Below are 70,481 nucleotides of genomic sequence, written 5' to 3'. Positions count from 1 at the left end.
CTTTTAGATATATATATTGCTATATAAATTATGTCATTTGTATTTTATGTAAGAGTAAAATCAAATAATACAATTAAATTTTCTAGTAATATTTGTCTCTTGTTTCTGAGCTCTCCTTCTTCAAAACCCAAACTGCCAAACATAACTCAAAATACTTTGTTTTTACAAATCATCACAAAAGAACAATATGTACATAGCATATATGTTACGTTACGAAATTTTTACAATTAAATTGAAATGAATTAAGAGAAAGAATCAAGTTAATTGTGTTAATAAAATGGAAGTTTAAACCTTAACCAAGGTTTCCCTAAATAAGTAAGTTAATTGTGAATTGAAACCGCGTCGAAATTTCGAGATTTCGGAACTTTATAGGCTCAGTGCGGATTAGATTGACCGCAGTGCGGGTGGAAGTCATCCGCAGTGGCTCAGACTTTTTCTGGAATTTTGACAAAAAAAATGACTAAGTAGTGAGTGCGGGTGAGGGATCCGCAGTGCGGATGGGTTTAGCCGCACTCATGAATTTCTTTATTGCAGTGAATTTTTCTGAAATCGGCTAAGTAGTGAGTGCGGATGAGGTTGAACCGCAGTGCGGATCAGGTTCATCCGCAGTAGGCTCGGACTTTTCCTGGATTCGGCTGACAACCGACTAAGTCTCGAGTGCGGATTAAGTCACCCGCAGTGCGGATTAGCTAATCCGCATTCAGGGTAATTTTAACCATAAAACCCAAATTAAACCTTCTCTCTCTCTCTCTCTTCCACCATTCCCCATTTCTAAGTGAAATTCGTCCAAGAGAGAAGGAAAAGATCCCGTGAGTTTCCGTTTCGTTCAGACTCCCGATTGTTGCGAGAAATCAAGTTTGGAACCGAGAAAGCAGCCGAGGATCTCTCAGAACCCTTCTATTTGGTATTTCTTTCTCTCCTTTTTACTTTCGAAACCTCGAATTTTCTCGATTTCTCGGATTCTCGTTTTAAACCCGAGATTTGTGCTCGAATTGCTCGAGGACTAGTTCCTCTACACTTCTTACTGGTTTGTTTGTCATTCTTTTTCCCGATTTCTTCCGATTTATGAAATCTGATTTCTAGGGTTTCGTGCCAAAATTGAAAGTTGGCATAATCGTGATTTGATTTGCTTAACCCGACCAATTAGACTTGTAATCGGTAGGGTTGCCTCCTGATCGTGAATTTTTAGAACAATTAACGGCTGATTTGAGATTTTGACCAAATTAGGGTTAACCAAACGGTGGATTGAATTGATCCGAGAACCAAAGTAGTGAAACGGTGATTGATGGTTACCAAAGTGAAATAGTATAAGGCTAGAGGGCCTAGATGGAATTGTGTACCGTTATGTGAGATTTTGGTAAGAAAGAAAGAACCGAAAAGAATCGATACCAAAACATAAGAATTGATTTAGGACTGTACAAACCCTAAGTAAACGTATGGACCACTGAATCCAAATTAAACCAAGTATACGTAAAATATAGGTGTAGGCTCGGTCGAGCAAGAACTTGCGAGACAATACGAGACGTCCGATCCTTAAATTAAGCGGTACGCTCATCATACTAAGGTGCGGGATTCTTGGACTTGTTTGATACTTTATTTTCAGGAATTAAACTGTGTATTCGTTTGTCATGTTGAATATCACTGATTGCATCACTGAATTGCGTAGAGCATTTGCATAGCCCAATCAAATTAAACTCGAATTGATCTGAATTGAATGATTTGCATACTGGTATGGTTATAGGTTATGTCGATCTATTGTGATCTGATTTTGATTTAAAGTCACCACGAGTGGAATTGATATGTGTGTGAATGGATTTACGAAGTTAAGCACTTGGATCCAATTAATTTGCCAAGTCGGGCTGTATGCTGACTTGGATTCCCAGGATCCTAAATGGCCTTAGGTGAACGGCCCTCGATATTCCCAGTACCGGTTGGGACGAGGGAGGGTGATTATGTTATGAGATGTGTGATTGGAAATCGTGGTTGACTTGTGTAACGTCTATGGCTCGGTAGCATTTTCCTACGTGTTAATGCATTTGAACGGTCGATTGAATATGACGAATATTGGAAACGATTCTAAAGTGGATTTTCTTTACATGATTTGAACCAGACCTTAATAAACTGTTAAGCCAAGCGGTTGCAGATGGGTGTCAGATAAAGGGTCCAGCGGTTGGCCATCTGTAGGTGTCAGTAACCCTACAGATGTGGGTTTGATAAAGGTTCAGCTCGAAAGAACATCTGTAATTGCTACAAGCCCTACTGAACTGAGTTAGGAATCGAGTTAAGCCAAAATATATGTTGTGTTTGAGATTCATCTTGGAAATTCCGTAAACTGTGTTTCAGGTTGATTAACTGTTGTCGAGTAGTGGCATTCTGTTATTTATGTTTTTCTTATATAACTGTTTGCATTGTTGTTGTTTGGGTTTCATTATTGAATATAGAGTTTGATTGCAAGTCCAATAATTCAAATGTGGCAAATTCGCACTGAGAATTTATTCTCACCCCCACCTTCCCCGTTATTTTACAGGTATTGGTGCGACTGATTCCGGAGAGGCACGAGAGTAGTAGGCCTTAGTAGCTTACCAGTATATGACCCTAGATATCTTTTGTTGTATAGATTTAGGGTAGGCCTCGTGGTTGGTATCCGGATGAGATACTTTTGTTGTATTATATGCTGACCAGACTGTGTACTCTGATATATATATTAGAAACTTGTTTGAATTGCTTGTTGTTTGGTTTGAAATGTGAGTAGCCTTGTAAGCATACACGGCGTTGTATGCTTACGGCGGGGGACTGTTACGACCCGTGGCCGCGGGGTGTGACAATATATAACGGTCCTTGGTATGAGACCGAATCGTCTGCCCCCCGGGGGGCAGGAAATTCCTGCCTCCAGAGTCTCTGCGGGTGGGACCCCATTTAAAAACAGTAATAATAATTAAAACCTTAAACAGTAACCGGTCTCACTCCGGTTCCACCGCGCATAGACTCTGGGGGCAAACGATTTGATTTCCCTTGGTATTTGACCTAAATACCGCAAATAGTGCACTTTCCCTCATCCTGACATCATGATGACATTAATCTCTTAGTCTAATCAAATCTTATCTCATTGTCGCATCAACCCATTTATACTCCAAATCCCAACCAGTGTCACCTTTATTTTTTACGGTATTTCTTCCTCGATCTCTCCTGTCGCTTTGTTATTTACCTTCAGCAAGAAAAAAAAAAAGGTGTACTGAACAGCTAGCTAGCTAGCTAGCTCTCAAGTCTCCTTGGTTTTTTTAATAACTACTTGGCTTTAAAAACACTGCACCGCCTCTGATCTGGGGCACATATTTAGCAGACAAAGAGGATCTGTTGCGCCTCCTGTCTCTCATTTCCCCACGAAAGGGACGTCACTATTATGTCACGAGTTGTTTTCTCTGCACCTCTCTCCTTTTATTGCTTGCATGAATGCTTTGTCTGTAGATCGATCCAATCTAGCTAGCTACGTGCATGAATAGCTAGCTAGGTAGGATTCTAATCACACCAGAATTTAACAGTATCAGTATGCATCACTCAGACAGAAAAGCAATTAATAAAAGAAAAGGCAATGAGAACAACAATTGATGTTGGGTTGTGTAGCAGCATTGATACTGATTTTATTAATTAAATACTTTACTGGAGCCAGCATAATCTAAATAGTTCGGTTCGAATTTCAAAACTGCTAAAAAAATATTTGTGAATTGGATCGAATAGTTCAGATCATATTACCCGACTCCGAAATATCTCTCGCTGCGAAAGTTGAAGCACCTCGAGAGATTCTCAGCTCCTTAATTTCCCTGAGGCCAAGCGCCGAATGAGCGCTCCGGTCAAGAGATTCCTGCTCTAAGAAAGGAGTGAGCCAAGCGGCGATTGAGCGCTCGGGAAGTTCTCCTTAAATTCCCTTGCTAATTTCAAAGTTGAAGCATCTCAACAATAAAAAGTATTGTATTTAATATAGCATTAATAAGTAATTAAAGTTTCTTTTTTGCGTCACTACTCACTACTACAGAAAAAAAAAACACTTCCCTATCAATTGATATCTAAATTAAATCGTCATTTCTCCGAAAGTGTTCACATTTTTCAACAGATTTTGGAGAAAAAGAATGCTCATAAGTCATAATACAGGTAGCAACTTCCTCAGTTCCAAGTTCCAACCAATGTCGCATGCAGAAGACATTACCAATTTTAAGAAAAAGAGGTGAAAAAGAAAGGCAAGACAAAAGCAACCGCCATATACCTTTTTGTTCACCATTTGTCGGGGGCTAATTTAGGTTAATGGGTTAATTAAGATTGTTACTTTATTTTAAATTAACTAGAAATTAATATAATTGGATTTCAATCCCTTAACATAATAAAGTGCTTTTGTCCAGAAAACGAAAATAAACTATTTAATCACAAGATTGGGAGACTACAATATATACTTTAAATAATACATCAATTACTTGAAACATATATACTGGCTTCTGTAGGAAGAAAAGAGTTCAAATGCATATCTCATGTCTTTTATGTCTCAATGTGTTTGATATCTTTTATCTCTGTTTCAAAATTTAAATATTTGATTTGAATTATTCAACATGATCTCTATATTAAAATGTGCTTGGAGATCAAATTTTATATTTTTTGAAAAAAAAAAAATGTACTCTTTTTTTTAGAAAAGTACAAATCATTGTTTTTGAATGGTCTATAAATAGTGATTTTATAACTTTTCTTAAATAGAGTAGAAGATTTCTGGAAGAAATATATAAAAAATTAGTCACCAAATGCATTTTAATATGAAGATCATGTTGAGCAGTTCAAATCGATTGTTTGAACTTTAAAACCAGAAATAAAAAATAAAAAATGAGGCACAATATGAAAGACATGAGGCATTTGAACCCCTACCCGACAAGACATGAATATACTAATTATTATTTTCTTTAAGAGATGGATTCGAACGTAATCCTCGTATTTAGATTTTAATTCATTTAAATAGCAAAATAAAATTATTAGATACGGATGATTTAACAATTTTATGGTATTAATTTAGTCTCATTTAAAGGACGTCGTCAGGAGAATAAAAAAAATTAACGCGCTAAATGATGATGTACATAGTACACTTATATTTACAAATTTCCACAAAGATGAAATCCAAATGGTACCAAATTTTAGATATACATAGAAAAATCAATATATATCACACTTGACAGTTTATTCATTTTATTATTTAAATTATATTTTTTATATATTGAGGTTATAATCAGTGAAGGTGCAACTCCATATTACCCGCACATTTGGATCGGCCTAAACCCAATAAGGCCCATTATAGAACTGGAAAGTTCGTTATGGGCCTTGGGCTTCATAAGTGCTATCTTTTGCAACTTTTTTAAGGCCTGGGTGGAATATCTCTTTTGAGTTGTTCTTTGATCCTGGATATTCCTATACTGAGCCGGGATAATCAGGAATTCTGGATAGCTTCTCTCCTCTGAAGCTCTGATGCCTCCTCTCGCTTATGCTTTCGCCACTCTCCCCCTTCCGACCAATTCACCATGCCTCCTCCCTTTCCGACGTGCCTCTTTTTCCCCTTTCTCTCTAAAACCTCTCTTTTATACGCCTTCCCGTCGCCTAACTACAACTCTCGCCACTGCCAACTCAGACCAATCGGAACCGCCTCTTGCCTCGGCGGCGGAGATCGAAATGCTCCCGGGCCGAGATGGAGTCTTCTTGGCCCGTCTTCCTTCGGTTGTCATCCTCTGGGACCTCGACAACAAGCCACCACGTGGGCCCCCTTTTGACGCCGCAGCCTCACTCAAGCACACCTCCTCACTCCTCGGACAAGTCGGGGATTTCTCGGCATATGCAAACCAGCACGCCTTCTCGTACGTGCCAGAACGGGTACGATCGGAGCGTAACGAACGACGCCAACTTGACTTTCTTGAGAAGAAAGGGTTGGTGACACCGACTGATCCGTACACGTGTGGAATGTGTGGGAGAAAGTTTACGACCAGACCGGAGCTGAAGCGACATTTTAAGCAGTTGCATGAAAGGGAGCGCATGAAGAAGGTCAATCGGATGCGGTCCCTCAAGGGCAAGAAGCAGCAGAAGTATTGTTTCTCTTTACAATGCTAATTGATTTCGATCAGAGTAATTATGAGTATCTGACAAGGTAACATTTCTGTTTGATAGGTTTCGGGACCGGTACATCAATGGTAACCCTAAGTATGAGGAGACAGCAAGGGAACTGCTAACTCCTAAAGTTGGTTATGGTCTGGCCACCGAGTTGAAACGTGCTGGTGTAAATGTTCAAACTGTGAAATCTAAGCCACAAGCTGCAGATGAAGCTTTGAAAAAGCGAGTGAGGCAATCTTTGGCACGTGGGGTCGACTGGATGGTTTTAGTATCAGACGACTCTGATTTTGTTGAAACAATCCAAATGGCACGTGAGGCTGAGTTGCGTACAGTTGTGATTGGTGATAGGCAGCGGGCTCTGGGTCGAAGAGCAGACATTTGGCTCCCGTGGGCCCAAGTCGAGAGAGGGGAAATAACTGACAAGGAGTTGAAGTCGAAAATGCAGGGTGGGGGCTTTGACAGGGAAGAAGATGAAGAAGAGGATGATGAAGATGCATCCTTTACGAGTTCATGGATAGAGTTTGGTGAGGATGAAGAGAGTGATGACTTTGATGATGTGTTTGAGGTGATTACCGGGGTGAGTTCTCAGGGAAGGAAAAAGGGGAGAGGGAAGGGGAAGGGGAGGAGGAAGGGGAGGTCGGATTTCTCAGATGAGGATGAGGGTTTTGAGGAGTTCAGTGTTGAGATGGATTTAGACGACAGTGGTTTGGGTATAATTGGCTCGTTGTTGATGGGGGACGAGCTCTTTTGGGATAGTGACTAAGAGAATTGGTGGCCTGATTGGGCTTGATGTATATATTTTCTGAATGGGTTCCCTCCTCACTGCCTTCAAACTGGTAGTATGCCAATTTTTTCGTCCCTTCACATTGTGACCTTTCAATAGTCCTCAATATTGCTTCTTCATGAAAGCCAAATAGTCTGATATAGGTATTGGATTATTTGAAGTTTTAGTGTAATTGCAAACTTTTGTTTTGTTGTCTCAAGTTCTAATCATTACAAAGTTCTATTATTACTTTATTGAGATTTGAAGCATGCTGCTTATATCTTTTTATATTAAAAAAAAAGTTGGTCTTTAATAGAAAGTTCCTTTGGAAATTGTCCAGGCCCCCTTCCAACCAGTGTAGTATGCTAGTCATGTGACCTTTGTTGAGATACAAGTAACAATAACACATACTTGACTCATTCAAATACCATTGCTAGAATTCAATATTCTTTCTTATATGAACAAGAAGGGACTAATTATGCTCTTCTTAAATGGAACCATGTTTATAGGAACTACTGTAGTTTGCTAGTTTACAAAAAAAATCGATAATCTGTTAAACTGAAGCATGTAGCATGTGCTGCTTTCTAAAAATATTTGAAATATATAACTGATCTAACACAAGTCCTTGCCTATTATTATGTTGATCACCATGCTTTGGAGCTTACTAGTGTATATTTTGAACACTTAATCTGTTGGTTGGTTTTAATTGAGGGGCTGAATTAACGTCTGCTCAGTGTTTGGAAAATAATATTTGTCAATAAAATTTGGTGAATTTTTTATACAAATTTGATTATTTCAGGTACATTAAGCACCATATCATGGAATGGCAGCATCTAGTATTGATAAGATTTATCCAAACATTGAATTATTTATGTCATTGTATAAATTGGCAAGAGTATCGTGGAATTAGATTTCTTGTTTCCTTATCTGTTATAATGCATGCTGAGTTGAGAAATCTAGTTTCAAAGGTAAAAAATATGTTAAATTTTTTTAGAAAAGAAATCAACTTGCTTGACTCTCATGCTACCTCTATTCTCTGCCTTTTTTTATCTTCCAATAAAATAACATAGCATTCATTATCTGACTAATAAACCAGCCTGTATCTCTCCAAAAGAGGGGATTAACTCTCAAAGTGGAGCTAAAAGGCAGGATTATGATACTTGAAACACTAATCTGATCGTTAGTTGATGCTATTGCAAGTTATGTTATGTTTGTTGGTTTGTATCATTACTGTATCATGCGTTCTAGTTTAATGCTTAACTGCTACGTATTGGTTTTTGGTACCTTCTTGTTTGGAGTTAGGGGTGTTCTAACGGTTCGGTTTGTTCGGTTTTTAACTGAACCGAAAATTTTTGGTTTAAATGGTTCGGTTTTTCGGTTTAAATGGATCGGTTTGGTTGAATTTTTGAATTATTTCAGTTTATATGGTTCTATTCGGTTTAGACTTTTCAAAACCGACTAAACCAAACCGACAAAATTATATTGGTTCAAGTATGGTTTATATTTTGTTTGATTCAATCATTGCTTCCTTTCGTATTTAAAACATATACATATGTTATATGGAATTGAACAACTTATGTATGAACATGTTTAGTTTTCATTAATAATGGCACCATTAGGTTTACTTTGGTTTGAACCGAACAAATCGAAATTTACTTTGGTTTGTTTGGTTCGGTTCTATTTTTGAAAACTGAAGAAAAATTTAGTTTGGTTATTTTAGTTCTGTTTCAACCGAACCCACCGTTTGAACACCCCTATTTGGAGGGGAGTGAAGGGTCTAAAACAAAACATATGCACACATTAACAAATTCGGTTCTAAATTAAACTGTGAGCTGCTGATGTCTAATTTGAGAAAATTAGAAGCTGATAGAATCACATGTATATATCATGACAAAATAGCCATGGCATAAATTGAAAAATTAGTAGAGAATAATGCTAAAGTGACCCCTTGGAAGTATATCAGTAAATAATAAATTAAGAGAAGTTGATAAACGTGTTAACACTAAATTACGATTATATAGTCGTTACTTTGTTTTTGTATATGTCAGGTCATTTGCAAGCTATGGTTCCTTTCCCCCCACACTCTTTACATTTTTTGCATCTGAGGTCGCTTCAAATTTGATGATTTAACTCAGAACTTCCAACTATAGGAAAATTAAATTGCTAGTACGTACAACAACAACAACTAGGCTATGTTTGGTTCGAGTAAGAATATGCTATTTTTAAAACAAGGTTATTCGGAATAGTTTGTTTTTTGTTTGGATAGAGCTGAATAGCTAGAATAGTGAATTTAACTATTTTGTCTTATTAAAATAATTTATTCTTACAAAAAGTTGAATTTGACTATTAATAAGACAAATAGTTATTCTAGCTATTATTTAGTTTGAAACAAATTGAGATAAACTAGAAATAGAATTCAATCGGAGTCATAAAGTCAAGATAGATAGTAACAAAATGATGATGATGATAATATTATTGTCCGGCCAATCCCCGTTTGACTGTAATTAAGCGCCCTTTGACTTAGCGATAGATCCACTAATGCACCTCAACACCATATATATTATTGTCTGGCTAATAAATTCCGCTTTCATTTTGCTCCACAAATTTAGAAATAGAGGGTTCATGCCAGGGGATGATCCAGGATTTTCGTCAAGAGGGGCAAAAAATTATCGAATCCAATTTAAATAGCTTATCGAACTTAAACCCATTAACTAATTGGGTACTCGATAAAAAACAATATTTTGACTTATAAGTTAAATTTCTCATACTTTAACTTATAATTCTAATTACCAATTATAATTCAAGAAATTTATTTTGATTTTAACACTAAATTTAATATGAATTACAAATTAAATATCCAGAGAGTGACAACAAAATTTCTAAGGACGGACAAAGTCGACCGATACTGATAGATCACCACTAAAACTTGAAATCCAAGACGAGCGGCTGCCCCCCTAGTTCTATACTGGGTCCGCCCTTGGTTCATGCTGCTTGTAAGTTGTAATTTGTTTGTACCCCACAGTTTTAATACAGCAATTTGCTTCACATAGAAGTACAGAATTAGCAGCAATAATTTGTTTTTGGAGAAGAAGTCGGCAGATTGGTTTGTTCGACGGAAACCATAAACGAATTTAATAAATTGTTGGTTACTTTTTAACAAAGTGTGTATTGTTATTGAAGAAGTTTATATTTCTGATAGAATGTGCATTTTTGAAAGTTTTGACTGTAAATTTAAATTTTTAAATAATTATTGGTAACTATCAAACTTGTGCAATAGAATCAAAACAGATGACAATCATCAACAGTTTAAATAAATTTAAAGAATTTTGTATTCTAATAAAAAATGTTCATTAATTGTAATTGGGAAGTTTAAAATAGTTGCAAACATTTTTAAATAATTATATTTTATTTGTTGACCTTGACCAAAGTACGTAACAGCTATTTTAAATTGAGGTACGCAAATATATATTTTAACACACAAAAAAAATGTGACATATTAAATTGATAAGAAATTTCGTGGAAAATATTTAGAAATAAGACTTGGGACTTGGGAGTCGTCGGGGTCCTATTTTGAGGATATACATGTGAAAATAACAATTTCTAGAGGGTATATACCAAAAAAAAAAAGCCGATTAAATCTGGTCCGGTTTCGTATAGTCATGATCGGAAATTTTTTAATTTAGAAATAAAAAATTAAATCTTTGGAAAAATATTGATTGTTTTTTCTTGAAAAAATAGATGAAACCGTACAAATATTGTAATCCCAGCAGTTTTCTAGTAGAATTAATTTCGGAAAATATGTAGTATGAATGGGGTTTAATAAGGAGCATATGCAGTAAGAATCGGATTCAGATTCATTAACTAATTAGATTATAAAATAATATTCTTTTACATATTAAAAACAACAAAAATAACAAGAAAGACAAAATTAATTTCTAGGAGTACAAATTAATCTGAACCTATTAATCAACCTTACTTTTCAAAATCCGGGAGGGTGGAGGGGTATTTGCCTCTCTGTTATATACTGAGGGCATTTTCGTTTGTCACGGAATTACACGAGATGAAATTTAATGGGGATCAGAACCCACTTTTGAAAAAAGTGGAAACCTATGATTACATGTACACACGGAATTGATTTTAATAATGTGTTAAAATGAATATTCAGTTGCTGAGAATTATCATAGAAATCCTAAATTTTAGATATATGGTACACTAACATTTTTATTTTCATCATGACATTGTTATTTAAAAAATATTAGATATAATTTGAGATTAAAATTTACTTTAGTTCATTAAATCTCTACGCTGTTATATAGAAATCAATAATTCATATAGTTGTTAAAATTGTTGAAATATATTGTGCTAAATATATTAGCTTTATTCAACTTTTTTATAATATTTATAAATTGTTATACTGTAAGGTGTCACAAAAGATTCATAACTAATATTCTTCTGTTACTTTCATAAAGAGAGAGTTGTGTTACTTTCGCAAAAGAAAGAGTTGTCTTTTAACCGTGGAAAAAAAAAATAAAGTCCGAGTGAATTGTGAAATTTTCATAAAAATGTTTGTATAACATGCGTAAAATAATTTAATTTTCTTCTGATAGAATTCATTATGTCCCGTAGTATCTACTATATCTATATATAAATAAGGTATGTATTTTGATTGTAGCCGATGACAAGAACACGAAGAGATGTCTATTTCCTTCTTTCTTTTTTCTACTTCTTCTTCCTTCTCTTTGAGTAGTGACTGTCCTGGTTTGGTTGATTTAGTTTTCAGTTCTAGTTTGATTCAGTGTCATTTCGGCTGAGTGGTGACTGTCCTGGTTTAGTTTGATTCAGTGCTCTCTTCTACCTCCTTTCTGAGTGGTGACTGTCATGATTTGATTTGATTCAGTGCCTCTCGGCTGTGAACTCCTCTGGGTGGCGTCGAATTTGAAAAGAAGAAAACGTTTCATTCTCAAGAAAGGGTTTCGATGCGGCATAGTCCGCGTGATATGTAACTCGAAAAAATTACTGCTGTGTCTACATTCTTAAAGAAGAAAATCGGAAGACCCACCTACTTGTTATTCGGGCGCGAATAAACTAATTCGCATTATCTGACTTCACGTATCTTTTATTTAATGACATAACAAATTAGATGATTATACAAGTAGCTTAATGTATATATTTTAATACTTTATATTTTAATTTTTTTTTTATGTAATAGCTACTTTATAAATCGGATTAATGAAATCGCCCACTTTTCAACCAACAAAAAAAAAAGTTGTTCTGATAACAACTAACCGAATAACTCTTTAAAATTAAATCCTATTGAGTGGAGCAATATTTACTAAATTCCACGGAAACTTGGCTGTCGGAATGGGGCCGGAATCCGTCCCTTGGTTTAATATCTGAAAAACACTGTAACCAATAATAATTAAAAAAAAAAAAGGTTAATGAATTGTTTTTGTACAGATTTGATTTATAAATTTGTAAGTTAAAAAAAATGTTAAATGTTGGCGATAGGTTAGGATAACAATGTAGTCGTGATCGGGCGAGCGACTGGTTGTCACGACGCGAGAGAAAAAGACGAAATGAATGGAGGCTTGCGTAGACCAGGCGGTAATGTCCACGTCAGCAGTCATGCCTTTGCTTCTGCGCCACGTGGCCGCCGTTGTTTCGCAGGTGTCGGCGAGGCGAGCGGCTAGCTTTTAATGCCATGACGTCATTCTCTTCCACGTGTCGAGCTCTGAGGGCGACATACATGGAATTTTTACAACTAGATGTCTGGTCCTTTGTACAACCAAATAAAAACAAGTACAAGTTTTTGATATCTGGTTTTTCCTCCTGATATCATATGTGACTTTTCTAGAAGGATGTCTTTTTCTATAATTAGAGTCATTTTCTGAAGTCGGTTGTATTTTTTTTTTTTTTTGGGGTCTGATTTAAAATTTAGATATTTTTTTAACTAGATATTTTAGATATTTTCACAAGAGAAACGTTATGGTCCTCCATACTTCCATCTCTCAATCTGTTTTCCATGTACAAAAAAAAAAAAAATTCTTTTGTTTGATCAATCTCACTTATTTTTTTAAAGATATGTGAATAATTTTTCAAATCTAAAACTATGAATTTCTTATACTTGATTTTCTCTTTTAAATGAGATCAATTGAAGTATTTTTTAATTATATTCGTGTCGCTATTTATTATTCATGTTGATATGCTATGTATAAAAACTTGATATTTTATATTTAAAGATTTTATATGCTAAATTTATAGAAAGGTATATATTTAAAAATATGCATACACCGACTCTAAATACACTGACAACTTTCTAAATAATAGTCCTGAATAAAAGTCGGTTGTTCGAAAATTTGACCAAAAATTGAGTCTCTGGGAGACAGTTATCATATCTCTTTATCGTACAAACTAATCCATTTAGAAACAAAGATAAGTCTGTATGTTTTTTTTTGTTACTCAATAATTTTATTATACATAAATATGCATTCTGGCAAATTAATACCAACTAATCCATTTAGAAACAAATAGTATACTTCTATTGTGTAAAATATTTTGATATTTTTACCGAGTTATAAAGTAATTTTAAATATTATTTTATATTTATTTAGCAACTTTTATAATCCGTTATTTTAATTTTAGTTAATAAATTTATGCGCAATGGTATACGGTATTTTAATTCTATAATAAAATTATATAATTATAAAATAATTAAATGAAGAAGCTTAATACTAATGAGGAGTCTAACTAGTATGATATTGGTGTCATATGACACTAACTTTAAAATTGATTCAATAGATTTCAAACGATTAGTTCAAATCATTCAAACCGATTTACTTTATGAGTGATGCGTTTACATGCAATTTTTTTTTTTTAATATTTTCGAGTTATTTTAGTATCAAATCAAGCCGTAGAAATGTTAATAAATGAATGTATTAAAATTAACTTAAAAACTCATTCATTTGACCGCTTGACTTGATACTAAATAAATTCAAAAATTTATAAATTTGTATGTAAACGCACAACTAATGAAGTAGATCGGTTTGAACGGTTTGGATTCACCGTTTGAAGTCGATTCGAAAAGTTTTGGAGTTAGTGTTATACTAGCCAGACTCACTAATGAGATGTTAAATTTTCACAAAAGATTAATTTTAAGATAATTGAGAAGTACACTCGTTGGTTGTTCTGACATGAACATATTATTCAGATGCTACTCGTTAGATTTTGAGCTATGTTAAATATTTATTTATTTGCTATGTAAAACTCAAAATTTAATTATTATACAATTTTATTTGACTCATTCGATAATTTTTTATTATTTTAAAAATTCCTTTGATAACTTGTTAAATTTATTTCAGATTATATTTTTATTAATATTGATCTTATCCTAATAGTTTGATTAGACCCCTTTTTACTTATTCATATCATTCCCCTGTATTAATCTATATTTTCAAACTCTCAATCATATTACAAATTATTGTTATTCAACAAATTGATAATGGTACACAATTTCACTATATCATCTCATATCTGTCAGCATTAATTGTTCCTATCTTTTCTCTTAGATTATAATGAATTATTTATGCTAAAAAAAATAAATGATGAAATTTACACAAGTTTTTTTATAAAAGAAATTCTAAAATTTACATACTATAGCAAAAATTATACAGTTACAGACCAGTAAGCGGTCCTACAAAAATTAAGGATTTTATAATATATAAGAGATATTATTTTATTCGAAAAATTAAAAAAACTTTAATTGATAAAAATTTCTTAATTATCAATTAAAGACAAGTAAATTAATAAGATGAAATGACTACAGGTATATGAACTTGAATTTGAGGAAAGGAAAAATGAACTTGAATTTTTAAAACTTGTACAAATTGTTTTATGATCTTCAATTTGATATTAATAACAACCAATTAATTAATGTCTTTGATTTTGAAATGTAGTCCTTCAAATGGAAAGACACTTGTTTGTTTTATGTTGTTTCACTAGTAATAATTAATACTAAATCAAACAAACAAATTCATTTCAAGTGATGGATAATACATGACTGAAAAGGAAAGGTGAGTGATTAGTGATCCAATTAATTAATAAATGAGAAAAATAGACCACACACACAAAAAGTACAGTAGAAAATTTTTATTTGGTCCACCTCACAATTGAATGAATGGACATCATTTTCATCAATCAAGTACAGCACAGGAGAAAAAACCTAATCCCAACTAAGCACTACTGATAATACTCTTCACTAAAAATAATTCAAATTGAGATATTTTCATATAAATCCCTTCAAATTTTTAAGATTCAATCTCTGGTGAGGAAATGCATATATATGATATTTTTGTGTCAAACATTGTCAGTGCTATTTAATTTGTATTGAAATAATAAATTAAAATCCTGCATAGATCTCAATTATATGCACACAAAAAAATATATGAGTTCTCAGTTATTTTTAAGGAAGCTGATAACAGTATTCGTGTTACAGTACCCGCATTGTACCCACAGGGGGGAACCATCAAAAATTAAATGTGGAAAAATAACTTTTTGTGGGGATCGCAAAAATTTCACAATTCGATTTTTTTTCCTAAAATATTAATATCTATGCATGAAAGTATTTATACCTATGTACGGGAATCAATTATCAGTACTGTAGCGCGAAGATAATAGTACTCGCAGCACTGTACCCGCGGGAGGACCACCGAAAATTAAATGCAGAAAGATAACTTCCCTTAGGGACTGCAAAATCTCCACAATTTTTTTTCCATATTATTAATACCTACACAATTTTTTCTTTCAAATGAGATCCATGATGACGTACTTTCAGACTCGTCGTTGGGCAAGTATTTATACCTCGCCGTACAATTATTAATATCTATACTTGTAAGCATTTTTTTACATATGACACTGAAAGTATTAATATCTAAGTATTGAAATTAACTATACTTATACATTGAAGTATTTGTACGTATGAGGTCAACTATTTTTGTTAGAGGAAGGCTGACGCAGGGATGATTGGGGAACTCGAAAAGAGATAATCATAAGAAGTCAAGCATCAAAGTATTAATATTTTTTTAAGTGTAAATATCTAATCTTCTAAGTATTTATAACTACAAATTTATACATATCTAAGTATTTTTTACATATGATACTGAAAGTATTAACATCTAAGTACTGAACGTATTATATCTATGCATTGAAATATTTATTCCTATGAAATCAACTATTTTTGTTAGAGAAATGTTAACGCGAGAACGAGTGCAGGAATTGTAAAAGGAAAACTATATAATTACACTAGTGGAAAATATGGAATCAGGATCGGTTATATACGCATATTAGTATCGGTTAAACAACCGATCCTGATGAAGGCGACACTGATACTACAATAATCTGGATCGGTTAAACAACCGATCCAGATAGAAACTATCAGCATCGGTTGTTTATAAACAACCGATGCTGATACTATTTTTTTTTTTTTCAAAGTTGGTTCTGCAAAAAAAAAAAAAAAAAAAAGTATCAGCATCGGTTGTTTATAAACAACCGATGCTGATACTATTTTTTTTTTTTTTTTTTTGTTGGTTCTGCAAAATTGCAATATTATTCTTTTAGGATTTATGGTACCCAAATAATTGAAACCGGATTGATTTGATAAAACATAATACCATCTCATGTAATTTCAATCCAAAACTAAACTAGCCGAATTGATTTAAATGAAACCGAATTGATTTGAAACCGAATTGAATTGATTTGATAATTTGAAATTACTTAAACTAGCAAAACTAATCTAGCAAATTTACCTAAACTGAGAGGCGAGCGGACTGAGAGGAGAGGGCCGAGCACCAAGCACCGAGCACCGAGCACCGAGCACCGAGCACCGAGCACCGAGCACCGAGCACCGAGCACCGAGCACCGAGCACCGAGCACCGAGCGAGTGAGTGGATTTATTACGCCGAGCACACTTGCGTTGAGCACCGAGCACTCTTTTTATTGAGCCGATCGGACTGAGAGGAGACGGCAAGATGGAGGGAGAGGAGGAGACTGGCGGCTAGAGGAGACAAGGAGTTGAGAGAGTTGTAATTTTGAATAATGGAGAAACGCAAGGAGAGAAGGGATGAGCGCGGAAAAATAAAAACCTAAAATGGACTATCTGGAACGGTTGTTTATAAACAACCGATGCTGATACTATTTTTTTTTTTTTAAAAGTTGGTTCTGCAAAAAAAAAAAAAAAAAAAAAAAAGTATCAGCATCGGTTGTTTAAACAACCGATGCTGATACTATTTTTTTTTCAAAGTTGGTTCTGCAAAAAAAAATAAAAAAAAAAAGTATCAGCATCGGTTGTTTATAAACAACCGATGCTGATACTTTTTTTTTTTTTTTTTTTTTTTTTTTGCAGAACCAACTTTTAAAAAAAAAAAATAGTATCAGGATCGGTTGTTTATAAACAACCGATCCTGATACTATTATTAATTTATATTTTTTTTTTTGCAGAACCATCTTTGAAAAAAAAAAGTATCAGGATCGGTTCTAAGCTAAGAACCGATCCAGATAGTATCTGGATCGGTTCTAAGCTAAGGATCGGTTCTTAGCTTAGAACCGATCCAGATACTATCTGGATCGGTTCTTAACTAGGAACCGATTCAATTAGTTCACGTGCTGTGTTTTCATTAGCTTTTAGTATCGGTTTTATTGATAAAACCGATTCAGATAGGTATTAGTATCGGTTAGTTCATACATCCGATCCAAATAGGCCGATCCTGATTTCAGTTTTTCCACTAGTGTTGGTGGGGACCATAGAGAAATGTTGCTGCTGGGATTTTAGAATAATAATTAGTTGAGACTATATAATTAGTAGGGACCATAATACATTATTTTTTTAAGTGCGAGTACTTTAGTGAATTTACTGTAGCACATATACTAAAATAATTATTCTATTTTTAATAGCTGTGAAGGCGTCAAGTACACATGGCAAACAATTAATGACGACAAATTCTAGTCTATTAACTTTTTAAGATCTTGAACATATCCAAATAAATAAATTAAAATAATATTATTGCTTATGCACACAAAATATGTGAGATTTAAAAGATATCTATTTACCTAGTTTTGTGGTTTCAAAATATTTTAAAATCAGTTCTTGAAAAATTAAAATTTCAAAACTAATTGACACTGATAATATTTAACATTGAATTCCTTCTCTATAAATTTTGTTCTTTCTAAAATCCTAGAGTATAAATTTGCTTTGAATTTGTAGTTATTTGGTACATATACTATCTCCCCATAAATCCATATATTTCATGTAGTTATCTCTATTTCATTCAGAAGATCATTGTGTGGGGGGGGGGGGGGGGGGGGGGGGGGGGGTAATCTAATATTTATGTTTAATTGGCCCCAAGTTTCAAATAATTAAGAAATATTATAAAAGAACACGTAGTTATACTTAAACCATGGTGCTCATATGATATACCTCGTTGTTAGTGAATAAACAAGCATATCACATATGATCACCTACTTGAATAAAAATAACATAAATTGAATTTTTCAAACGGGAAGCACGTTTTGTTTCCCAAAACAATTATATATTTACGTAAACATCTCTCTAATGGATTTATTTTATCTCAATTTATTGCAATCAGGTTTATTTATATATATATATATATATATATATATATATATATATATATATATTGACTTAACTATTGACTTATATAACTGTCGCTCTTTTCTAAATGTAAAACTTGAGCTTGTTGTTCTTTTTTTATTTAAATTAATCATGCTTGTTCTTCAATATCAATAGATATATAAACTTGCAACAAGCTGCATGCACTTGCAATTAAGTTTGAGCTTGTTTCTCTTTAATTTGTATATATCCCTATAAAAGTCAACTTCACATGACACGGAGTGTGCATTGCAAATGGGTATATCAACAAATAGAAACTTATACAAGGATATATAAAAAAAATAAAAAATATCTAAAGATGCACACAAGCAAGCAAACCTAGAGGGACCAAGGTCGGTCTCCAAACCGAACCGACCAAATTCACCAGTACCCTTCAAATTAAGTTCAAAAAACAAACTATGGAGACGGAGAGATGCTCCTCCTCAAGCAAACACCTTTCAAAACCCAAACCTCCATCTCCACCTTCACACTTGCCTCCTATGACTATCAAAGACAATATCAAGCAACAGCACAAGTACCAAAAACCACCTAAGCAGTACAGAGGAGTTCGCATGCGTAAGTGGGGCAAGTGGGTGGCCGAGATAAGAGAGCCGAACAAGCGTTCCCGTATCTGGCTCGGATCATATTCCACTGCTGTAGCCGCTGCACGGGCATACGACACAGCCGTGTTTTGTCTCAGAGGCCGCTCGGCACGTCTCAACTTCCCAGATGAACTTGAAGTTGGGATTGTTTCTACTGCCGAGGAAGGACCAGAAGGCATGTCAGCTGCAGTGATAAGGAAGAAAGCTGCAGAGGTTGGAACGAGAGTCGATGCGCTTATTTCGCAACAGAAGGAGAAACATAGGATTAAGAATCCCGATCTTAATCAGGCGCCGAGTCCTGATAGCTCTGATGTGGATTAATCAGTTGCTGGAATGGGAGGGTATCCGTGAGGAATATTGTCGGTATACCATCGCTAATAGAAAAAACACCTTTATGCCGGTATACCCTCGCGGATAGTCGCTTTTTACCCTCGCGGATACTTAACCATTCTTGTAACGGTTGGTTAGTCGAGAGGTCATGAACCAGTGGTAGTAGTATACTAGTAGTTCTAATTTGTTTTGCCTTTTTTTTTTTTTATCTCTTTTGTATTTTCTTAATTTCTTATGAATTTCTAGCTAGTTTGGGCTGTAGTTGCACGGGTGCAATGTAAAATTTTCCCGTTCTAGAGTCTGTTAAACTGGTAAAATCATCCTATACATATATATATATCGATCGTGTCCTTGACAAGTTTGTTTGAGTTTTGAAATATGAAAAATATATGATCATATATATCTGAATAGAATTCACAAAGAAATTAAGTATTTGCACAAACGATGTTTCAGATTTATTTCATTTCTTCCATGCATATTTTTCCATATATCATTACTATATATTAATTCTGCCAGGGAAAGCTAGAAAATTTTATTAATTAAATTTTTTATGAATCTTGATTTGAATGATTAGTTTCTTAATTAATTGGGTTGCAGTAGTTGAGCAAACGAACTCTGTTTTTGAAAGACGATAAGAGAAGGGATTTGAAGTGTGTTATTTTGTGGGGGATAACGCGATGGTGTGCGTGTGGAAGAGAGGTAGGGAGAAAGAGAATGAGGCGTCAACATCAATGCCAAAGAATTTGGTAAATGAGGTACTGATGAATAATGAAAGAGAAATTGGGTCAGTGAGCGGCGGCTATTTTAGTCCTATTATGACATCCTTAATTAGCTCTTTTCTCACGTAAGAATATTTTATTTTAGGAGTGATGTAGTTTGATAGGTAGATGATTAAATCTGGTTTGATATTCGATGCTAAGCATGATGAATTAGTGGTTTAATTAATACTAGGGTGTCAAAGATGCTCGTAATTCGTATTTGACTCACTTGTTATTGGGCTGAGATGTTAACGAGTTAACTCGTTATTAGCTCGGTTTCGAATTAACGATTTCAAGCTGGAGTCTAGTTTGTTCGCCAGCTCACGAGCTAGCTCGGTTAGGTATCAATTTGTGAATTTATATGAATGTGTGTGCATTTTATATTGTTCAACTCGGTTCAGCTTGATTCAAAAAGTTTATAATTTTTTTTTCTTAAAACAAGATCCAACCAGATCCTCAGCTCGTTAGCTTGCGAGCCAGCTCGGTCCAACTCATGATGATTTCAAAATAAGATTTCAGCTCGGACTCCTAAAGTCAGCTTGCTCGTAATACTCGTGACGAGTTTAAGTTGGACTCGGCTCGTTGCGACCTCTATTTAATACCAATACATACCGGTATTTTGTTTCTGTGTTTCCCTTGCATATTTATGTTACAGGAAATCTAGTTGTAGTGTCTTTGTATTTGTAAGAGTTGGTGATTGTACTGGTATATAGTGGTACACAATTTGAGTGAATACTAGTGATTTTTTTTTTCTTGAATGCATGTTGCTATCGGTGCAACAACTCTTTTGTAATATAAACTATGCGTTTAGTGATAATTTACAGGCTTTTTCATAAAAAAAAATCATGCGTATTTAATTTGTACGAAATTTGAAGTTGTTAGAATAAATTTTAATCTATGTTATAATCTACTTGGAGACCAAATTTTACATTTTTTGAAATTTTTTTACTATTTATTAAGCTGGTTTGAAAACCGCTGATTTCAGTAATTTTCTGCAGCATTGAAATCAGCGGTTTTCAAACCAGCTTAATAAATAGTAAAAAAATTCCAAAAAATATAAAATTTGGTCTCCAAGTAGATTATAATATAGATTAAATATCTAATGGTTTGGATTTATTGTTTGGACATCACACGGCTAAAAATATCCCCGGCAGCACCTGGGCAGAACTGCTGCCAGCAGCAATTTAGCCACAGCCTATATATATATATTTATAATAAATGCATTTTTCATGCCCATTTGCATTTAGGAAAAAGATAATTACATACAAACAGTATCACTTAGTCTAGACTCTTTAACTACTCTCTACTTTTGAGTAAGCAAAAGATGAAAGGTCACAGGACCAGATGTTTAATGTTCCCTGCTCATACTTTTTTTTGAAAACAATTGGCACTGACAGCCAATTCAGCCAAAACACAATTTTAGACTCACACTTACTGCAAAACAACATCGATCACTGCATTCCAACTAACATACTTCAGCTAAACTAAATTACAAAGCAGGCCTGCAGCTTGATTACCATCAGCAGCATTCTCTCCCACTGTAGCAACCTGAGCATTGTTATGGTCATAGTGACAAATGAATTATTCGGATTCAGTTCGGCGAGGTCAAAAATTCGTGATTCGGAAATAATTCGGAATTATTTGGATCAAAGATCTCAGTCATGAAAGAGAGCAAAAAAAAAATTATGGGAAAAATTCGTGAATAATTCGTAAAATTCTGGAAAAAATTCGTAAAATTCGTGAATTATTCAGGTTTAATTCGGTCAACCGAATAATTCGGCGTTCGGTTTGACTTCACCAAAAAAATAAATTATTCGGGGCATAATACACGAATCTTGTCACTATGCTGATGGTTTTAATTATTGTAGACAAGGGCAGAGGCAGATATTTAGTAAATGGGGGTCAAAATGTTAACTACATACCAAAAAAAAAAAGTTTCAATGTCATATGTGAGCTGTCTTTGGTATTCTCAGTGGAATATGGGAGAGAGAGTAACATGATGTGAGCAATTCTTTTGATTACAAAAAGTTTTAAAATGCTAGAAGTACCCAATCAATTGATCCAAAAATTATGGGGGATCATTCATATAAAATTTTCATAAAAATAGGGGTTTCAATTTTGGAGTATCCATAATATTTTATTATAAATTATATAACAAAATTGTACTTTATAACCAATTTTATAAAAAAAATAATAATTAGGTCAATTAACTCTCATTGTGTCCACATGTCTCTGTCTCTGACTGTAGAGGAATGTTGTCAATCTCTTCTGGAACCCATGCCTGAGTAGCTTGCTCAATCTCAACATTTCCTATCCAATACTTAAACTAGAGAGAGTTAATAAAATGAGATTTTTATTAGATTTGATACATTCGTCAGAAAATTAGATTTCATTCCTATATTTTCAAACATTCTAACAAACTGCACTTATGATTGGTAATAAGCAGTCCCTTTGACGGCCAAAGCAATTAATAATATCCTCAAAAGAAGATCAATCAACAAAAAAATTGACATTGTCTAGCACTTATGATTGGTAATAAGAAGTCTCAAGTACATTCTTCTACTATGCGGTTGCAACGATTTTGAGCCAATTGAATTGAATTTATACTTTTTGAAAGTCTGTAAACATGGTTCTGTCAATTAATGCATTTTCTTAGTGCTGTGTCTTTTGAATTGAATTTATACTTTTCAGAAAATATGATTAAATGATTTATCTTTTTCTTAAAGATGGTAAAAAAAATAAAAAAATTGGCATTTTCTTAGTGCTATGTCTTTTGTTTTTAAAAGCTTGACAGGAGCTGGCAAGTGTACAATGACTGTAAATAGAAATTGCTTAGTTCTGTGTCAACTGAGCTTTTTTAATCATTAAATTTTTAACAAATAATTTTTTTTCATAGTACATTCAATCTTGGATTCCTACGTGGCGGATTGCATGGTTCGGGTTAAAGTACCACTCAAAGTACCAGCGGGAACAAAATGATTACTACGAAAGAATGCAAAAGGTTGTTATCAATATCAAAATCTTATGTTTCTGTACCAGCTGGTTCGAACCAACAGTACCAAATTTACCAGTTTGGTTTTACCAGTACCATTATAGGTACCTTGTACCTACGATATAACTATCTGGTACCATGCAAACCACTCCAAATATCTACCACTTTTATTTATATTAGTAATATTTCTATCTGGGAATTAATATTTACTTGTGCTGTCATTTGTTTACTTAATTATTTTATTCTCTCTTTTAGCCTTTGAAAAATAAATGTGGCAGTAAATTGGCATTGATGCTTGCTTGCACATCGAGTGGTTTTGGCCCTCTCTTATATAAGTGCCATTTGAATAATTGGTTAAGATGTTTTATCTTTTTAGTTGATAGAGAAGCAGAAGCTATGGTTAAAAGGCTGTTAATTTATTTAATTTGGTTGCTTGACGCTGCAAAATGCTGGCATCTACTATTATTAATTACAAACACATTATCAGAGGCAGGGATGAGATGGAAGAAATGTATTTTGTTGTCACATAAGGTCAAGGTAAAAGGGGGTATTTTCCTAAAGAAAAAAAAAATTATGGTTTAGGATAAATTAATGGAAACGTACGGGAAATAAAAAAAAAATGATGTTTCCATTTTTTTTATGCTATGTTTCGTTTTATCTATTGTTATTTTATTCATTAAAAAATTAAATACGGATACAAAATAAATAATTGTCGGTTAATTGAATCATATGAATAAGTTTAGACTCGAATAAGAATTTTTTTTTTTTTTGCCTACCCTAATGAAAATCCTGACTACGCCCCTATTGATATATGCCTTAGCTACTCATGCATTATTATTAGCGTTAAAACCTTTCTCCAAGAAGTAATTTATATAAATGATGGTTCTATCAGTGCAGACGTTTGTTCTTACTTTTTTCTTATTATAATTAAAGAGTTATGCTAATATACTAATATTAGTATATCACGTTGTGTACTAACAATCTAAATCGCACTTTTTATGTACAAACAGTTGATTCAAGCTGCTCAAATAAAACTTTCATATTCAAATCTTGTAGAATGGAATATTTCTTATTTTTATAATTTATTTACTATTTCATAAAATTAATAAAAGATAAATCCAAAAATAATAAAAATTACTAACACTTACATATCAAATAGGTCATATATATACAAAAATTATAAATTAAACTGTCATTATATCCGTTCAAAAAGAAAATAATATCATATTAGCCTCCATTTCCGCAAGTTTAAATTTGATACATTAATTATGTGTAGTTATATGTCGGACAGAGTTCCCAATAAAATTTCAATAAAAAAAAAAACCACACAGATTTATGCTGGTATATAACTTGTTAAAATAGAGGATAAAAATATATTCATTACATATTAATCTAAGTCAGTAGGTATCAAATCCTTACTATTACTAATTATAAATATTAGAAATCCTGGTCTCTATTCCATCAGCAAAAAGACAACATCGATGCTTAACTAGTTAAAAGATACGAACTAAAAAATTGATACACATCACATTTTTTTACAAAAATTAATATTTAAAACACTAAAAAAGATTCCCAACAATAAATAAGATTGTTGTATCAGATGCAATCACATCACATCAATAAATAGAAACTACAATAATTAAAACCTCCATTAGAAAATTCCAGTTATGGTTGGTATATGTTTGACTTTGTCCCATTCCTCCCCCGACTTGTTCTCAATTTTTGACTTGAGTTCTCCGTCTATCCTCAGCTCCTGTAAGGTGGTGACACACTGTAGGTCGGGAAGAGCACGTAAATAATCACAGTTTATAATACGAAGGAACTTGAGCATGGGCAATGCTCCATCCTCCAACTTCCATTCCTTCATTTCGTTGACACTATCGAGTTTCAGAGTTTGCAGTTCAGGGAAACCTCCATACGTGCAAACTATGGTATCCACCTCCATTCTAATGCACTCTATTTTCAACCACTTCAAACTACATAATTTCTCAAGTTTCGGCATTGGATCGTCATTTAAATGAAAGAAGGCCAGTGTTAGCTTGGCTAAGTTTGGAGGCATTTCTGCAATGTGAATAGTTGGATGGTCCCTGTACCCCCAGAGATACATGGTGTGTATGTTTTCATAACTTGGTGAGGTGCTGAAATCAATCACCCCGCTTGGAGGATAAAACTCAAAAAAGGTCACTGAGAGGAGGTTGTTCAACTTGGACATGAGGTTATGTATCACCATGCCATCATTCTCATCTTTACATAATAGTTTCAACTCACGAACACCATGGAGGTGAGGATAACTTTTCTTCCATGATTTTGGAACAGAGAAATATCCAAGGGTTCTTAGGTTAACTAGGTTTGCAGTTGATGGCGGTCCCACTATGAAATTAGTATCAGAGGAATGAACATGCCTCAAACTAGGAATTTTCCAGAAACTTTCTGGTAACTCTCGGATAGTTGCATATCCAATATCAAAGATCTGTAGATTTTGCAAATGACCAATCCATGATGGAATTGTAGTTACATCAGTCTCTCGGAAACTCAAGTATCTCAAGTGGATCATGTTCTTCAAATCAGTCGGTAGGTCTCTTATTCTTGCGTTTCCTAGTACCAAGACTCTGAGTAACAGAAATCTCGTACCAATGACACTGCCTCGTTTGAAATTTATGAATGTTCGAAGTTTGGGCATTTTGATCTTTTTGAGATTGTTTGATTGGTTTCTGCTGCTACTCTTATCAATATTTTCGAGAAATGTCACTCGTCGTGTCATGCTTACATTGCCCTCTGCATTTTCTTTCTTCCATATGAGAAGGAAATCATTTTCGGCGGCTTCATGCAATGCAACTTCACGCAAAAGATCGTGAAGCCGGATAGACTCGATGGCACCATCAGGAGACCTCTCAACAACTTCAACCAAACATCTGTATATTTAATAGTACACAAAAAAGGTTAAAAAACAGAAAAAAAAATGATGTTCTGTATCAGTTAGCACTTTGTTACCACTGTAAATTGTCAATCAAGTAAGGCACGTTGCAACTACCAGTACTTGGATAACAGAGTCAGGTAAAATATGCTAATAACGGAAACAATATTTTATTTTTTGTAAGAATTCTATTTATTATGTTTAATTGAACATTGTGTAACAAATGTTCTGTTTTGGTTATAAGTTGTTATGAATACAAGATGAACTAAAGGACTACCATCTACACATTAATTTAATTAATAAAAAAAGTATGGGGTAACATCTACGATAAGGTTATAGACCAATTCAAATTAACCGTCTACGTGTAAATTTAAGAAATAAAAAAAAGTCTAAAGGTAAATTAAAAAATAATAAAGGACTACTATCTGATATCTAGATGTATTAATTATAATTATGTTACATATGTTATAGACCAAATCAAATCTTAAACCAAAAATTATAAACCAATTTAAATTAAACGTGGTGAAATATCTATTGTTATCTAAAAATCAAGTTTTGAGTTAGTGGAAAAGCAATGCTCTCTGCGTGAGAAATCTCATGTTTGAAATATGGAAAGGATATATAATCTTTTGCGAATATTATATAGTTGGATAATTTGACCTTCAACCTTTACTAAAAAAAAATAATATATTACCATAAAAAGTTGGGGATTATTTATTATAAACCAAATTTAAAAGCTCGCTGAGATTTGACTGTATAAAATCATTTACTTTTTATACTCTCAAACCGTTCAGTCTTTTAGAAATTAATAAAACAAGGTATAACTGAATTGTTAATTAACATAGGAAAAAGAAGTTATGAAACCTCATAACACAATTTCAATTTCCAATAAAAAAATTAAAATACAGGAGTTTAGAGCGGTATTCAGCTATGAGAACGGGTTGCATTCGACGGGTCCTTCCACCGTCTGATTTGCTTTAAGATCCGTGCATGTCACTTCAATATCAGTGTGCGTTCAATTCATGAATCGTGCCGATATAGTGTGCATGGATCTTAAAGAGGATCGGACGGTAGAGGTTCCCATGGAACTCCAATATGAGTAATTTTAGTCCGATGGGCGTTGGATGCAAATTTAATTTTACAAATAATATTGGTTAAAGAAAACCCCAAAAAAATAAAAAAAAAACAAAGATGGTGCATATATTTCATAACACGGTTTCAAGTTTCAATACAAAAATAGAAGTACCAGGAGTTTTATAGACATTTGAAGATCAGAAACAGAAAGTTTAGAAACTACAAGTAGCAGAGGACAATTCTGATGGGCCGACAAGATGCATGCATGGTGTGTGTATTTATGACAACAGTACCTTTGCACAAGCTCTTCCAAATAATCTTCAGCATAATCCTCTAATTCCCCTTTATTTTTGGCTTCTATTAAGCCTTCAGCTATCCACATATTCATAAGGTATTTCGCCTCAATTTTGTAGTCCTCTGGGAAGCAAGCTAAGTACCTGAAACATGCAACCAACTTGATTCATATATAGTTTCCACGGCTGAAGTACTTTGTCTCAAATAAAATTAAGATGGAGGTAAAATCTTGAAAATTTCATTTGAACGTATGTAAACTGGCCTCTGAGAAATGGCCAAGGTACTTAGATTACTTTTAACGTAGATATCATTATTTCAATTTTACCAAAAAAAGGATCCTTAATTAAAAATGCGAGTATTATTAATTAAGGAAAAAAAATATGGTAATTTACCGGAAGCATGACTTGTGAAGATACGGCAAGTCATCATAGCTGGTGGCTAGAATTTTCATGCATTCTCCTCCGCCAACGACGTGCCAATCCAACCTCTCGAGCACTCTAGACCATTCTCGGTAGGTACAAGGTTTACTTGACAAGAGGCCACCCAACACAATGACAGCCAGTGGCAAACCCTTGCATCTCTGAACTAGCTTTCTAGGAAGATCCTTCAGTTCTTCTGGATACTCCGGCCAGGGATTGCTGCTTCGAATTGCCTTCTTTAGGAAAAGCACCCAGCTTTCTTCTTCGCTGAGCAAACGAAGACGATACACACCTCTAGAATCTGCATAATTCGCTACATTAAGGGAACGGGTTGTCATTAGCACCCGGCTCCCATTCCCAACGTCGACAAGGCCAGTCTCGAGCTGGGTAAAGACAATCCTCGGTCCACACATCATCTAAGACAATTAAGTATTTCTTCTCTTTCAATAATGCATTGATTTGTCCAAATAGAAATACAATTTGATCTTTTTGGCGTTCCCCTTCCAACCGTGGATTATGTTCAAGTTTCTAGTGTATTTTCTTTAATACATCAAGGAGAATAAAATCTTGGGAGACAGTTATCCATAAGAAAGAATTAAAATTATTCCTTACAGTTGAACTATTATACACCTTTTGAGCAAGAGTGATCTTCCCAAGACCACCAGATCCGACAATGGAAACCACATACCGGCTTTGGTTGCTTGGCCCGTGCAACAACAAATCAATTATATGTTCCTTTTCAGCCTCAAAACCGACAACTTCATTGTTATCGACATCAGGGAGCACAGGGAGTTTAATAGAAGGTTGTATTTGGAGAAGGGTTTGAGAGTGATCTCGATCTCCACTAAGATCTTGTATCCCGAAAGTAGTTCTACCTTCAGAGATTATGCGGAGTTTGGCTTGGATCTTAGAAATCTTCTCACCGAGAGCGCGACGAGCTAACAGCCTGTTCTGGATGAAACCCAGCCTTCGACGGTTGGCTTCAACAAGGAATATGTCGATTGCATCCTCGGTCTCATATGCGACACTCCTCACATCACGCACCCATCCCTTGATCTTCTCATCACCTCTCTTCTTGTTGGATTCTGCATCCTTTAGAAAGCACTGCATCTGCCCCAGTTGAAGCTTCACCTCGTCCACTTTGCGGTTGACTCCGCGCAGGGAGTGGATTTCATCAACAAGTAGGTCTGCTAACTTTTTTACCACAGCGGAGACGATCGACTCAGTCATCTTGCTCTGTTGCAATCTCTCTTTTTAGCTCTCTGGCTCTTAATTTTCTCTGGTACCTTCCTTATTTCTCTCGTTTTATTTAATTAGATCCATTGTTATGCTGATTTAATCTGCCGGGGAGTTGAGTGTGAAAGAATTTAAGGAATAGAACATCTAATTTGCAATATTACTAGTTGAGGTTGTACACGATGAGATCTTAATTGGAAATTGATTTGCCTTTTGGGCTCATTTATTAAAAGGAATTTGGGATCCCATTTGAGGTATAACTAGAGACAAACCAAAATTGTTGGTGTAATATGAGAAATGATGAGATAAGAGGATCAGATGACTGATTTGGTTCAAACAGAGAGCATTTAATGCCATTGGTGGAAAAGATTGAGAAGCATCTGGAGGGTTGGCAGGGAAAACTACTGTCAAGGGCTGGGCGATTATTATTGGTTAATTCAGTATTATTGTCAGTTCCTATTTATTATATGGGATGTTTCTTGCTGCCAAAATGGACCATTGAAAGAATTGATTAAGACAGGAGATTGGAATGCAGTGTATCCTAAGAACATGGGGAGGGATGGGGGCTTCGCAGGGGCTAAGTCACTCTATGATTTTAAAATTAGTAATTATGTATATTAAAATTTAGTTGAACTTTTGAGTTTTTAGAACTTTTATATAATCTAACTCTCCTCATAAATAACAAAAGTGTGTTGGTAGTTTAATGGTTTGAGCTCTAGTTAGTGTATGGAAAGGTCATTGATTTAATTCCCACTAACTACGCTTTTTTTGTCTCTTTCATATATTATATTATATTTTATAAATTAGCTCCCATGTTCTAAATTTCTAGTTCCGCCTCTGGGGCTCCAGATTTCAAAAAAAAAAGACTGATTTGGTTCTACGGTAAAGTACGATTCGGAGCCTGCTGACATCACTTATGTAATGACATCATTCTAATCTTCTACGGCGGCGGGTGGGGAACTATTTCTTATTTGATATATCTGCCTGTATTTAGTTGCATATTAATGAGATTTGAATTGTGTTGGTTTAAACAACCTTCACATCATTTTGATAACAAGATGGAATTATCGGTGTTTTGGCAGCAAACGATAATATTTTGATATATAACTTACACTTATTATTTGATATACTTCACAATTGGAGATAACCTAAAATTAGTTCACCTTTACAGCGAGTTCTTTTTTACAGAGTAGTTAAATTGCAAATCAACCCCTAAATTTTCATATATCTCAGCCAGAAACAGCAATGGAAACCTCCAGTTGTGTAAAGCATCCATTGTACTAGGCATCAGATCATTTTAATTGGAGTCCATACTTTTTTTTTATTAACATACACACTAAATACTTTTAGGACTGAGGTGCTATTATTTCGGAAAAGATGGTGGTATAATTTTTGGACAAAATTAATGCATTGGAGAACAGTTCAGAGTTTACAAATTTTGGGCTGAAGTATGACAAAATTAATGCATTGGATCTTCTCCATTGTCGAAAATACATTTTGAGATTTGAAGGCTCTTTTGTTACATATAGATATGAATATAGAGTCCGGCTAGTATGACATCGGTGTCATATGACACTAACTTCAAAATTGATTGAATAGATTTCAAATCACTAATTCAAACTGTTCAAACTAATTTACTTTATGAGTGATGCATTTACATGCAAACTTTTTATATTTTTCGAGTTATTTTAGTATCAAATCAAGCGGTAAAAAAATTAAAAAATGAATGTATTAAAATTAACTTAAAAACTCACACATTTGACCGCATGACTTGATATCAAATAAATTCGAAAAATTATAAATTTTACATATAAACGCACAACTAATGAAAAGATCAATTTGAACGGTTTGGATTCACCGTTTAAAGTCAATTCGATAGATTTTAGAGTTGATGTTATATAGACTAAAACGACACTGATCTTACAATAACCATACTCATGAATATATGATTCACTGCAGAGTTCAAAGTTCAAACCACCCATTTAGAGTGTTAGAAGATGCGAACGCATCACAGATCAGTGCATTAAATTTTTTTGATGTTTTGTTGGGCTTATTCTCACGAAATACTAATGATCAAATATCATTACTATTTCTGCTGTGAACTGGTAATAAATTAGTATGTTTTTTATAACTGTTAACCATAGTTTTAACTCAAAAGGCAAAAAAAAGCTTTATCTATAGTGCCTGTTACTTAAATACAAAAGACTTATTTTTTTTCAAAAAAAATAAAATGCTACTTTTGTTATAACTTAGATTAGACCTAGGGTGTTTTTAAACTCACCGAGTTCTTTGATAAGTTTAACTCCAAAATCTATTAGATTAACTTAACGATAAATTCAAACCATTGAAGCTGATCTACTTCACGAGTGATGCATTTACATGTGAAATTTATGAATATTCGAATTAGTATAGTATAGAAATCAAGTGGTAAAAAAAGAAATTTTATAATACATCCATTTTTTTAAACTATAATGGTTACCGTAGACTTTATGCTAAATTAATTTTAAAAATTTGTATGTGAATACATTATTTATGAAATAGATTGGATTCAATAATTTTGATTAATTGTTTAAAGTTAATTCGATAAATTTCGTAGTCAAAATTCATGAAAGAACTTGATAAACTTAAACATCATAGTTTTACTCTAATACAGAGATATCAATAAATTAGAAATCCTATTCTAGATATTAAAATATCGATCATTTAGAAATTCTTTTACTTCTGTTATCATCTTGCGTGTCAAATTTATCTAAACTCTACTCTATTTACTTTACTTGTGCACGCTTGTTTGACTTGTCATTTTAGAGGATCTAACTGAAAAACATCTAAGAGTCTTTAAGACTCCATTTTTAACCCCTTTAAGTGTTGTTAAGGACTACATCGTTGACTTGTTTTGACCTTCGGACGTAACAACTAAACCTATGCAGGCTGCATATATCTCAAACAGAGAAACTGTAAAATTCAATATTTATATGTTTTACAAATTAGTCAAACAATACAAAAAATTACTTACAATAACAAAAATATGAGTAAAAGTTATGTTGTACTTCTTATCTTATAAGATTATTAATAACAATAAAATTACATATATATATTTTTTAGGATCCTGATAACAATTCCCGTAGCTCCATACCCGCAAAAAACCCCGTACATACTGCCAAAAACAATTATGGGGGGGACCGCTCAATCATTAATACTCCGCAGAAACTGTTAGTATTTAACTTACAGGGTCCTGCCTTCGGTAAAGTAAGTTAGTTAAATTGAATTATTGGTATCCTTATAGGGTCCTGCCTGCATACCGACACCGCCTGAGCATCAGGCTGGATCTTCGGAGATCCACCCTATCCATGATGAGAGCTTGTCTTTCAGCCTTGCAGATCTAGTTGGCGGGGATCAATGGGATACAGCCGCCTCTCCGCCACCACGTCAGCCGTATCAAGAGAGGGCTCACAATTGGGAGGCCTCTGGTAGCGGGACTCAGCCTGACTTATCATTGTTTCATACCCCCCTGCCAGCTACCCACACTGCCGAGGATCCATGGAGTACAGCACTCACGATGAGCAGAGAGGCTGAGCCCGAGGTGGAGATCACACCAGCTCGCATGGCGCAGGAAGGAGAAGTACAGTGGAATAACTGGCATCGGTTTTTCAGCAGAGAGAACAGAGGTAGACCAGCTGACCGATATTCCGATTCGGGGTATCATTGATAGAGAGTTTTTTTATAGTTTTATATTTTTATAGTGTTTTATGTTTTATTATGTTATATGTACGCTGGTTAGCTTATTATGATTTATGTTTTATTATGTTTTAGATTTAGTTTTGAGTTGAGCTGAGTTTTATGATAGTATTTATACAATAGAAAAACACTAAATAATTAAGAACAAAAAAACACTAAAAGAAACACTAAACAATAAAACTAAAAAAATAACAACAAAAAAACACTAAACAAAAAACACGACCAGTATGGGCTATTTTTGAGCGCGGATATCTCACGATTAGTTCGGGCTATTTTTGAGCGTGGATATCTCACAATCTGTTCGGAGTTTTGATATGAAACTTCACAGTCCTGTTCTACGATATCAAGAATATATGTCGGTCAATTTTAATGATTTTTGAAGGTGTTTTGCTATGTTAACCAGATGTGCAAAGTTGGGCTCAGAATATTCAGCAGTTTGGGCAATTTTTGAGAGCCGATATCTCACGACTTGTTAGGAGATTTTGTATGAAACTTTACAGTCCTGTTCTACGATGTCAAGAATGTATGTCGGTCAATTTTCACTATTTTTGAAGGTGTTTTGCTATGATAACTAGATGTGCAAAGTTGGGCTCAGAATGAAATATTCAGCAGTTCGGGCAATTTTTTAGAGCCGATATCTCACAACCTGTTCGGAGATTTTGTATAAAATTTCATAGTCTTGTTCTACGATGTCAAGACTGCATGTCGGTCAATTTTCACGATTTTTGAAGGTGTTTTGTTATGTTAACCAGATGTGCAAATTTGATTTGCAAAAAAAAAAAAAAAATCTCGGACTGCCGATAAAATAGGCGGTTCGGAATAAAAATTCTGGACCGCCGAAAAAATAGGCGGTTTGAGTATTTTTAAAAATTTGGACAGACCCTGGTTATTTTTAATAATTTTTTTTTTGTTTTTAGTATTTTAAAAAAAATCGATGCTTTATGCAAGTAAGAGTTCTATTTTACTGCACACTTGTATCTCTATTCTCCATGTTCAAATTGACGATTTAAGTCGCTCAACGTGATCTCCATATGAAAATGTGATTGGAGACTAAAATTTACATTCTCTTTTAAAAAAATTACTATTTTTTTATTAGATGAAAAATCATATTAATGAATTTTTCTACCTATGAAAAAAAAAATCTACAAAATGATCTAATGTTCCTCTAGTATTATGGACTTCACTTCTTAAAAATAGCACAATTTCTTCTATTTTCAACTCGTAAGGCTTTATTGCAACCCGTAAAGGATCGTTGTGACCCACCATAGGAGTTAGGAGCAAAGTTAAACTTTCGAATTATGAGAGTCAAATATATATAGAGCTCAATCATATAAAACTTTTTGTGCAGAGAATGAGGACCAGTTTTACAGTTTCTTAACTTTTTACTCTAAATTATATAGAAATTTATACATAAATATAATTTTAAAAAATAGAAATTAATTGATCCTTGTATCTTCTCTTTACCTCCACCCCTAACATGAGTTATTGTCGTTCATAATCGTTTCGTGCACAACTGTTTCGGCCTCCTTTTCAACTTGAAATTGGGGTTTCGGTCTTGGCAGAGCATAGGTGCAAATTTGGTTCTGTTTCAGCCTGATATAGTGGTCAAAACTGATGCTTCGGCCTTGACGCATATTCTTACTTTGACTATAACTTTGTCATTCCAGTTCCGATTGAGGTGAAATAAAATTCATTGGAAAGCTCACAAAGAGATGGAAAACTTATCTGTTTTGAGTTTCTTCGGAATCGAAATGTACAATGCTCAGAAAATTGTACAAAGTGAGTGTTTCATTTTTCTTCGAACTTGGCCAAGTTTTACGTTTTGTTCTTCACTTTCGTGTCGATTTGTGCTCCTATATATTTCATTTTTATCACTTCCGTCCAAAATCTAAGAAACTATGGCAGTGCCAGTAACCCAATCTTATTACTAAAATAATCAAAATCAATATATTTAATCTATATTTCAAGTTAAATCCTAATTAATCTATATATTCATCGTGCACTCATCAAACAGTCAAAGAATATTTAGATTAAACAATGATTCTTTGGGAGGAATATCAGGTGAACTTCACCTAAACATTTTGTCGGTTTGACTATGAAAATATGAAGAGGTGGAGTACTTTTTTACAAGTCTTCGACAAAATTGATATATCTCAAATTATAGTTAATACAAGAGACATCTCCCCAGCGGTGTTTATTTGGTCCGATTTAGTTGGTTTTGAACCGAACTGAATTAGTTTGAATCAAATGGTTTAGTTCGGTTCGGTTTGAAAATTTTCAAAACCAAAACCAAAATAAACTAAACTGACCGAACTTTTATATATTATGAATTTGATTCAGACCACTCTGATTTATTCTTAACAAATTGCTTTGAATACTTCAATTTATTTCTTAATATCCCAATTTATTTTTTAATATACTTCGGTTTATTATAAATCAATTGCTTTAAATAAAAAAAATAATATATTTCGGTTTGAAATGAACAAACCAAACAAACCGAACGAACCGAAATAAAACTTTAGTTCGGTTTGTTTCGGTTGCAATGCTAAATTGGTTTTGTTTAGTTCTATTTTTGAAGCCAAATTATAACTTTAGTTTGTCTAATTCGGTTCGGTTTCAACCAAACCGAACCGATGAACACCCCTACAGAGAGATAGAGGGGTGTGTGTAAGCTTACATGATGGGGGTGCATTTGCATATATATCCCAACTATTCTCGAGATAATTAACTTTAATTAGAAAACCTACCTGTTTGAACTTTGGACGCAACCCTCCTACTCCTAGCTTTAATTAATATCATAATCCTTGGCATTAGTGTTAGGTCACTGACTAGTCTGGTAGATAGCAAAGTCTAGTTTGAAATTTTATGCTAACATTCTGAGTAGCGTTATAGCATTCCTTGGAAATAACTTGGAAACCTTTTCACATATCATTTGTATTATATAAAAAATGTGAAAGACGAGTATTTTTATTGTCTAATTTTTAGCATTTTAAAAATAGCACAACTTTTTTTATTATCAAAAGAATCGGAAGTTTACATCTAAAAGCTGACGCTTGAGCATTTATATGGTAATTTAAAAATAATAATAACAATAAAATTAATTTCTTGCTATCTTTTTAAAAGCTGGTCAAATACAAAGAAATTTTACATCATGTTACTTGAAAAGAAGGAAATGCTGTGGAATATAGATGCGCGCGGAGCAGCGTATCAGCTTTATCTCCTCTGCTCTCTGTGTCGGATTCCACGAATCTACGATTTCAAACCAAACCCAATAAACCGAGCCTCTGTGCTTCCCCCCAAAATCTCTCTCTCTCTCGCCGTTTCCGTACCCGCATTCTCTCTCCTCTCTCTCTCTCTCTTTCTCTCTCTCGTGCGCGCGCGTGTGCGCCGTCTCTCTGCTCTGTAAAATTTACGCGAATGCCACCGGGGAGGCTAAGAGCGGGAGAAGCGAGGTGAGAGACGGAAGTGAGATTAGGGTTTCGGTGGGAAGAGATGGCGTCTAAAGCGTCCTCTTCAGCTTCAGCTTCAGCTAGCAAATCTCAGGCGTCAAGTGGTCAAAAAGTGGGTTATCTTATCTACTTTTTTCTTTCTTTTGCCTCAGATCTCCTTTGCTCTGACTCATCTCTGGTTCGATTTTGGCCTCGGATTAAGTGGAATATAGTCAGTTATCAATAATGCTGTAGGGGATCTAGCTACATTGTTGTTTCTGGAGCAATTCTTAGCAAAATAGTAGTCTCTGCTGAATCCATAAATCCAGGTCATTTATGGGAAATATATTTGCAACACGTGAATAAATCCTGTTGCAAGTCATTTTTGCAATGCGCGTGTAATTCTCACGTTTTGGTTATTATTCTTTTCATTAACACTTGATGGATTTTGTAAATTCTTCCAGTACATGCAACAGCAATCAAATCCGTAAAGATGAATAAATGGTGGGATCTTCATTTTTTTTGGCTTATTAATAACCTAGACGGTTTGGCAAACCAATGTCAACCTGGTTCTTGTGATACTGAAAATTAATAGTTTGTTCTTTAAAAGCATGATAATTATTTGATTTACTATAAATGACTGTTCTCATTGCATTTAATAACTGTAACTTGCTTTTGAACTGGTTTCAGATTAGTGGAGTTATTAACTTGCTTTTTAATTGGTTTCAGATAACTGGAGGTAAAGCAGGAACTGGTAATTCACGCGAGATATTGACATTGATTGATTCAATAAAGAAGCAAATTACTGCTGACCGTTTTTCTTCTATAAAGGTGATTTGAATATTATTTTGCAGTTAATTATTTCGTATTGTGGTTATTTATTTATTATACATGACCAATAGAGGATAAGAAAATGCATTTTTAAATACTATATATTACACAAGAACGTAACAGTTGCATTGTACTTGACTCAGGAAAAAATAGAGGCAAATAGACAGAAGCTCAGCACTTTCACACAGCATACATACAATTTGTCAAAACTAAGAAGAAACAATGCACTAAACTCCATTGATGCTGATTCTAACATGCTAACAAGAAAGCAACACGATGCAATGTGCGCTAAGAATGATTATGAACTACCTACTGGTGAAAGAGATGGCACATCTTTTCTAGAGGAATGCTCAAGTGCCTCATCAAGCATGCTTTTGGGTGGAAATTTGGGTGGGAAGAGTTCAATTCGACCTATTAAATTGCCTGAAGTGACGAAACTTCCCCCATATACCACGTGGATTTTTCTGGACAGGTTATATATGTCTTTATTGTTTTTGCTTGATGTTCTCTCTTCTTTTATCTTTTACACTCTACACTACTATGCTAATTGATTTTCTTATAAATGTACAGAAATCAGAGAATGTCAGATGATCAATCTGTTCTTGGTCGAAGGAGAATTTACTATGACCCAAATAGTGATGGTGAAGCATTGATCTGTAGTGATAGTGAAGATGAGTTAGTTGATGATGAAGAAGAAAAAAAAGAGTTCAAACATAATGACGATTATATTCTACGGTAAAAATTTAACGAATGCGTTCTATTATTGTGAAGGATTTTGTTGAAAAGTTTTGTTAAATTGTTTTATTTTTGTACGTAGGAAGACTATCCAAGAAACTGGCTTGACTGATACTGCTTTAGATGTATTGGCTAAGTGCTTGGGTAGAACTACAGATGAAATCAAAGTAAATAAGAATTTGACCATTTTCTAGAGTTCAGTTGACTCCATAGGAGATCATAAGGTTAAGTTGTAATTCTTATGCAGGCAAGGTATGAGGTTCTACCAGGGAAGAAAACTGATGATTATGTGAAGAAACAGGTTGAACTTGCTCCAAAAGTTGAGGAGGCTGTTCTTGAGAAAGATCTAGATGCCGCACTTGATTCTTTTGATAACTTATTTTGCCGCAGATGTCTCGTATGATTGCTAAAAATATAATTCAGCTTGATTGATCTTTTGCATCTTTCAAAGTGTATTTGTTTAATTTTGAAAGTTGACAGCTTGCACATATTTTGTCAGGTCTTTGATTGTAGGCTCCATGGTTGTTCTCAAGATATGGTGTTCCCTGTAAGTTGTTTGATTATAAAATTAGAGTAGTTTTGACTAATTTCCTTATTTCCTATAAAGTCCTGTTCTAAAACACTCTATGGCAGGTAGAAAAACAGCAACCTTGGAACAACCAGGGAGATGATTTACCATGTGGACCCCATTGTTATAAGCTGGTATGTGCAACTCAAATTTCCTAACTTGACAACTGTTTGTGCAAAGTTTCGCTTAGTATTGTGTACTCGGATGCTTTCTTACTTTGTTTCTGTTATCGTCTTTAGGCACCTAAATCAGAATTTACATCCAATGTGCATGAAGAGATCATACAATCACCCGGTAGTGGAAAAAAACAAAAGGCCACAAAAAAGAAATCACAAACTTCTTCACTTACACGGAAATCAAAGACACAACAAAGTGAGAGCTCTTCAAATGCAAAGGTTATTTCAGAGAGTAGTGAGTCTGAGGTGCCACCACCTGAGAACTCCAACGGTAGTAGTGCCCCACCAACCGATCATAATAGTGGAGCAAAGAAAGGAAACAAAAAAAGAGCTGCTGAGAGGGTTCTCGCATGCATAAGGAAAAGGCAGAAGGAAGCTGCTGAATCAGGCTCTAATTCGATCTATAGTGGCAGCCGGTTATCAAGAGGGGATGCAAAAGACACTAATGGTGATAAAGATAGCCTTTCAAGAACCTCTAAGAAAAAAAAGATGAATCAAAAGGGGACTACTTATTCTGAGAGTTCTGATGTGTACAAAGAATCTTTTGGCGATGGAGAAATCTCTAAGAAGGAAGAAGTTGTTGGAGAGAATGTGTGCAAGCAAGCGGAGAATAAAGATGTGTCCTGGAAACCTATTGAACAGGGGCTCTTTATTAAGGGTCTTGACATTTTTGGAAGGAATTGGCAAGTTTTGTTTCTCTTTTCCTCTCCTTTTATGTTAAGACATAATTACCTTCTTATAGTAGAGTCCAAATTTCCTTAATTTGAAGGACTATAAATCCCATAAATGAACACTGAAGTATGGTTGGAGTCCATGTACCTACAAATAAATGCCTATTTGGCTATGCATTCAGCAATCTAAATGAATTATTCTCCATTTTGTTGTTTAATTTTGATGATCTTTATTGTTTGTTTCTACATTTACTCCTTTTCCTTCATGCAGTTGCTTAATTGCCAGAAATCTCCTCAATGGAATGAAAACTTGCTTAGAGGTTTTTCAGTACATGACATTTGTTGAAAGCAACAGTGGAGATGGAGCTCATTGTAGTGCAAACAATCTTGTCAGAGGGCACCTAAAGGTTGTTAACTGAAAAACTTTGGACATTGTCCTACCATACAAGGTCATCATATAATAGTTCTGCAAAATAACCTTTTGGGATGGTAATCTTTTGCCTTATGCTATTCCTATACATTTCAGGGTATTGAGCGTGCAAGATCGAGGTATGTCAGAAGACGAGGAAGAGTTCGTAGGCTCAAGTACACATGGAAATCAGCTGGCTATCATTCAATAAGGAAGAGAATAACTGAAAAGAAAGACCAGCCTTGCCGTCAGTACAACCCTTGTGGCTGTCAGACTTCTTGTGGAAAACAATGTCCTTGCCTCGTGAATGGGACATGCTGTGAAAAATATTGTGGGCAAGTTATTTTCTTCGAAACCTAAACGTATAATTAGGGTTCAAATGCCTCCATCATGCATCCACTTTTTAATTTTCTAATAACAAATTTTTTAAAACTTATATGTCAAAATAAAACCGTTAGATGTGATCTATATTGTTTTTCTGCATGCACTTAAAAAATTTATCACTTCGGTTTTGTTTTTATATGAACCAATAAGTTGGAAATCAACTTTCAGTATTTTTTTTTATCAATGTATTTTTGCAAGCTCGTGATACCTATCAAAACAAAGTCGAGATGTTGTAATTTTTTATATGTGCATAGGGAAAATGATATAAGATCAAATGGGCTTTATTTTGATATTTGAGTTTTTAAGTTATTAACATTTAAAAAATCATGATGGAGGCATTTGAACCTTTTGCAAATAAAATTTTATATATCGGGTGTGTGACTCCTAAATTCATGCCTAATTTTTTTTTTATAGGTGTCCCAAAATGTGCAAGAATAGGTTCCGTGGGTGTCACTGTGCAAAGAGCCAATGTAGAAGCCGTCAGTGCCCTTGTTTTGCAGCAGATAGGGAGTGTGACCCTGACGTCTGCCGAAATTGCTGGGTTAGGTAAGTGTGCCCACATTTTTCTCCATTTAGCACCTTGGTGCTCTTTTTGCTGTGTATGATAACTCATCCTTTGTTTATATTGTTTTTCAATTATAGTTGTGGTGATGGCACTTTAGGGGTTCCTAATCAAAGAGGGGACAATTATGAATGCCGGAATATGAAGCTTCTTCTTAAACAACAGCAAAGGGTAAAGCAAGTTTTTTGAACTATCTTACTGAACTTCTGCACATGATCTTCTTTTGAGCACTTAAATTTCTGTGTAGTGTTTGATTTCGGCTATATTTATTTACTTTTAGTTCTTGTGATACTCGAAAGCAGTGTTCAACTTCTGCTTCTTCTTTTTTTTTTTCTTTTTTTTTGAGTTCTTTTAATGCTATAAAGTGAATTGGTTTTCTATCTATATCTTTGAAATTCCAGTTAAAGTTAAGAAGTGACAATTTTTCATGGCATCACAGGTTTTGCTTGGTAAATCTGATGTTTCTGGCTGGGGAGCATTTCTCAAGGTAATCTGTTTTTGTTCCTTTCCTTGTTATTCCTTTTGTCTTGTTATAATGATTTTCTTAAATTATCTTCTTCTTTTTTTCCTTTTGTTCCCATTATTTCAGAATAGTGTTGGTAAGCATGAATATCTTGGGGAGTACACTGGAGAACTCATCTCTCACAGAGAAGCAGACAAGCGTGGAAAGATCTACGATCGAGAGAACTCATCCTTTCTTTTCAACCTAAATGATCAAGTATGTACTACCACTTTTACTTTTGCACCCTCTCTGTGAAAATGTTTGTGCACAAGATAACGTGTTTTTATTCCTGACATTTTCAATGTTTTGCATACAGTTTGTTCTAGATGCTTATCGCATGGGAGACAAGCTTAAGTTCGCAAATCACTCACCGGATCCAAACTGTTACGCAAAGGTCATCATGGTGGCGGGAGATCATAGGGTTGGCATTTTTGCAAAAGAGAGGATCAGTGCTGGAGAGGAGTTATTTTATGACTACAGGTATGAGCCGGATAGGGCCCCAGCCTGGGCCCGTAAGCCTGAAGCCTTAGGCTCAAAGGATGATATAAACCCACCATCAACCGGCCGTGCCAAAAAACTCGCTTGATTTGGAAAAACAAATTCTCCATTCATTATTTATTGTTCATTCTTTTATTGAGAACAACACTAATTCCAACAGGGTATTGTTTTAGAATTTGCACGATGATTGATGTCATGGAAATCCATGGAATGTTGTATTTCTTTATTTAACCTTGTATTTTTAAAATGTTCTTTTGTCAATATTAGTCGTCTTTGAAAGACATTTGAGGACCTGACCCTTTTTAAATGAGAATAATTTTTTCCTTAATCTGGAGCAGTTGTATCTTTGTTGTTTATTCAGGGCCGCTACCTCTGCCATTTTTTTATTCAGAGCAGCTGGTCTCTGGTAAAGATGCTAATGCATCAGGCCCGATAACAGTCGGTCAATATCAATTTAATAGTAGGTGGTTGCATATTACTTGTAAAAAAAATCGTTCAATTACCTCATCCCAGGCTCTTCCATCAATGGATGTGTTACATCGCTTGCTATGTCAATCTTGCCGTGCTAGGTTTGAACTGTTTGTTTCGGATTGGTATCTAATACGAGCAAGGTTAGACTCTTGCGGGCCATTCGGTGTGCAATGAGGAGCACCAGATTTTTCTAACAATTATATCTTTTGCAAGGGTATAATGGAAATGCATCGAAGATTTGTTAAAATCCAATGCCTATACAAGTTGGAGCTGTAGTCTTTATTACAACAAAGACATTGATCACGACACAGACTGCACCAAGATATATAGGTACTGAAAATCTTGAGAGATTATACATTTTAAATTTCATGCTTGTTTGAACTCAATTGGGTATCAAATTTTCCTTGGACATGGAGTACGCAAGTTTTTTTGTTCTTTATGTAGTTATGTAATGTTGAGTCATTACAATGAGGAGAGTTCGTCAGGGGTTTAATGCACTGTACCCAAGTTTTTTTGAAATACTGATAGAGGCTGTCAGATATACAACAGTTTTACATCAAGAAAACATCACAACTATCATTACAGCACTAGAGAATGACACATCTATACCACTAGCAGTGTTTCAGCCACAGGAATCCCTCCTGTACTGCCCTTTGAGCTACCAGTACCAGCAGTTTCTCTCTTCTTTCAAAGATCCAACTGTACCATTCCTTCCATAATAACCAGCATGCTGCCCAAAACAGTACCCCCATGTTTTCTTCCGCATTGTACCTCTGCTCCTGGCTGAGTACTCGAATGTGTTTTGTACTGTATTGCTGGGCACTGTACCAAAGTTGATATGGTGATATTCGTGGTGAAGTAATATTAATCTTACGAAAGGAGCGTTATTTTTATTACATACATATATATGCTAAAAGAAGTACATACCAACTCTTATTACATCCATATATATGCTAAAAGAAGTACATCCCAACGGTATCAATGTCAGAAATACGACTAGGAGGATAATATGTGGTCGACCAACTTATTAATGGCCAAATAAGAGGATCCATTTGCCTTGATACAATCAGATGCATTTCTTCTCAGTTCCCTCATTCTCTCTCTCATTGCATTGCCTTCTTTCTCCCTCATCAAACTTCTAATAGCCTTTGCAATCATCCTTCTCTCTAACTTCTCCTCCAACTCAATACCCACCTTCCAGACATGCGTTACGTATCTAGCATTCCCCATTTGATCAGCAAAATATGGCCTACATATCATAGGTACACCTTCGCTTATCCCCTCAAGTGTCGAGTTCCAGCCGTTATGAGTCCAGAAACCTCCTACAGCATCATGGGCAAGCACCTCCAACTGTGGTACCCAAGCAAATACCTTTCCTCTACCTCTTACCTCTTCGTCAAAACCATCAGGCATGTAGGCATTCTCGGTACCACGTATTGAGCCAGGTCGAACCACCCATAAGAAAGGCTGACCACTATTGGCCAGTCCCCAAGCAGTCTCCAAAAATTCCCCATAATCCATTGAAGCTAAACTACCAAAACTGGCATATAAAACCGAATTTGGGGCCTGTGTATCTAACCAGTCCAAACAACTTCTATCTGGTGGGAGCAAACTGCTTTGCAATTGGGAAGTGAACTTGTGAAGGGGACCGATGGCAAATATAGGAACAGAAAACTCTTGGTGGAGCTTCTCGATATCATCACTCTCAATGGCATTGAAGGTATTTATTATGATACCGGAGGAATTTTTTGCAGCCTCAACATCTTGTGTGACGATCATAGCTAGATCAGCTATGTTGCTATTATTCATGCGAATTAAGTCCTTCACCCGGTATGGTGGGAGCTCTGTCACAAGTTCATCCTTCTGGGATTCTGAAAAATAAAAAAGAAAGAAATCAATTATAATACGTGAAGTTATGAAGGTCTAAATCTACCCTCACAGAATAGTCTGATCTCAGGACAGAACATTCAATCATTGTTGCACACTAACCTTGTAAAGGATAATACCCCTTCGCTCGTAGAACAGGAAAAGTAATAAACCATCTCAGGCTAGCTGCACTACCTGTTTCAAGCACCAACGATGCAACTCCAAGCTGCTTTGCCACAGCATGCATCTTGTACCAGTTCAAGTCAGCTACAAGACATGCAACTCCTTTATTTTCATCTAAAATTTTTGTAAGACTATCATGGAAAGGCCCTTCACAATTATTATTAAGCACTATAATCTGGGAAAGGAAGTCATCTTGTTCAAACTGATCCGGGGTAGTCCCGTCTACTATGGAGATGAAATCATATGATTGGTGTTTTGTAGGATCAATGGAGTTGAATTGGGTGTGAAAAATGGTGATGGCAAAGCCGCGCGAGTGAAGCAAAGAGGCAAACTGTAGCATAGGATTGATGTGACCTTGGTATGGCAATGGAAATAACAGTATCCGGCAGCTCATTGGTACTCTCAGTTCACCTGACATGGTTTGATGATTGTTATGTTCTTCAATATTCGTTAAAGAAAGATACAACAAAGCAGTAGCAATGAGATCTGGATCAAAATTTTTTAAGTGTTTCTATATATGCAGTCCAACTGGACCATCAGTAATAATGGAGATTAAAAATTGGAGAGTGCTATATTGAACGCATTAATTACGATTTTGATAGCTGAGAGAAACCATTTGCTCTGAATACTTATTATATCCTCATACTCTTCTTTCCATATCTATCACAATTAATTGCCACAATTAATACAAAAGTTAATAAAGAAGATAATCAATAGAAGGTTTTAAGGAGCATTCGCCTTCAAAAATCAATCTTGATACCAGCAAAAATGATCATTAGTATTTTACCATATTTTTTTTGTATATTATATCTTGATTTTCATATCTATAATGATTTGATAAGTAATTGTATTTTGTAAGGAATACTAGATATCATATAGATTTTCAGTTCAATTTCTTTTATCGAAGATATTTCATTATCTTTATTATAATTCTGATTTTCAAGATAATTATAAGGACTATTGTTGTACCACTACACTACAAACAGGGGATAGTAGCTAGTGAGAGAAAAAAAAAAGACAGAAAGTTCATCTATAAAATTAAAATTTTACAATTTTATTTATTAAATTTTGTATTTTTTTTATATTAATCAAATTTTGTAAATTTTTATATGCTTCTGTCAAACACCTACGGACTTCTCTAAAAATAAATAAATTTAGTCCTTTTAAAATAAAATTACAGTAAACTAGATTTTTCTTCCTCCAATCTTAATTTATAATTGTGCCTCTGGCTCACAAAAATAATTAATGATAACTTTATAGCTATAAAGTTGTATTTATATAGAGATTAAATTCACATGCTCATCTTTCCAATGGAGTTACTATTTTGCATTTGAATTTTCTTCAATGAATTGGTAGCATGTATGCTACTGGTTCATTAATAAAAGTAACCGCGACAGAATGGTAGGTACGTATTTAATTTAATTATTAAAGAAGGAAATAACAATTTACTACCGCTGTACCAACTAAAATCATGTGGCAATTTTGTTTTTTTCACTGGTGATGAGTGGTGAGAGCGCGGAATTCATATCACCAACAGGGTATTGTTTTAGAATTTGCACGATGATTGATGTCATGCAAATCCATAGAATGTTGTATTTCTTTATTTAACCTTGTATTTTTAAAATGTTCTCTTGTCAATATTAGTCGTCTTTGAAAGACATTTGAGGATCTGACTCTTTTTAACTTAATGAGAATCATTTTTTCCTTAATCTGGAGCAGTTGTATCTTTGTTGTTTATTCAGGGCTGCTACCTACGCCATTTCTTTATTCAGGTAAAGATGCTAAAGCATCAGGCCCAAAAACAGTCGGTCAATATCAATTTAATAGTAGGTGGTTGCATATTACTTGTAAAAAAAATTGTTCAATTACCTCGTCCGTCAATGGATGTGTTACATCGCTTGCTATGTCCGCCGTGCTAGGTTTGAACTGTTTGTTCCGGATTAGTATCTAATACAAGCAAGGTTGACTCTTGTGGGCCATTTGGTGTGCAAAGAGGAGCACCAGATTTTACTAACAATTGTATCTTTTGCAAGGGTATGCTGGAAAAGCATCGAAGATTTGTTAAAATCCAACGCCTATACAAGTTGGAGCTGTAGTCTTTATTACAACAAATTAAGACATTGATCACGACACTGCACCAAGCTATATAGGTACTGAAAATCTTGAGAGATTATACATTTTAAATTTCATGCTAATGCACTGTACCAAAGTTGATATGGTGATATTCGTGGTGAAGTAATATTAATCTTACGAATGGAGCGTTATTTTTATTACATACATATATATGATAAAAGAAGTACATCCCAACTCTTATTACATCCATATATATGCTAAAAGAAGTACATCCCAATGGTTTCAATGTCAGAAATACGACTAGGAGGATAATATGTGGTCGACCAACTTATTAATGGCCGAATAAGAGGATCCATTTGCCTTGATACAATCGGATGCATTTCTTCTCAGTTCCCTCATTCTCTCTCTCATTGCATTGCCTTCTTTCTCCCTCATCAAACTTCTAACAGCCTTTGCAATCATCCTTCTCTCTAACTTCTCCTCCAACTCAATACCCACCTTCCAGACATGCGTTACGTATCTAGCATTCCCCATTTGATCACCAAAATATGGCCTACATATCATAGGCACACCTTCGCTTATCCCCTCAAGTGTCGAGTTCCAGCCGTTATGAGTCCAGAAACCTCCTACAGCATCATGGGCAAGCACCTCCAACTGTGGTACCCAAGCAAATACCTTTCCTCTACCTCTTACCTCTTCATCAAAACCATCAGGCATGTAGGCATTCTCGGTACCACGTATTGAACCAGGTCGAACCACCCATAAGAAAGGCTGACCGCTATTGGCCAGTCCCCAAGCAGTCTCCAAAAATTCCCCGTAATCCATTGAAGCCAAACTACCAAAACTGGCATATAAAACCGAATTTGGGGCCTGTGTATCTAACCAGTCCAAACAACTTCTATCTGGTGGGAGCAAACTGCTTTGCAATTGGGAAGTGAACTTGTGAAGGGGACCGATGGCAAATATAGGTACAGAAAACTCTTGGTGGAGCTTCTTGATATCATCGCTCTCAATGGCATTGAAGGTATTTATTATGATACCGGAGGAATTTTTTGCAGCTTCAACATCTTGTGTGAGGATCATAGCTAGATCAACTATGTTGCTATTATTCATGCCAATTAAGTCCTTCACCCGGTATGGTGGGAGCTCTGTCACAAGTTCATCCTTCTGGGATTCTGAAAAATAAAAAAGAAAAGAAATCAATTATAATGCATGAAGTTATGAAGGGCTAAATCTACCCTCACAGAATAGTCTGATCTCAGGACAGAACATTCAATTATTGTTGCACACTAACCTTGTAAAGGATAATACCCCTTCGCCCGTAGAACAGGAAAAGTAATAAAGCATCTCAGGCTAGCTGCACTACCGGTCCTAAGCACCAATGATGCAACTCCAAGCCGCTTTGCCACAGCATGCATCTTGTACCAGTGCAAGTCAGCTACAAGACATGCAACTCCTTTATTTTCATCTAAAATTTTTGTAAGACTATCATGGAAAGGCCCTTCACAATTATTATTAAGCACTATAAACTGGGAAAGGATGTCATCTTGTTCGAACTGATCGGGGGTAGTCCCGTCTACTATGGAGATGAAATCATATGATGGGTGTTTTGTAGGATCAATGGAGTTGAATTGGGTGTGAAAAATGGTGATGGCAAAGCCGCGCGAGTGAAGCAAAGAGGCAAGCTCCAGCATAGGATTGATGTGACCTTGGTATGGCAATGGAAATAACAGTATCCGGCAGCTCATTGGTACTCTCAGTTCACCTGACATGGTTTGATGATTGTTATGTTCTTCAATATTCGTTAAAGAAAGATACAACAAGGCAGTAGCAATGAGATCTGGATCTCAATTGTTCAAGTGTTTCCAATATATGCAGTCCAACTGGACCGTCAGTATTAAATGGAGATTAAAAATTTAATCCTGTCAGATTAAAGAAGACAGCGTGATGATGCATTTGAATTGGCAGCATGAAGGCTACTTGTTCATTAATAAAAGTAACGGCGACAGAATGGTTGGTACGTAATTAATTATTAAAGAGGGAAATAACAATTTACCACCGCTGTGCCAACTAAAATCATGTGGCAATTTTGTTTTTTTCACTGGTGATGAGTGGTGAGAGCGCGGAATTCATATCATAACTCAAATTTTGAGTTTAGATCCAGACCGTCCGAGCTACACTAATATAAAAAAAATCTCATGCATTCCACCTTGAACCAGATTGATTCGGATTCTGATTGGAAGGTCTAAATCTAAACACAAAATTTGAGTTGGTCTAAAGGATCCGGATTAAGAGCACTGGGTTGAGGAGTGGTTAAAGCAGATGAAAAGGGATTAGATCAACGTTAGAGACGAAACTTCTTTGTCTTGAAGGGTTGGTCCATTAGATCTCCATTATATAATGCAGAATTGCGGACAAGAAATACACATTACAAAATTATCTAAATTAACAATGCCTACAAATTCTCTAATGCAGAGGAGCAATTCCTCAAATAACAACAATATAGTCACAAAAAAAAAAACAAAAACACAAATATACAACACAGTCAAAGAACAGGCCTGCCAACCACCACAACACTAGCATGCTATGGCTGATTCATGCATGACCATTCTGCTGCTTCTACAATCTACGGTCAGTATTCACATATTTCTTTTTTTTTGAAAACTTGGTAGTAGCTACCAAGGTTCGTGAGGGGGAATCGAACTCTCAACCCTTGAGTATAACAACTCTATGACATTTTTCTGGCCAATTGTGCTACCTCCCCTTTCTCACAGTATTCACATATTTCTCGAACCAAAATTTGAAGGCAAAATGATAACATGGATGATGAATAGATTTTGTTTTTTAAATTTTCAGAACTTTAGTATTAAAACTTGCTAATTTGATTACTATGGAAGAACAATTCTCTTTAGTTGCATGTTTAATTAGAACTTTAATTAGCTTAAATTGTTGTTTGAATATTTTTTTAAATTGCTTGAATTAGTTGAATTTGGTGAATTGTGAATTAATTAGGGTTTAAATTGCAAAAATTGTGGATTCTATGCATTATGAATTAATTTGGGGTTGAAATGCAAAATGTCATGTTTTTGAATTGTCTGAATTGATATATATGTTGGATATTTAGTAATTGATATTGATATGCATGAGATGTAGAAATTTAAATGAGTTGTATGAATTAATAACTTGTCAAGGGTTAAATTACAAAATTGTTAAATGCGTAGAATTGAACATCTTAGAACCTTGACAAGTTGTATGATATGTTGAAATGCATGAATTGAATTATTTTTGTATGAATTGTTATATGCATGGCGATATGAATGAATTGAAGTGTCGATTGACAAATTTTTTTTAAATTGCAAATTAAAATGGAATTGTCAATTTGTCATGAAAAATGTTAGAGTATACCCTCAATTATATTTCATTTGTGATTTATCGGTATTATATTGCTAAATTGAGGGGGAGTGCATTTTTTGAGGAGCACTTTAAATTAGTGCTAATTTTTCACCTTTTCGTCGATTTCCAAAAGAGGGATAAATTGGTACCAATTGCTAGACATTCAAAATAACGATTGGGTAAACCAAATTGAAAAAAAATTCAATTTATGCACTTACTCGCATTGTATGTTTTTGCAAATCGTCAAAAGGGGAGATTGTTGTTCGAGCAATAATCTTTTTTTGTCTATTTGACTAATTTGCAAAAACATACAATTATTGAATTTTACGATTTATTTTATTTTTGAAAGATATGTAGATTCAAGTCAAATGAAATTGCATTATGGAATACTTGGCCTGAAAAAATCATGAAGACATTTACCAAGAATACAAATCATAAAATCAGAAGCATGGTAAAGTATGTTTGAGGTTGTTTACACACAGATCAAACGTTGGTAATGTTTGTAAAACGTTGTAACATTTTAGAGCATGTCAGAAACACTGAAGTAACAGTTTGATCAAACTCAAAAACAGTTTAAAACGTTGTAACGTTTTAGGACTGACATAACTGCTGAAGCACAGCTGTATAGAATCAACTTGAAACGTTATAACGTTTTAGGAATGTTAGAACATTAAGTACAGCTGTATCAAATTCAAAATTTAAGTTACAAACGTTGTAACGTTTTAATTAAATCTGAGCTTTAGAAATTCCTGTTTTTGATCAAGTTTTTACAGTAGAAAACGTTACATAACGTTTTACAATCGTTGGTAACGTTTTACTGAGCTATCAGAAGATTGAAACCCTAAATCGTATTTTGAACTAAAACATTGGTAATGTTTTAGGTCAAATAGCTCATTTTTTAGATGTCTCTATAAATAGGGCTTTGGGCTTTCTTCACAAATCATCTTAGCCGACCCTAAACTTCTAAAATATGATTTTCTGAGAGCTTAGCTTACTCCATTATTGTGAGAGCTTAAAACTTCAAAATCCTTCGAACAACCTCAAACCCACTTCACTAATCTTGAGTTAGATTATGTTACAGTGATCTATTGAGTATTTCTCTTGAGTAGCTTGAACTAAGAGACCTTGTTCTCATCTCTTTGAGTTGGCCGGTTGACTTCCCGCTTGGTGTGTAAGGGTTCAACGGTTCACAAGTTGTAATCCTTTCGTATTGGGTAATAGAAAGGCGCACCCACAAGAGGTTGTGAAGTCCCGGAGACGTAGGCCTTTGTTTTGCCGAACTCCGTTAACATCCCGCGTGTCAAATTTCTCTAAACTCATCTATTTACTCTTAATTGCGATTATTTTCAGTTTTTAGAGCAATTAGTGGTGCAACTAGTATAACACATTCGCTTTCAAAAAACAATCTTGATACCAGCAAAAGTGATCATTAGTATTTTATCATAATTTTTTTTATATTATATCTTGATTTTCATATCTATAATGATTTGATTAGTAATTGTTTTTTGAAAGGAATACTAGATATCATATAGATTTTCAGTTCAAATTCTTTTATCAAAGATATTTCATTATCTTTATTATAACTCTGATTTTCAAGGTAATAATAAGGACTATTGTTGTACCACTACAATCAGGGGATAGTAGTGAGAGGAAAAAAAAAAAAGGGCAGAAAGTTCTTCTATAAAATTAAAATTTTACAATTTTATTCATTAAATTTTGTATTTTTTTTTATTCATTAAATTTTGTAAATTTTTATATGCTTCTGTAAAACACAACTTCTCTAAAAATAAATAAATTTAGTCCTTTTAAAATAAAATTACAATACACTAGATTTTTCTTCCTCCAACCTTAATTTATAATTATGCCTCTCGCTCACAAAAATAATTAATAATAACTTTATATCTATAAAATTGTATTTATATAGAGAATTAAATTCACATGCTCATCTTTTCAATGGAGTTACTATTTATAAATACTTGCACGTGCAAAGCACAAGTTGACATTACAAAAGCTTGTTTATGTTTTATTTTACTTGTAAAGATAATGAAAATAATTTTTTGTTATAATTAAATCATCAGAATTGATGAATACATAAGGCAATTTTCATTAATATATTTGTTTTCAAAATAATAAGCGAAAATTCAAGAGATTCAAGAGAAACAAAGATTGTTCAAGGGATATATAATAGGTATTAATTGTGAGAAGCTTTCTTTCTTAATTGTTTCCTTTATTTACTTTTGTATTAATTATGAGTTGTGAGAGATAAGAGAGAGTATAAGAGTATGATAGATAGTTCTCAGTTCTCTAAATTATAATTGATTATCTCAATATAGCGCTCCCCTTAAAAATTTAATCCTGTCGGATTAAAGAAGACAGCATAATGTTGCATTTGAATTTTCTTCAATGAATTGGTAGCATGTAGGCTACTGGTTCATTAATAAAAGTAACCGCGACAGAATGGTAGCTAAGTACGTATTTAATTATTAAAGAGGGAAATAACAATTTACCACCGCTGCACCAACTAAAATCATGTGGCAATTTTGTTTTTTTTCACTGGTGATGAGTGGTGAGAGCGCGGAATTCATATCACCAACAGGGTATTGTTTTAGAATTTGCACGATGATTGATGTCATGGAAATTCATGGAATGTTGTATTTTTTAAATGTTCTTTTGTCAATACTAGTTGTATTTGAAAGACATTAGAGGATCTGACACTTTTTAACTTAATGAGAATCATTTTTTCCTGAATCTGGAGCAGTTGTATCTTTGTTTTTTATTCAGGGCTGTTACCTTCGCCAAGATATATAGGTACTGAAAATCTTGAGAGATTATACATTTTAAATTTCATGCTAATGCACTGTACCAAAGTTAATATGGTGATATTCGTCGTGAAGTAATATTAATCTCACGAAAGAAGCGTTATTCTTATTACATACATATATATGCTAAAAGAAGTACATCCCAACGGTATCAATGTCAGAAATACGACTAGGAGGATAATATGTGGTCGACCAACTTATTAATGGCCAAATAAGAGGATCCATTTGCCTTGATACAATCCGATGCATTTCTTCTCAGTTCCCTCATTCTCTCTCTCATTGCATTGCCTTTCTCCCTCATCAAACTTCTAATAGCCTTTGCAATCATCCTTCTCTCTAACTTCTCCTCCAACTCAATACCCACCTTCCAGACATGCGTTACGTATCTAGCATTCCCCATTTGATCACCAAAATATGGCCTACATATCATAGGCACACCTTCGCTTATCCCCTCAAGTGTCGAGTTCCAGCCGTTATGAGTCCAGAAACCTCCTACAGCATCATGGGCAAGCACCTCCAACTGTGGTACCCAAGTAAATACCTTTCCTCTACCTCTTACCTCTTCATCAAAACCATCAGGCATGTAGGCATTCTCGGTACCACGTATTGAACCAGGTCGAACCACCCATAAGAAAGGCTGACCGCTATTGGCCAGTCCCCAAGCAGTCTCCAAAAATTCCCCATAATCCATTGAAGCCAAACTACCAAAACTGGCATATAAAACCGAATTTGGGGCCTGTGTATCTAACCAGTCCAAACAACTTCTATCTGGTGGGAGCAAACTGCTTTGCAATTGGGAAGTGAACTTGTGAAAGGGACCGATGGCAAATATAGGTACAGAAAACTCTTGGTGGAGCTTCTCGATATCATCGCTCTCAATGGCATTGAAGGTATTTATTATGATACCGGAGGAATTTTTTGCAGCTTCAACATCTTGTGTGAGGATCATAGCTAGATCAACTATGTTGCTATTATTCATGCCAATTAAGTCCTTCACCCGGTATGGTGGGAGCTCTGTCACAAGTTCATCCTTCTGGGATTCTGAAAAATAAAAAAGAAAAGAAATCAATTATAATGCATGAAGTTATGAAGGGCTAAATCTACCCTCACAGAATAGTCTGATCTCAGGACAGAACATTCAATCATTGTTGCACACTAACCTTGTAAAGGATAATACCCCTTCGCCCGTAGAACAGGAAAAGTAATAAAGCATCTCAGGCTAGCTGCACTACCGGTCCTAAGCACCAATGATGCAACTCCAAGCCGCTTTGCCACAGCATGCATCTTGTACCAGTGCAAGTCAGCTACAAGACATGCAACTCCTTTATTTTCATCTAAAATTTTTGTAAGACTATCATGGAAAGGCCCTTCACAATTATTATTTAGCACTATAAACTGGGAAAGGATGTCATCTTGTTCGAACTGATCGGGGGTAGTCCCGTCTACTATGGAGATGAAATCATATGATGGGTGTTTTGTAGGATCAATGGAGTTGAATTGGGTGTGAAAAATGGTGATGGCAAAGCCGCGCGAGTGAAGCAAAGAGGCAAGCTCCAGCATAGGATTGATGTGACCTTGGTATGGCAATGGAAATAACAGTATCCGGCAGCTCATTGGTACTCTCAGTTCACCTGACATGGTTTGATGATTGTTATGTTCTTCAATATTCGTTAAAGAAAGATACAACAAGGCAGTTGCAATGAGATCTGGATCTCAATTGTTCAAGTGTTTCCAATATATGCAGTCCAACTGGACCGTCAGTATTAAATGGAGATTAAAAATTTAATCCTGTCAGATTAAAGAAGACAGCGTGATGATGCATTTGAATTGGCAGCATGAAGGCTACTTGATCATTAATAAAAGTAACGGCGACAGAATGGTTGGTACGTAATTAATTATTAAAGAGGGAAATAACAATTTACCACCGCTGTACCAACTAAAATCATGTGGCAATTTTGTTTTTTTCACTGGTGATGAGTAGTGAGAGCGCGGAATTCATATCACCTAAGGTAACTCAAATTTTGAGTTTAAAAAAAAATCTCATGCATTCAACCTTGAACGAGATTGATTCGGATTCTGATTGGAAGGTCTAAATCTAAACACAAAATTTGAGTTGCTCTAAAGGATCCGGATTAAGAGCACGGGGTTGAGGAGTGGTTAAAGCAGATGAAAAGGGATTAGAATCTCCATTATATAATGCAGAATTGCGGACAAGAAATACACATTACAAAATGATCTAAATTAGCAATGCCTACAAATTCTCTAATGCAGAGGAGCAATTCCTCAAATAACAACAATATAGTCACAAAAAAAAAACAAAAAAACAAATATACAACACAGTCAAAGAACAGGCCTGCCAACCACCACAACACTAGCATGCTATGGCTGATTCATGCATGACCATTCTGCTGCTTCTACGATCAGTATTCACATATTTCTCGAACCAAAATTTGAAGGCAAGGGTGGACGAATACCGCCATATGAAGAGTAATCCTGTCAAAAATTAATATTGGAATTGAAAAAATTCATTTGCATTCTATTTAAATTTTCTTAAGTACAAGGAGTTATTTGCTCATGTGAGAGTCTATTCTTTAACAGTTTCTCATCACATGTTATAATTATATTGGATGGTTACTACCAATTCTCATCACATGTTAGTACCGTTCATTTCGAACATGCATTTTTTTTGTCAGGGATTTATGATTAGCTTGATCAAATTCTAACAATTAACTTCAGTCCCATCATAGTACCTGGGATGAACAGTGAGGAATGTTGTTCATATTGGGGTGCATGTACATCTGGCCTGATGACACATCATTAGTAGCATAACCCTGCATTGTAGCAAAGGTGCATCACTGTACTTAAACAACTTAAAAATTAAAAAAAAAATTAAAACTTGGACATGAACCATTGTGGGTGGAGGTGTGCACATACCTGAACAAACATTGGTCTACTGCCAGTGATAGCCGGTTGGTTGATCCGCGGATCCGGTGCTGAATAAGGCTGGGTATCATTGGAAACTGCAACATACACTGGGTCCTGAGATGATGGTATAAGTGTCTTCTTTGCTTTTTCTGCATCACAACAGAATAATCAATTATATGTTAACAGAGCAAATTAAAATAATATGTTAATATCAACCACTATTATGTTAAACGCATCCAAAACACCTTACAAGACATCAGCTAAACTCAAACCAAGCCCAAGAGGGGAACTAAAAATGATTGAAATCAAATAGTAGCAGTAGACTGATATTTTAAATCTTCGTAGCAATGCACACAATAATTTATATAAAAGGAAAAGGTCCTCACTCGACTTTTTATCTTCCTTCAACATTTTTTTCTTTTTCTTATCATTCTTCTCAGACTCCTTGTTCCTCATAGAAGCATAAGGAAGCAAACCCTTGATCTCGAAAGCAGTCTCCAGGGATTCTTCACCACTCTCGAGCGCATCCCACAAGATTTTCTTCATCTCCTCATTGTCACAACTCTTCAGCAAAAGATTGTAGACATACTTCATAGCTTGGTTTCTGTACACCATCTCGGCCATGCTTCCCTCAAGGTGCGCCATGCTGTTACTCAGCTGCTCTCGCCCAATCCCATACACCCTCCTCCTTGCATCTTTCGTCCACCGATTCAACATGTACCTGTAATGCATCAAGTATTTTTAGCATTATTCAAGATATATAGAAGTAAATTGTACAGGGTTACCTTTTTGTGTACTTGCCAGTTATAGCAAATATTGTACTTTTCAGTGGAGTCAAAAGAAAGACAAGGTCAGCTGATCTACCTCAATTTATTCAAAAGGTCAGCTCCAATGTGCTTGGTCCTTTGTGAGGAAATTAACGGATAATTTTCACTTAAAAAGGATATAAATAATGTATACAGAAACACAATAGACAAGGCACTATAGAAATGCACCTGTCAGGTATACGATCCACACTCTTGAGGTTGAGTGCATTTAGTGAATGCGGGCAGAGCAAACCCATGGTCTCAAACTTCTTGCAACTACATGTGACCTCCATTGTAGAAGTGTCAAGCAGCACTATCCACACTTTTGATCCCCTTGCTTGAGCCATGAACTGGAACCGGTAGAGGGACCCACCACACTGTGTTTCCTGATAAGAAGTTGCATTGTTCCCATCAAGAAAATCTGCTTCAAACAGCTTATAGGCCTTGTGTGTGTACAATTCGGCTGCCTTGTTCAACAAGCTGCTGTTCTTGATGACACGCGGGGGCACACTCTGGCTACACCGGTAATCCTCTTCTACCTCACTCTGCCGCCAGCTAGCAACCAGCTTATCTAGCCTGATTAAAAAATCTATCAGAGAAGTTGATTCATCTGAAATGCCATTAAATACATTACTCAAGCTCTCAGCTTTCTCAATGGAGGTGATGCCCCCATCATATGCATCCTTATGTAAAACACTACACCATTTTTGACGAACCTCGTAGAGTTCATTGAGCCATGAATGGTCTTGTACACTGTACTCTCTAACCATCATGCCCCACGTATCCTCAAAATCTATCTCTGACTCACAACTCTTCATGCACTTAGTGAAGAGGGTCTGAAAGGTGCGACTCATATTAGAAATTCCAAGATGAGATTCCATGTTCTTTAGCACATGCCATTGGCAAAGGCAATGGCATGTGTCAGGTAAAACATTCTCAATGGCCTTCGCTGCTGCAGGATTTTGGTCAGTGAAGAGCGACTTAGGTGCATGGCCACCCATTGATTCAACAAAGGACCTAAAAAGCCACTCATAAGACTCAATCGACTCGTCCAGCAAAAACGCACAACCGAACATGACGTTCTGCCAATGGTGGTTGACCCCGAGAAAAGGTGCGCACACCATGTTGTACTTGTTAATGCGGTATGTCGTGTCGAACACAACCACATCGCCAAAACAGTCGTAGTCAATGTAGCTCCTGCCATCATGGAAAAATAAGTTGGTCATCCGCCCCTCGCTGTCAACTTGCACATCCCGATAGAACATACCCTCCCCCATTAACCGTTGCTTGAAATAGTTAATAACCCCCTGCGCATCCGCCGGTTCAATCAGAGTCACCTTCTCTTCACTACCATCTTGCTCGGTCAAATCCTGAGTTACAATTTCAGTGTCAGATAAGGGACCAACACTTGCACCCATGCCGGTTTCTTCATTAGTGACACAGCGTGGAGGGATTGGCTGGATTGCTGCTACCATTTTCTCCAAAATTGCCGGTTTGGTCATCATAAGTGAACGTGCTGATCGCAACATGTGTCTCTGCCCAGGTCGGACCAGCTCGTGGTTATGCTCTTGAACTAAACGAATCACCTTCCACCGGCCTTGGTTATCAACCCGGAACCGGATCATTGCCTTGCAGTTGGTCCGGGCATCAGGCCGGGATGGATCTGCATCTGGATCCTCATCCCGGCTCCCTTCCTTTGAACAATAGTAATCTTTTGTGCGGATATTTTTGGTACCAGTAAAATAGTACTGCTTTCCCTTGCGAATACTAAAACCCATTCGGAGGCCATATTCACAGTAAAGCTTGTAAGCCTCCTCCTCACTGTACACAACCTGGCCCAGTAATTCTTCACTCAATTCCTTGCTACTCATCACAACTTGGAGTTTGTCCGGGCTCCTGTCTGTATCTTTCAAAGATGTATCTTCAATCATTGTGGACTGCATTTGGGTTACTTCTTCGGTTTGCTCTGGTTCTTCTACAACAGTGTCTCCATCGTTGTCAAGGCATATGGCCTCACCGTCAATTTCAATAGCATAGTTTGTATTCTCCATTGCTGGGATAAAAAATGAGCAATGACAAAGCATTAGAATATCAAGATCTGCCGTGGACTAAACAAACAATGGGGGCAAAAACAAAAATCCTGTTGCCAATATACCAGCATGCATTCCAAAAGACTTAGTTCTTGAAAAGTACCCTTCAAATCTCCCAGGACTGAAGTAAAAAGCAGATTATATCAATATTTGGTTCCCTTGAGTTAACAATTGTACATTCCGAAGTCCCTAATTCACTTTGGAATGGAAACTACTAATTAGGATAATGAAATTCTTGCCAAGACTCATTTTATTCTAAATTTGCTATCAACTGAACCAATGCAAACACAAAAATGAGATCCTAAAGTAGGCCTGCTAATGAGTGAGCTTTGACTCAACTCAGTTCAGCTCATTAAAAAAAAAGTTTAAAAGCCCAACTCGGACCAGCTCAAGTTTGAAGGGAAAAACCCAACTCAGCTCAGATCATATGAACACCACAGCACTGTTCAACTCGGATCAGCTCATTCTTCAGCTTGGCTCGGAAACTCATATTTGAGCCGAAGTCAGATCAGCCCAACTTTCTTCCTATCTGCTTGCATGTGAGTTGAAGTCGCTAAAGCACTTCCGGTCTTCTGTGGCATAAAATACTTTGTCCCGTCACATTCTTTTTTCCTTTTTGTGAATACTAACACCTCAATTAAAATGTAAATATGATTTGAACGTAAAGAAAAAATGGTTAATATTTTCTTTTACTTGTTTTTGGTTTAGTGGAAACAGTGAGTTTACAACTTATACACAAAAAGCTGACCAGAGCTGATTTATTGGGTAAATTTAAGTAACAAAATACTGTGTGACTCCAAGTAAAACAAAACAAAAAAAATCTTTTCATTGTTTTCATGACTAGTACGCATTACAGATCACTACACATATCAGTTCTTACCAACACTTGTACTCGGCGTTAAAAATGTCTAGCTTTTGAAACTAAAAATATCCGGATTATCCGGTCTGAATGCGCTCCGTATCCGTTTATTATATGAACCAAACGAGAATTATCCGTGCTCTTTCCAAATTTATCATTTCTTTCCATAATTTCATATATCATTCTAGCCCCATCTATTTTAGAATCTATCTTTACTCCTTAATGACGAGAATTAAAATTAATCAAATTTTGTAAGTCCTAGCTAGGAAAAAAAATTGTTGGATGATCAAGCGATTCCAAATTTTAGCAAAAGCAACTATGTCGCATAACCAAAAATTTGTTCTATTAGAAGACATCTTGAGCTTTAACATATTCACACTTGATAGCTTAAGCTGACGATATTGTAGGTGCAACAAGCTAGACATGACAAGAGCTGCTTGGTCTCAAAATTAAAACAAATAATTAAGCTACGATTTTTGCTTTTCTAGTTTGAGTAGATAAAAAAAATTATTTGTTGCTCTTCATATAATACAATGCTTATTTAAGGTAAATTAGGAGGTGTTAATTTTACTAAGCTTCTAATTCTTAATTCTCATCAGTGAAATTATGCCTACATACTTATTTTAAGAAAACAATAACAAGTGAGAACACAAAGATAATAAAAGTGAATTTAAATGCAAGTTCTAGTACTTGAGATTAAATTGTACAAAATATATATTACATTTACATTAAATTTTATGACTTCAGTTTATCATTTAAAAAGACAACTTCATTTTCATTAGAGAACGCATTATATAGTTTGAAGATAGGTGTTTTTCAATTTCTTACTTCTTCACTTGAGAATTCTAAAAGATGACTTGCATAATTATTCAGCTCTTATATAAAATTGTTTATTTAATACTCATTTTACCCTCTCCAGAAAAAGTGAAAACATCGGTTTATATTATAATCATGCTCCCATGAATGAAATCACAAAAAATCACATCCATTTATCACAAATTAAACAAAGCAGCCAGTCAAATGCTTTAATGTTTTTTTTCCCCTTTAAAGTGCATTAACTGTGCAAAAGAGAAATAATGCATCAGCCAATTACTTTCTTTTATTAACAGCATGAATTAAAGATTAAAAAGTAATTATTGAGAGTAAAACTGGTATTAAGATAAAAAAAAGATTCCTCAACACTGAATATTTTGAGATCTGAAACTAGTATTAAGATTATTCTCGCTCTGCATTTTAGATTCTTTAGATACTGTCGTGACCATCTATAATGCAGAGTCAACACCTCTAATTTCACTCTGCATTATAGATAGTCACGACAGTATCTAAAGATTACATGAACGGAACAAATTATAATACCCTTATTAAAACCCTAGATTGTACCAGAAATAAATCCCAAATTAAGAGTGATGAGATTTTAAATTTTCAATCTTTAGAAAAATTGAAAGTAAGTACTAAGTGGAAATGTGCAATGGTCCCTCTCATTTTCCCTGAATGCAAAGACTCCCTTAAGAAATGCACAAGCTGAATAGAAAAAAAAAAAAAATCTGGTTCAAAATAGGGGTGTCAATGACACTCTTTTATCTGTTTACCCGATCCATATTGTATCTGAAAATACGATTAAACGTAAGATTTTTTTTTCGTTAACGTATTGGGTACGGATAAGGGTAAAGATTTTTTTTTTGTCATCTTACCCATTATCGTATAAGATAATTTTTAAAAATAAAATTATATAGAGATATATATTTGTATAAAGATATACATTAGAGTGGAAAAAATGGCACAACGGAGCTAGCTCCATCATTGAACGGCGCGGTTACAGCACGGAACGACACGGCACGTGTGACTGTCCCATGCCATGACTCGCGTGTCCCGTGCCGTGACCATTCGTGTGCTGTGATCAGCTTTTGAAAATTTGACACGGCACGGCATGTCACGCGAAAAACCCGGTCACAGCAAGGCACGACATGTAATCACGCGAATCACGTGTAATTAGGACCGTTAGGTCATAATCAAATGGAAAATCTTGAATAAACTAACTTAAATTATGAAAAAAAAATAGTTAAACGTAAGAAACGTAATCAGTTACGTTTGAACACAGCACGCAAGTCATGACGTGACTTGCGTGCTGTGACCACCTCTCAATATTTTGGTCACGGCACGTGTCACTGTTCACTTGGTCACAGCACGGTACATTTTTTTCACTCTAATATACATGATACAATAAAGTTTTGTATTTTATTAAACTTTCATAATACAAATTAGTTATATTTATTATTATTTTTTTTTCTTGTTTTGAAAAATATTATCAAAAATATAAATTAAGATGTCAATGGCACTTTTTTATCTGTTTATCCAATCCGTACCGTATTCGAAAAAACGAGCATAAATAAAGATTTGTTTTCGTTATCATAACGGCTATAGGTATAAAATGATAACGGCTATAGGTATAAAAATGCCTCCACTCGATATGTATCATACCCGTTGACATCTCTAGCTTAAACCCACAGTGTTAAAAAAATAAAAAAAATAAAAAATCGAGCAAGAGCCAATGGGCTACCAGTTGAAGAGAGAGAGCAAGACGTGCGTGAATAACTATTTATCGAGTACTCAATTTAGTATTATTTTTTATCGAGTATTCAAATAGTTACTATTAACCGATTAACTATTTAAACATTCAATATATTTTTGCTCCCCTGATCGAGTACTCAATCAGTGTATTATTTTTTTATCGGTTAAAGTATTTTTTTTTTTTTATCGGGTATCTTGGATCCGGCCTGATGGAGACGATCAGCGATCAGGCGAGCAGCTTGGGAACGAGCGGAGGGAGACGAAGAGCTTGGAGGCGAGCAGCTTGGGATTTGGGAATTGGGGACAAAGAGCTTGGAACGAAGAGAAAGGAGACGATGCGCGATTCACCCAATGCGCAGAACAATACATCATAAGAAATACATGACCTTTTTACCAACCGAGGAACCTAACAAATCATCGACCTACAAAACCCTAGATCGGCGAAACCAAAGACATAACCGAAAGGCAGCCTTGCGATAGAAAGAGAGAAGAGAGCAAAAGGTTTTACCTGAACGCCGAGAAATTTCCGACGATCTGGAGGAAGAGGAGTGAACGGCGCCGTAAGGCTGTGCGGTGTACGATGGATTGGGTAGAACAGGTCCAAAGTAAAGTTAATGCTCCGGGCGTAGACGAGAGAGAAATTATTGCAATGAACCCCGCCTTCAAACAGACGAAAGGACGCGGTGCTGAAGCCTCAACAGATAAGCGTGACTGTGGGTCCCACATCGCAGACTACATTAATAGAATATCATTTTATCTCCGTTTCTAACACCAGGATCTGTCCATTTTTGCAGAAAAAACAATAAATGGATATCTCCAGAAATATTATAACAGAAACCTTTAAAATAGTTTTAATCGCATCCTTACCCGTGCATGTAGTAATTAGTGCTACTGTGGCCTTTAAAAGGTTTGCGTCTACGAATAGAATATTTGTATAAACTGCCTCCGTGGTCGTAAGCATCGTTCATGACTGAGTGTGGCAAAATCGTGTCGTTCCGTGGATCTGTAACTAATGCGTTGTGATTTGGTTTGGTATTGTAATCAAGTTAATTTTTCACATGTTATGTTGTGATTAAAATGTCGAGCGGTAGTTACGCAAATGATCACACTACGTGAGTTATGTCATTACCAAGTCGTGTCGGAACTAAGATATCGTGCCCATGTCATGAATACAATTACGTTAGTCATATTTGATTACATTTGATTTTTCTGTAATTTAAATTTGTTTGTGAAAAAAATCATAATAAAAAAATATGGAATGATTATTTGAAATATTAAAACGAAGAATTAATGTTACAAAAAATTGCCGTGATTTGTGACCAAGACAATTTTTGTGTCCTGTCATGTCTTTTTTGCTAACAATTGATTAAAGCATGTGAATGGGCATGGTATGGAATATGTGATTACGTGTCACAGGGGCGGACCCATGTAGTCCAGGGGGCAGCTGTCCTCCTGGATTTCGAGTTTTAGTAGAGATTTGAACATTCCGATCGACTTTGCTCTTGTTTGAAATTTCTTTTGCCCCATCTGGTTGTTTGAATTATAATTCAAGTTAAATTTAGAGTTAAAATTAAAAAATAATTCTTGAATTATGATTGATAACTATAATTATAGGTTAGAGAATCAGAAATTACAAGTCAGAGTATCGGAAAGTATAAGTTAAAGCATTGTTTTTTTTATCGAGTATCTAATTAGTTAATGGGTTTAAACCCGATTCGATATTTTTTTTTGCCCCCCTCTCCTCTTGACAAAAATTCTAGATCCACTCCAGACGTGACGTGTCGTGTCGTGTCGTTCGGTTATGGAGCCAACTCCGGTGTGCTATTTTTCCCACTGCACTTTAATGGTTGGATAGAAAAAATTGATTTGTTTTGTTTGCAGCTTTGCACTGTGCTTAATGGTGTAATATCTTAATCATATGCTTAACGGAAAATTGATCTATTTCTGCTGTAAGAAGGCAACACATAATTCCATTGTACGCTAATTTATGCACCACAAGTGATTAATTCGATCAAATCGATTTAGATAATTACGAATTTAAAATTTAATTTTGACTAATTCAAATTTAGACATGCATTTTGTAAAAGAAAACTCCAAGTACGCATTTTGCAAAAATAAAAAATCAAATAAAATTTGATCCGGTCACTGTATATTATTTCATTTATTTATTAATATATATTATTTAAGTCTATATGAACTTAAGAACAATTCTTTGATCTAGAAATTCAGCTTTCTCTCTAAAAAAATAAAGGTCGATATAAACCTTGATATTTATCGTGTAAATTTGTATATTTAGACATATTTACCCTCTTTCTTAATCATCTCTTGAGTCCACCAGATTTTATTTTTTGGTTTATTAGGTAATTCAGGGTCAATTTATATATATAATTATCGTGTAAGATTTCATATCCAATATTATTATTCTTCCACGCAGTATTATTTGTTGAGTAAGATTTGGGTGCTATGGATAGCATAAGGCCATCTATGGCCTCAAAAATATATTGTATAAACTTCAAATTTTGATTTAAATAGCTCAATAAATTGATTATATAATAAACTTGTATAATACAAAATTTTACTATTTTTTATGATTTATGAAAGATAGCAAAAGACGATCTAAATATTGACAATTTTATTTTATTTTTAAGTCATTTTCTGCAATCTTTCATAAATCATAAAAAATAGTAAAAATTGTTATTCTACAAGTTCGTTATATAACTAATTTACTGAGCTACTTAAATCAAAGTTTGAAGTTTATTCAATAGATTTTCAAACCCGTAGTACGGAAGATCTTATGCTATACATAGCACCCAAATTTTACTCTTATTTGTTTGACTAATGTTTTATGAAACAATATTAAAGTGTAAAAATATTGTTATATCTGACAACACTTCTATCATCGTGATATAATATGAGGGCAGTATTATTTTATTGTCAAAAGAATTTAATTTTGTGTACAGGAATATTTATATTTTATAAAATAATAATTAATAAGTAATGTATGTTATTGTTTAATCTATTTTATTTAACAGCACTATTAACCATTTTCTTAATAATAATTATATAATATCAAATATTTTAAAAAGAAAATAAAATTTTTCACAAATAATTTTATAATACATCCCAACATTCAATTTAACACATTTCTGTAATTAATTCTATGTGGATCTGTATTCACCGAGATTTTTATTTTTACCCAAAAAAAATATATTTTATTAAAAATAACCACGGTTCGGCAGAATTTTTAAAAATACCCAGACCGCGGATTTTTTCCGCGACCCAAAATTTTTATTCCGGGCCGCGGAATATCCGCGCCTGGAATTTTTTCTTTTTTTTTTTGAATTTTTATTCCGGGGCGCGGATTTTTTCCACGATCCGGATATATATATATATATTTTTAGAGTTTGGAGAAAGAAAATATCCATGGTTTGGTTTTTTTTTAATATATGTATAATATATGTATAATATATGTATATGTATATGTATCTATAATATAATATATGTATATATTATATTTATATATAATATAATTACATATAATTATATATAATTAAGGTTTTTCTATAATTATATACATGCAAACTAAAATATTCCACAATTAATAATTACACTACAAAAACCTAAATGATACTAAACAAAATACCGATCATTGTATGCCTACCGTCGTACGAAAACTTAAATTGCATTTTTGAGGCACTAAACGACGTTTTTTTTAAATTCTGATGCTTCCAATGTGATGATGCCCGGTGGTCCACCCAGGCAAATCGCATATACATATATATATTATATATACATTATATATACATATACATATACATATATATATATACAGAGATTGACTAATATGCTTTCAGTAGCATATGGGCCGAAGTGCTACCGGTCCAAATTTGAAATTTCAAAATCTAAAAAGTCGATATGAACCGTTCATCTTGTTCTCCATATTAATATGTGCTTGGAGACCAAATTTTATATTTTTCTGAATTTTTTTACTATATATTAAGCCACTTTGAAAATCGCTGATCCAACGGTAGCACTATTTTGTTAAGCCACCGTTGGATCAACGATTTTCAAAGTGGCTTAATATATAGTAAAAAAATTCAGAAAAATATAAAATTTGGTCTCCAAGCACATATTAATATGGAGAACAAGATGAACGGTTCATATCGACTTTTTGAATTTTGAAATTTAAAATTTGGACCGGTTGCACTTCGGCCGAAGTGCTACCGAAAGCATATTAGTCAATCTCTACATCTACATCTACATCTACATCTACATCTACATCTACATCTACATCTACATCTACATCTACATCTACATCTACATCTACATCTACATCTACATCTACATCTACATCTACATCTACATCTACATCTACATCTACATCTACATCTACATCTACATCTACATCTACATCTACATCTACATCTACATCTACATCTACATCTACATCTACATCTACATCTACATCTACATCTACATCTACATCTACATCTACATCTACATCTACATCTACATCTACATCTACATCTACATCTACATCTACATCTACATCTACATCTACATCTACATCTACATCTACATCTACATCTACATATACATATACATATACAGAGTTAGGCTGGGGTGCTATGGATAGCATAGTGGCCTCTATGCTACGGCTCAATATTCGAGTTTTCAAAATCCAAACGGTCGATCCGAACCGTTCATCTTATTCTCCATATTAATATCTGCTTGGAGACCAAATTTTATAATTTTCTGAATTTTTTTACTATTTATTAAGCCACTTTGAAAATCGCTAATCCAACGGTTTTACTGTTTTGTGCAGCCACCGTTGGATCAACAATTTTGTAAAATACTTAATAAATAGTAAAAAAATTCAGAAAAATGTAAAATTTGGTCTCCAAGCAGATATTAATATGGAGAATAAGATGAACGGTTCGAATCGACCGTTTGGATTTTGAAAACTCGAATATTGAGCCGTAGCATAGAGGCCACTATGCTATCCATAGCACCCCAGCCTAACTCTACATATACATATACATATACATATACATATACATATACATATACATATACATATACATATACATATACATATACATATACATATATATAGATATACATATATTATATTATATATACATATACATATATTATATTATATATACATTAATAAGCTGAAATTGTATCTATTGAAACCTAGGGTTTGTTATGTAAATTAAGCCAAGTTTTGATTCGAATTAGGTTTAATTAGGTTAGAAATGTCCAAAAGTTCAAGTTACTGCCCTAGTTGTGTTTATTTTGTAGGTAATCAAGTGCTTGGAGCTTAACGGAGCAAGACGGGTGATCTGGAGCAAGACAGCACGAAGATGGAGTAGATTTCACATTTATTGCGGACCGCAATTAATTTATTGCGGGCCGCAACCAACTCAGACAGAACCATCTTCAATACAGCATTTCCAGGACCTTTATTGCGGTCCGCAATAACCTTATTGCGGCCCGCAATAACTTCTCCAGCACAGCATTTTCATTCCAGCACACTCATTGTGGCCCGCAATAACCTCTCCAGATTTTTCTGTTAACTGCCTCCACTCATTACGGCCCGCAATAAGTCGGTTCAGAGCCCGAATTTGCTATTTTTAGGGAGTTATTCTTAGTTTTTATGAGGGGTATAAAAAAGGGACTTGTAGAATAAATAAGGGAACGTTTTTTTAGGCAGAATTTCTAGGGTTTCAACAAGGAAAAGCAAGGAAAAGCAAGGAAGAGAGAAGAAGGGAGGAGAGAGCAAAAATCGATCAACCGGTTTTATTATTTTCTTTCCTTTGGAACTCTTTTATTCTTTTGATTTCATTTGTGCTTTAGCCATGACTGGCTAAAGGCTTTTCTAGGGTTGATTAGGGTTGTACTTGAAACTTTTGTTATGATTTAGTTGGTTTTATTTTATATATTCTTGTTCTTTGTTGTGATCTATTCTTTATTTTAATTGATTGTGAGGACTTAATCGAAATCACATGAAATCCTAGGATTTGGTATTTGCAATTGAGAAATTGAATATTAGGTCCAGACCATAAGGAATAGGGTATTTGATAGGCTAAGTACCGAGAGGTGACGCTTGTCTTATACGGGCTTTACCTAATAGTTTAGAGAATTGTGCCAAGTACCGAGAGGTGAAAGATAGTTTTCTAGATTTATTGGGACAGTAAAAACTTAATGACTTTAGATTAGGGTAGCCAAGTACCGAGAGGTGACGTTTATTCTAATTTAAAGATGGTATTAATATAGAGATATCCCTTTGTACCTACAACACCCAACTGTGCCTTCATAACTAAAAGAACAAATTTAATAAACCAATTAGTCATAACACTAGTGGATAGGAACCCTAAGAAACCCTAATTTCTCATACTTGTTAAAAACTCAGATTTTGCTTTAAGACTTTAGTTTAATTCAGTTTAATCGAAACCAAACCAACCTTTGAACAAACAAAAACCTTTTTTACTTTCTTTTACTAAATTAAATTGTTAGGTTAGATTTGATATTCTGACTTGTCCCTGTGGAGACAATCCCTAAGTACTACTTGACAAGGTTGTACATTTGCAACCGAATTGAGTGTAAATTAGGATTTATTACTTGTGTAGTAATAATTCACATCAAGTTTTTGGCGCCGTTGCCGGGGACAACAGTGAATATTATTTCAGACCTAAGTAATTTAGTTAGTAATTGTTTTTAGTTTTCTTTTGCTTTCTTTTTCTCTCATCTTTTTAGGTTGAAATCTGGCAGAGGAACCTCCAACCCCGAACGTCACAGATTTGGTTGAGTGGTTTTCTAAGCGAGGGTCAACCCATCTCTTCTACGAGAGGAGAAACAAACACCCAACAAGGGGACCTTTCTTGCACTTGAATCCACGCCAGTTAGACATGTCGACCGGAAATGAAGATATTCGATTTGAAAATCTTCAGAGGGAAAGTGATAGGATGGCTAATGAACTTCAACGTTTGCGGGCAGCCGCTGTTGAAAGAGAAATCATTGAAGCAGCCGATGCCAACCGCCCTTTGAGAGACTTTACAGCACCTAGGGCTGAGGAAATCCACCTTGGCTACACGGCACCTACTATCAATGCTGAAGAATACCAAATTTCGCCTGCATGGGTTAGCATGGTGCAGCGTAACTTGTTCCACGGTCTGCCTCACGAAGATGCCATGCAACACTTAGCCAATTTTGAAGAAATCTGCAGCACAATTAAGGTACAAACTGTTTCTCCTGAAGATCTGAAAGTTATGGCTTTCACTTTTTCTCTTGCAGATAAGGCTAAATGTTGGATAAGGGGACAACGGCCCGAGAACATGAACACTTGGCCTAAGGTGGCGAATGCTTTCCTCAACAAGTTCTTTCCACCATCCAAAACAAACTCCTTGTGCCATCAAATCCACAATTTCCGACAGAAAGGAGATGAAACCATGAGCGAGGCGTGGGAGAGATTTCAAGAACTGCAGAGGTGTTGTCCACATCATGGTATCGAAGGGTGGAATTTACTGCAAATCTTCTACAACAGCCTCATGCCACACGACAAAAGGTATGTTGGATGCAGCCGCTGGAGGTAGTCTCATGAATAAAGGGGCTATGGACGGATACAAGTTGGTGGATGACATGGCTCTCAACCAAGGCCAATGGCACAACCCTAGGGAGACACCGATAATCTTGCAGCGGGGAATGAAGGAGGTGAATTCAAACCCAAACTTGGCTGCAGAAATTGCCGCTTTGAATCGCAAAATTGATCAAATGAGCGTAAATTCGGTAAACAATTATTCTCCTCTTCCTTGTTCAATTTGTGGTAGTACCAACCATCTAGCAATTAATTGTGCTGTAAGTAATGAGGTTAGTTATGAGGAAGTCAATGCAATTAACCAAGGCAATTTCCAACCAAATAACAATCCGTACTCCAACACTTACAACCCTGGTTGGAGAAATTACCCAAACTTTTCGTGGAGACAAAATGACCAAAATACCCACGGTAACTCAAACTTTAATAGACCAAATCAAGATTATGGTAACCAAGGGTATAGTTCTAATGCACAACCAAAATCCAATCTTGAATTGATGATGGAGGCATTCATGACAAGTCAAAACCAAAAGTTTGATGAATTGACCAAAAAGGTAGACATGTTGGCAACCCAAAATAAAATGCTTGAAAACCAAGTTGCACAACAAGCTACACAATTCTCCCGCCAACTGGGCACCCTTCCACCAAAACCTGAGAACAATCCCAGGGAAGTCAAGGCAGTTAGGCACGTGCTTCGCAGCGGCATGCAATATGAGGATCCACCTATGCCAAAGGATGACTATGCACAGCCGCAGGGTGAAGAGACACGAAGCAGTGATGAGCACATCTCCACACATGAGGATTCAGCCTCAAAGGAAGCTACACCAATTGCACCAAGCGACCCTGCCAAGCAAGCAAAACCATCTCAAGATGAGCCGCCAAAGGTAAGTGCACAGGTACCTCTCTACATCCCTCCTCATAAATACGCACCTTTTCCTGGTAGGCTTAAGAATGAGAAGATTGACAAACAATTTGCTAAATTCCTTGAAATGTTGAAACAATTGCATGTAAACCTACCATTGACTGAGGTAATGACCCAAATACCGAGAGGTAACGTTTATTCTAATTTAAAGATGGTATTAATATAGAGATATCCCTTTGTACCTACAACACCCAACTGTGCCTTCATAACTAAAAGAACAAATTTAATAAACCAATTAGTCAT

General features: G+C 34.9%; 8 protein-coding genes, 1 non-coding gene and 1 pseudogene across 12 annotated transcripts; 3 read left to right on the top strand and 7 right to left on the bottom strand.

Annotated features, from left to right (window-relative positions):
• The first annotated feature begins 5,403 nt into the window (after nucleotides 1-5,403).
• LOC144553544 (uncharacterized) lies at nucleotides 5,404-7,141 on the top strand. Its single transcript, XM_078301759.1, has 2 exons — nucleotides 5,404-6,101; nucleotides 6,184-7,141. The coding sequence occupies exons 1-2, from the start codon at nucleotides 5,494-5,496 to the stop codon at nucleotides 6,887-6,889; spliced, it is 1,314 nt and encodes a 437-aa protein (XP_078157885.1). The 5' UTR covers nucleotides 5,404-5,493; the 3' UTR covers nucleotides 6,890-7,141.
• Nucleotides 7,142-18,926: 11,785 nt separating this feature from the next.
• LOC144553546 (ethylene-responsive transcription factor RAP2-9-like) lies at nucleotides 18,927-19,507 on the top strand. Its single transcript, XM_078301761.1, has one exon. It carries the CDS (start codon nucleotides 18,968-18,970, stop codon nucleotides 19,469-19,471), a length of 504 nt encoding a protein of 167 aa, XP_078157887.1. The 5' UTR covers nucleotides 18,927-18,967; the 3' UTR covers nucleotides 19,472-19,507.
• Nucleotides 19,508-24,881: 5,374 nt separating this feature from the next.
• Nucleotides 24,882-28,347, bottom strand: LOC144553274 (disease resistance RPP8-like protein 3). Its single transcript, XM_078301370.1, has 3 exons — nucleotides 27,905-28,347; nucleotides 27,512-27,655; nucleotides 24,882-26,142 (listed from the first exon to the last, which is right to left on the bottom strand). Exons 1-3 carry the CDS (start codon nucleotides 28,345-28,347, stop codon nucleotides 24,882-24,884), a joined length of 1,848 nt encoding a protein of 615 aa, XP_078157496.1.
• Nucleotides 28,348-28,459: 112 nt separating this feature from the next.
• Nucleotides 28,460-29,247, bottom strand: LOC144553545 (putative disease resistance protein At1g50180). Its single transcript, XM_078301760.1, has one exon. The coding sequence runs from the start codon at nucleotides 29,159-29,161 to the stop codon at nucleotides 28,460-28,462; it is 702 nt and encodes a 233-aa protein (XP_078157886.1). The 5' UTR covers nucleotides 29,162-29,247.
• Nucleotides 29,248-36,090: 6,843 nt separating this feature from the next.
• CLF (SET domain-containing protein) lies at nucleotides 36,091-41,955 on the top strand. 2 transcript variants are annotated; one of them, XM_078301754.1, is made up of 16 exons: nucleotides 36,091-36,463; nucleotides 37,060-37,161; nucleotides 37,305-37,633; nucleotides 37,732-37,896; nucleotides 37,979-38,063; nucleotides 38,144-38,293; nucleotides 38,396-38,443; nucleotides 38,530-38,598; nucleotides 38,704-39,323; nucleotides 39,583-39,718; nucleotides 39,838-40,055; nucleotides 40,519-40,650; nucleotides 40,747-40,837; nucleotides 41,106-41,153; nucleotides 41,256-41,384; nucleotides 41,485-41,955. In XM_078301754.1, exons 1-16 carry the CDS (start codon nucleotides 36,395-36,397, stop codon nucleotides 41,752-41,754), a joined length of 2,661 nt encoding a protein of 886 aa, XP_078157880.1. In that variant the 5' UTR covers nucleotides 36,091-36,394; the 3' UTR covers nucleotides 41,755-41,955. The 2 variants fall into 2 exon arrangements, with proteins under 2 accessions (XP_078157880.1, XP_078157879.1); XM_078301753.1 differs by having other exon boundaries at nucleotides 36,149-36,463; nucleotides 41,106-41,384.
• A 753-nt stretch (nucleotides 41,956-42,708) lies between these two features.
• On the bottom strand, nucleotides 42,709-44,716 carry LOC144552716 (UDP-glycosyltransferase 76B1-like). Its single transcript, XM_078300710.1, has 2 exons — nucleotides 44,127-44,716; nucleotides 42,709-44,008 (listed from the first exon to the last, which is right to left on the bottom strand). Exons 1-2 carry the CDS (start codon nucleotides 44,602-44,604, stop codon nucleotides 43,134-43,136), a joined length of 1,353 nt encoding a protein of 450 aa, XP_078156836.1. The 5' UTR covers nucleotides 44,605-44,716; the 3' UTR covers nucleotides 42,709-43,133.
• A 1,704-nt stretch (nucleotides 44,717-46,420) lies between these two features.
• On the bottom strand, nucleotides 46,421-48,156 carry LOC144552780 (UDP-glycosyltransferase 76B1-like). The gene is made up of 2 exons (XM_078300773.1): nucleotides 47,554-48,156; nucleotides 46,421-47,434 (listed from the first exon to the last, which is right to left on the bottom strand). The coding sequence occupies exons 1-2, from the start codon at nucleotides 48,029-48,031 to the stop codon at nucleotides 46,560-46,562; spliced, it is 1,353 nt and encodes a 450-aa protein (XP_078156899.1). The 5' UTR covers nucleotides 48,032-48,156; the 3' UTR covers nucleotides 46,421-46,559.
• A 4,346-nt stretch (nucleotides 48,157-52,502) lies between these two features.
• LOC144552749 (UDP-glycosyltransferase 76B1 pseudogene) lies at nucleotides 52,503-54,154 on the bottom strand (annotated as a pseudogene). The gene is made up of 2 exons (XR_013511214.1): nucleotides 53,632-54,154; nucleotides 52,503-53,512 (listed from the first exon to the last, which is right to left on the bottom strand). The product of XR_013511214.1 is annotated as a UDP-glycosyltransferase 76B1 pseudogene (transcript).
• A 535-nt stretch (nucleotides 54,155-54,689) lies between these two features.
• LOC144553540 (protein FAR1-RELATED SEQUENCE 9-like) lies at nucleotides 54,690-62,443 on the bottom strand. 2 transcript variants are annotated; one of them, XM_078301752.1, is made up of 6 exons: nucleotides 62,228-62,443; nucleotides 56,392-58,255; nucleotides 55,783-56,117; nucleotides 55,406-55,545; nucleotides 55,222-55,302; nucleotides 54,690-54,964 (listed from the first exon to the last, which is right to left on the bottom strand). In XM_078301752.1, the coding sequence occupies exons 2-6, from the start codon at nucleotides 58,251-58,253 to the stop codon at nucleotides 54,899-54,901; spliced, it is 2,484 nt and encodes an 827-aa protein (XP_078157878.1). In that variant the 5' UTR covers nucleotides 58,254-58,255; nucleotides 62,228-62,443; the 3' UTR covers nucleotides 54,690-54,898. The 2 variants fall into 2 exon arrangements, with proteins under 2 accessions (XP_078157878.1, XP_078157877.1); XM_078301751.1 differs by having other exon boundaries at nucleotides 56,392-58,864; nucleotides 62,228-62,356.
• A 6,678-nt stretch (nucleotides 62,444-69,121) lies between these two features.
• LOC144553652 (small nucleolar RNA R71) lies at nucleotides 69,122-69,232 on the bottom strand. Its single transcript, XR_013511423.1, has one exon. It is a non-coding gene; the product is annotated as a small nucleolar RNA R71 (small nucleolar RNA).
• Nucleotides 69,233-70,481: the final 1,249 nt, after the last annotated feature.

Source organism: Carex rostrata, chromosome 4 (genome assembly GCF_964058835.1).
Source record: "Carex rostrata chromosome 4, lpCarRost1.2, whole genome shotgun sequence".
NCBI classification, from domain to species: Eukaryota; Viridiplantae; Streptophyta; class Magnoliopsida; order Poales; family Cyperaceae; genus Carex; species Carex rostrata.
Note: the sequence above shows the minus strand (reverse complement) of the source record. Positions and strands in the feature narration are given on the sequence as shown.

What these genes read in the sequence shown, in the direction of transcription:
- LOC144553546 (XM_078301761.1), top strand. Translation starts at nt 18,968, where the DNA reads ATGGAGACGGAGAGATGCTCCTCCTCAAGCAAACACCTTTCAAAACCC.
- LOC144553274 (XM_078301370.1), bottom strand. Translation starts at nt 28,347, where the DNA reads ATGATGTGTGGACCGAGGATTGTCTTTACCCAGCTCGAGACTGGCCTT. An exon ending in CTTCACAAGTCATGCTTCCG is followed by an intron (nt 27,656 to 27,904) that starts GTAAATTACCAT and finishes TGCATGTTTCAG; the next exon opens with GTACTTAGCTTGCTTCCCAG. An exon ending in TTGGAAGAGCTTGTGCAAAG is followed by an intron (nt 26,143 to 27,511) that starts GTACTGTTGTCA and finishes TTAAATATACAG; the next exon opens with ATGTTTGGTTGAAGTTGTTG.
- LOC144553544 (XM_078301759.1), top strand. Translation starts at nt 5,494, where the DNA reads ATGCCTCCTCTCGCTTATGCTTTCGCCACTCTCCCCCTTCCGACCAAT. An exon ending in AAGGGCAAGAAGCAGCAGAA is followed by an intron (nt 6,102 to 6,183) that starts GTATTGTTTCTC and finishes TCTGTTTGATAG; the next exon opens with GTTTCGGGACCGGTACATCA.
- CLF (XM_078301753.1), top strand. Translation starts at nt 36,395, where the DNA reads ATGGCGTCTAAAGCGTCCTCTTCAGCTTCAGCTTCAGCTAGCAAATCT. An exon ending in AGGCGTCAAGTGGTCAAAAA is followed by an intron (nt 36,464 to 37,059) that starts GTGGGTTATCTT and finishes AATTGGTTTCAG; the next exon opens with ATAACTGGAGGTAAAGCAGG. An exon ending in TATTTTGCCGCAGATGTCTC is followed by an intron (nt 38,294 to 38,395) that starts GTATGATTGCTA and finishes ATATTTTGTCAG; the next exon opens with GTCTTTGATTGTAGGCTCCA.
- LOC144552716 (XM_078300710.1), bottom strand. Translation starts at nt 44,604, where the DNA reads ATGTCAGGTGAACTGAGAGTACCAATGAGCTGCCGGATACTGTTATTT. An exon ending in GGGGTATTATCCTTTACAAG is followed by an intron (nt 44,009 to 44,126) that starts GTTAGTGTGCAA and finishes TTTATTTTTCAG; the next exon opens with AATCCCAGAAGGATGAACTT.
- LOC144552780 (XM_078300773.1), bottom strand. Translation starts at nt 48,031, where the DNA reads ATGTCAGGTGAACTGAGAGTACCAATGAGCTGCCGGATACTGTTATTT. An exon ending in GGGGTATTATCCTTTACAAG is followed by an intron (nt 47,435 to 47,553) that starts GTTAGTGTGCAA and finishes TTTATTTTTCAG; the next exon opens with AATCCCAGAAGGATGAACTT.
- LOC144553540 (XM_078301751.1), bottom strand. Translation starts at nt 58,286, where the DNA reads ATGCTTTGTCATTGCTCATTTTTTATCCCAGCAATGGAGAATACAAAC. An exon ending in GTGGATCGTATACCTGACAG is followed by an intron (nt 56,118 to 56,391) that starts GTGCATTTCTAT and finishes GATGCATTACAG; the next exon opens with GTACATGTTGAATCGGTGGA. An exon ending in GTAGACCAATGTTTGTTCAG is followed by an intron (nt 55,303 to 55,405) that starts GTATGTGCACAC and finishes GCTACAATGCAG; the next exon opens with GGTTATGCTACTAATGATGT.
- LOC144553545 (XM_078301760.1), bottom strand. Translation starts at nt 29,161, where the DNA reads ATGACTGAGTCGATCGTCTCCGCTGTGGTAAAAAAGTTAGCAGACCTA.